At 44.8% G+C, this 72,089-nt stretch overlaps 1 protein-coding gene across 1 annotated transcript; it reads right to left on the reverse strand.

Annotated features, from left to right (window-relative positions):
• Positions 1–3,925: 3,925 nt before the first annotated feature.
• On the reverse strand, positions 3,926–54,851 carry LOC147701177 (lens fiber membrane intrinsic protein-like). The gene is made up of 5 exons (XM_086929932.1): positions 54,381–54,851; positions 46,859–47,058; positions 44,241–44,390; positions 39,801–39,923; positions 3,926–4,318 (listed from the first exon to the last, which is right to left on the reverse strand). The coding sequence occupies exons 2-5, from the start codon at positions 47,016–47,018 to the stop codon at positions 4,278–4,280; spliced, it is 474 nt and encodes a 157-aa protein (XP_086786058.1). The 5' UTR covers positions 47,019–47,058; positions 54,381–54,851; the 3' UTR covers positions 3,926–4,277.
• Between the last annotated feature and the right edge of the window lie 17,238 nt (positions 54,852–72,089).

Below are 72,089 nucleotides of genomic sequence, written 5' to 3' on the forward strand. Positions count from 1 at the left end.
ATTTCCTCAACTATACAGTTATACACACCTTACTTAATCAAACATATACTAGCACATATTTACTCTCTTATACAATCAATGATACAAGTTCACAATGATCCATACAGCCACTCACACATTCACTGGCTCTTATGCACAGTTATTTATATATGTCAACTCTTACATGTACTGTGTTTTACATATGTACTTACTTTGACATGTAGCACTGAGATATCCATTCACTCACCAATACACTCATGCACACAGTCAACCGCCCATACAGCTGTTTCCACATGCACTTTTGAAACCATACATCTAGTGAATCAACTGCTCACACATCTATGCACAGAGTCACACACCTCCCAGCCACCCCCACACACACACTCACTCTCCCATACAAATATTTGGGCAACCAATCAATAACCCATATAGTTACTCATATAGCTACTGATCAACACCTACAGCAGTTTACAGAACTACAGAAATAATGATGCACAAATTAAGACAGTTTAGTCACTAACCCATGCACTCAGTGAGACTCATTTAATCATTCTCTCATACAGTCAGTCATGCACCTGCTAAATCCTTCATCCAAACACTTATACATCCACTCATTCTTCAATATGTAAGACATATTTTAACTTTACAGAAACATACAGTCACTGGATGTTGTCATCAGTGATGTCATCAGTGATGTCATTTGAGATGTCATCAGTGATGTCATTTGAGATGTCATCAGTGATGTCATCAGTGATGTCACTGACCATGTCATGAATGATGTAATATGTGACATCATCAGCAGTGGATTGTGGGTGCGCGATATATAGTTATTGCAACTAACTATATATGCGAATTATTATGGTTTTGTGCGAGTAAATTAAGGTTTTGTAAATGCTAATCCCTAACTATATATGGTCTATAACCAATGGTTTTTTCAGTGAATATATATATATATATTATATATATATATATATATATATATATATATTATCTCGCTCAAGGTTTCACCTCCACTTAGATAGAAACCACGCACTCCGGGGGTAAATCTCCAGATTGATTTTATTAGGTTCGCAACAGACGCGTTTCGGCGCTCCGCCTTCCTCAATGTTACGGTAACATTGAGGAAGGCGGAGCGCCGAAACGCGTCTGTTGCAAACCTAATAAAATCAATCTGGAGATTTACCCCCGGAGTGCTTGGTTTCTATCTAAGTGGAGGTGAAACCTTGAGCGAGATATATACATATATATATATATATCGTACACAAAGGTTGCCCAAAAGAAGGGGTCACACACCATGAGGTACACACACACTCTCCGCAGGCTGCAGCAGTGGTGACAGGCTGCGCGCGTTTCAGGCCATACGCGTTTCGAGCTCCCTCGAGCTCTTGTTCACTGGCAGGAATGAGGCTAGAAGCGGACATTAAAGAACGTAATTTATTTAAGTAAAGAGTCCCGCCCCAGTGGGCGTAACTATTGGCATTGTGGTCCTGGTAGTCGATTTTACTGCCACACAGACTCCATTAGTGTTCTCTCACCCAGTGGCTTGTCGCTTCTACCTCATGGTTGAAAATAATTTCCATTAGGTTGAAAAGCGTTAATGAATAGAGAGAATAAAGTATTTGCCACTACACACCCCTGGCGCACTCCCCTGCTGATGGGGATAGGGTCTGTCAGTTCATCCCTTGGGCCTCATCTGAACCTTGTAAAATGTGAATGCTGGAGTCTAATAACAGTGTTTAAAATGTCGGTGGAACTCCCAGGTCACGGAGGACCTACCAGAGAGTATGCCTGGGAACCAGGTCAAAAACTGTCCTAACCTCAACAAAGGCCAAATAAAGGTGGTCATCAGATAAGATGGTATATTTCCAAATAATAAGAAGAAATCGAAGCACTTGGTCTAGGGTGCTCGGCTTGCGCTGAAATCCAGCTAGGATAGGGGTTGGAATATTTGCCCCCTTCAGCCAATCCTGTAGTTTTACGAGAAGCTGGGGAAAAAAGATTTTAGGGAGATTGCCGAGGTTTATCAGCCTGTCATTGTTTAGGTCACTTCTGTCACCATCTTTAAAGATGGGGATGATGTGTGTCCTGGTCTAGCTTGCAGGAAGGTCAACCCCTTTGAGGATTTCATTTGATAAAGAATGAATGTAGAGAGCCCATTTAGCATCAGGACAGGGGCTTTCCCACGTTGTAGATTGTTGATTGCTGATCTTGTGTCGGACAGAGATAAAGTAACATTTGACATTGCACACAGGAAGGTCAACCTGGATTGTAACATGAGAAGAATAGTCATGGGACGGTCAGCATGAAAAGTTAAAAGGTGCGCAGTGCGCAGAGCAGACTGCTGGTGGGATGGTGGGATGAAATGGTCAGTTTTGGCAATAGCACCAGCGGGACCATGAGCAATAATCCACCTGAATAAGCCCGCTTGCTTCCCCTGAGCAGCATCAAAGAGATCCTTAAAAATTGCCATCTGGGGTGAATGCAAGATGGGTGAATAACTTGGCGCTCACCTATATCTCGTGTTAGTGTATACCACCTGGTATTCTGTTGCGGTGCTCTAATGGAGGAGGGAATCACCCTCTACCCTCCAATAGGATCAAAACAATGAGCCCTACTTAAATTCAACCATGTCCCTGAGCACACTGTAAAGCAAAAACCCAGAGTATTATAGGTTATTCAAACATTGCAATCAATATATGTTGAATCTTTTCTGTCTTCTTTTAGACAGCCAACGCGTGTTTCGTGGTATAAGGATGAACACATGACTTCTTCAGGGCTTTCTAGCTCTTTGTAATTAGTTATGCCAATCCTTGCTACCTGTTTTACTTTCGTCCTGGTGCTGTATTTTGTCAGTTTCAAATAGTAACAGCAGATTGAAAATACGGTTTTTAGCTCTTTTGTTTACTATCCTCCAGGTAGTTAGAACTCCAAATACTTTCTATCATTTTACAGTTCTGTTTGGTTTATTTGATTTTAAAAATGTACCATAGAGATGCGGCATGCCAATAATGGGAGTTAGATGAACTATTCAGTTATCTAGATAGTCCGTAACCCAATAGTTAGACTTTTCTACATCAATACTAATGGGAGAACTAGGTGTGGGGGGTCTGTGTTTATCAAGTCGAAGCACAAAGTCATCAGAGGTAAGTTTTACCCTAGGAAGATCGAGGACATGGTCAGAAGCTTGAGGAATGGATGGGCTACAAATAATGAGATGGCTGGGTGTGGAAAATCAGGCTACTTATGTGACCTGCTGCATGTGTGGGGCTCAAGACTTGCTGGACGAGATTAAAGTCCAGGAGACAGTAGATTAGAGGCTTAACACTGCAGGAAGGAGAAAACAAGAAAACAAGTCTTCTCAACCTATGCTTTCAGGATCTGGAACAACAACCCCTTCAGCATCAGAACCATTGATCCTCCAGCAATTCAGGAAGAAACTAAACCCTCAGCTCTTCAAGGGACAATACTTCAGATAGTCCGAACTCTCTTAAATTTACAAGCTCTACCACATGTCCCTGTACAACACTCAGATGCTAGACAGCTAGGTTTGCACTTTAGAAACACCGAAATATGCTTTCTGGGCTATTTACTGTAGTAAATACTAGAAGGCTGTGATTAAAGATGAAAAGTTATTGTCAGTTGTAAAAGACATTATTGAAAAATAAACCATACTAACACAGTTCTGTTTCACAAAGGGGCCATCATAAGAGAGCCTTTCTAGAAGCAGATACGATAATTTCATCGTGGGTTACTTAAGCATTTATAAGCAGTGACCTCACAGAAACAACCCACGTGCAGCATATAGATGGATCTGGGATTAACCTACCTAGGCCTCAGAAGAATCGAGTGATGTTTGTACTTCACTGGATTGGATATTGTGTTAATGTCAATTGACAATGGTGACACCAAGAATTAAGCTCTGCAAAAAACATGTAGACCTGACAAAGCCAGTACAAAAATATTTATTGGAAACGATGATGAGGTACACTTGAGAAAGCAAGCTCAATGAAGCATAGGTTGATATCGTCAATATTACTGTATGGACCAGATCTCTGTTGATGTGATGTTCAGCACAATGTCGTCTACTCTTCTAGTTATCTTTAGAGAAGTGAAGGTAACCTAACTCGTGGGGTGATTTGCCAATGAATGGAGGTCTTCCGGTTTTCAATACTATGTCTTATAGAATCAAAGTGCCCCACACCTACTCTGGAAGAGACCAGCACTCGTAGGTTTAGTGGCAGTGTTCTTGGTGATCCACCCATCCTCTTTGCTGCTTTGTTTCTTGTTGAGTTCACCTGCTACTGAGCTTCTTGCTTAAAGGAGATATAGGCAACAACAGCTGCTCAATGAAGGAATCAGGGGAGACAAAAAGGTCAGAATTTTAATGGATGAAGGATCACAACCAATGGTGTATGTTTACCATACTCTACATTGTTATCAGCAATATACCACAGAGCTGCAAAAGCCACCTCACTCGTGCCAACAAATTACCCAACAACATAGAACACATCAAGTTCGAAAACAAACAATAACCAACACATAATTCCTGAGTGCTACTCACACTAAACCATGACAGGTGCCTTGATGAGTGCCTGGGGCTCCCTGCATCTATCCAGTAAGCTAATTAGTTGGACCATTTATTCAATGAGCTCCATAATGAAGGATGTCTCAAAGCACTGGGCTGAAAGTGAGGGCCTTATAGGTCTAAAATATATATTTTTTAGTACGTTTGAATTTTAGGACGTTTCAGACACAAAGTACACAATTTATCAGTGAACCTACCCAATGGAAACCATGAATGAGGTAGAAAGATGACCAGGCTCTGGTGAAAAGATATCTAGTGTTATGTTCAGAATGTAACTTGTAACACTCCAATTATATGGATTCTTAGAAAGTTTTCCTTTTAACCATTTGAGACTTTGTACTCTTTTTAAACCATGTGTTTTATGTTACAACATTGTAAAGGTTTTAATTAACTAAATATAATTAAAACAAGCATTTACAATGCAACGGTTTCGCCTTTGGAAAAGTTTGAGCTATTGGCATTGTAAATGACAAAATTTGTATTTATGTATTGGTTTTGAAAACAGATCAATAATAAATGGCATTGTCATTTACATTGCCAATAGCTCTAAGTTTTCCAAAGGCAAAACCGTTGCATTGTAAATGCTTGTTTTTACTTTGAGCCCGTGCTCGGCCATTGCTTGTTTTCTCCACTGGCTTGTGTCCTTTACTGATGGGATGGGGCGAATGGGGCTGATCTGTGCTGCTGTGATGACTAATGAATGTTTTCATTCCACTGCTCTGCCAAGCGCAAGCCTCGCTTTAATGCCCCTCCCCCTCTCCCACCACAGAGAGCGTCTCAAAGCTTGTTTTCTTTTAACTTTGAGCGCGAGGCGCACGCGGCCAATGCTTGTTTATCTGGCATTTCATTCCCTTTCTTTTAATCGGTTAGCTCTTTATATTTCAACTGCATTTTTATTAACACATTTCCTGGCATATGTGTGGAATTTTAACGTTTTTTTACTTTGTTACTTTTGCCGGGGATTTGGTAGCGTCCCTTGATGTGAGTATTGTATTGTTATGAGCTTTACGAAATTTATCAAATAAAAACCTTGGCAAGTACTGCATATTCGGGAACCCATTTTATTTCAAAGGAAGTGTTTTAATTGTTATCAAATCTTGTCGGTTTATCACATACACACCAGATTCAAAGAGAAATGATATGAAAGGAGATTATGTATTAAAAAGACACCAGTCACACAGTTAGCAGCACTTCATAACACTTCATAGCTGTCAAACAAAATAAATATATAATCCCTTTCTCCCCGCCCGACAAGCAGAGAATTGAAGAGAAGATGTAGAAAAAAGATACTCAAATAAAAAAACAAGGAGTTAGCGGCGCATGCACCTGACGCGCCTTTCACCCCCGCTCTTTTGCTTCCGACACTCCTTTCATCCGACACACTCTCCACAGACCCTTCTTTTCACCCGACACACTCTTTTCACAGACCCTTCCTTTCACCCAACACACACACTTTTCACAGACCCCTCCTTTCACCTGACACACTCTTTTTACAGACCCCTCCTTTCACCCGACACACACTCTTTTCACAGACCCCTCCTTTCACCCAACACACACACTTTTCACAGACCCCCTCCTTTCACCTGACACACACTTTTCACAGACTACTCCTTTCACCCGACACACTTTTTTCACAGACGCCTCCTTTCACCCGACACACTCTTTTGACAGACCCCTCCTTTCACCCGACACACACTCTTTTCACTTTCACGTCACTTTTAACTAAAGTGACGCAAAAGTCGCACAAGGGGCTTGTAAATCTGCCCCTGTGTGCGCACCGGGGCTTCCTCCAGTGTCCACAAGAGCGCCTGGTGCAGCGCATGTCGTGCACGTGAAGCATTGAGATAGCGAGGCGCTATAACTCCGCCTCTTCTCAGTGTATATTATTTCCTGGAAGAGACACATGTCCTTTATAAGAATAACACGGGGTCGTGTTCGACGTTGTCTCACGCGGTGGCACCGCCCACCCGTGCCCCCCTGTGGGGGCACAGCCAGGTCCGTGTGCCCGTTTACACCATCCCTCACCCTGGGGCAGGGACCCCTGAGAGGCCGGCTTTGAAGGCACGACCCGAGCCTCGTGTGACCCTCTATACTTACAGGATCCTGGCGCGCGTATTTGAAGCCAAGCTGCCACATCTGAACCCCCCGATGGCGCCTCCTATCGGCCAATCCTTGTGTAAGGACACTGGTGCGCCGGTAAAGCGCTCCGAAACCTTCGGGGCTGTTTCGCGCTATGTAAAACTGCACACAACACACAAATCATTCTTAAGTAATTCCATATTTACCCCAGGCCTTGTCTTTACTATTTCTTGCTAAAAATAAATGTCCGTGGTCGGAAGAGAGGCTGCTCCTCCTCGGAAGAACCCTGTTCTTGTGCACTCAGGTCAATGTCGCAGTCTCATGTAAGTCTAGTGCCTATAAGAAGCTCTGCAGTGCCAGACAGCTCCATGGTGCAGTGAGAGCTCCGTGGAGCCTGTATGAAGCTCCCTCTAGGTAGGTGGGACAACAGATATCATCCAAGAGGCGGTCTGGCCGAGAGCGGGACAGAGGAGGGATGCGGGCAGAGGGAAGGGGGGGCGAGAGCAGGACAGAGGAGGGCTGTGGGCAGAGGGGGCGAGAGCAGGACGGAGGAGGGCTGCGGGCAAAGGGAAGGGGGGGGGGGGCGAGCGGAGCCGAGCAGCTCCAGAAAGAGCTGAAGGCGAGAGACAGACACAGAAGCAACGCCCACGGATCGCATCAAGCCGTCCTTTAGACTAGGGGGCGTGTTTAAAGAATGTAAAAAGAAACGAAAACTAGAAAGGCATGACGAAAAAAGGGGCGGGACTTAAAAAAACACACAGAAACGCCCCCGAATCGCGTCAAGGCGGGTCCTGAACTCAGTGACGCTCCTCTCCTCCAATGGCTGGCCAGCATTTACGAGGCCAGCCAATGGAGAAGAGGGGCGTGTTCAGGCCCCCATACTACAACCAACAAAAGATTTCGGCTCCGCCCACCCACTGCTTACGCAGTGGGACGGTAGCCGAAACCTAAAAAATTTCATGCAGTGAACTTACCCAATGGAAACCATGAATGAGGTAGAAAGATGACCAGGCTCTGGTGAAAAGATATCTAGTGTTATGTTCAGAATGTAACTTGACACTGTCCCCAGGAGACTTGTATGTAGAATTGTAAAAACACTAATAATGAATTCTGGACTCTGCAGAAATCCAGCAAAGCATTTATGAGTACAGGAAGTACCTTTGCATACTCTTACATACCATCATGAATCATGGCCAACTCCCTAATAGTGAAAGTACAAAGGGGGCATAGTGCATTCTATTTGTGCTAATTGTAAATTAATATTCCCTGAATATTCAGATGTTGTTCCCAATTATAGGTGTTTTTGGGCAACTTCACAAAGGCATATAAGGTAAGGCATTACTTTACAAACTCCAAAATGCATTTGTAAATAGGCTCCTATATTTTCTTCTTGTTTGGTCGACATGGTCTCCTAACGCACCAGAAGAGGCTCATTGAAGTATTTTGACCACAAGGGAGTTTAACGGATGCCACGTTCATTGCAGTAGTGCAACTGAGTGTTAACAACAGCCCAAATAAGCATGGGCCTCTGTTTAGGTTGGAATGAGATTTATATGACTCTGACGAGCAAGCTGAATGGAGATACTGACACTCAATTTATTTTATAGGTGATGCCTGCTCTAAGTGAAACGTTCTTGAAATAGCATGATATATTTTTCATACAATTCCTCAAAATGGGGTTTCAACAAATACAAGATGGTTGCAAAACAGGTTACCCGCGTTTATATTAGTATTTTTATCCCTTATGTACATAATGTGTAGATAAAAAATGCTAAGCCAAAAGTTCACTGTTGGAAACTGAGTTACTGGTTGAGGTTGGTGAGACACTACGAAGGCAGCAACCACAATCTCTGTCAGGATGAAACACAAGCAAACCCCCAATTAACTACCTAAGCTTACCTTTCTAATAGATTGGTACAAAATCAGTCAGCCTTAACTTACAGGTAATGTATAATATATGTATGGTGGGACTCCTGAAGCTGGTTTTCTCTGCAGGGGCAAATTCCAGCGCATTCAACACCCTGTGGGAACATCGTCCCAGGGTGTAGCTTCCGTCATCAATGCTGCCTCTCTTACCGGCCATCTCCCGGATCGAGCTGCACTGACCCTGGTGGGACTCCAAGTCCCAGGGTGCCCAGCGCTTCCCGTTACTGGACACAGGTGCGGGGGAGGAGCCACCATGCGCTCTTAAGCGCTGCAACCTTTTCCGCAGCGCGGGACTCCTGAAGCTGCTTTTCTCTGCGGGGGCAGATTCCAGCGCATTTAACACCATGGTGGGAACATCGTCCCAGGGTGTAGCTTCCATCACCAATGCTGCCTCTCCTACCTGCCATCTCCCGAGTCGAGGTGCGCTGACCCTGGTGGGACTCCAAGTTCCAGGGTGCCCAGCGCTTCCCTTTACTGGACACAGGTGCGGGGGAGGTGCCACCACACGCTCTTAAGCGCTGCAACCTTTTCCGTGGCCGGGACATGCGAGAGCCACGCCCAGGCAAAGCCCAGGCCAAGGGCGGGCCCGTCCTTGCCCGTCATCGGCAGGGCAGGGCCAACCCCTTGAACTTACTATTCTTCATCAGTTCTGCTTCATGACCAGCGCCAATGAGGACACCATTGGACCCCAACCCTAGCCCTCTCCAACGGCAAGTAGACTGATCACCTTTGGTGTATTTTGGACTGTAATTACCTGTAAAATGTTGTTCATCAGGCTTGAGTGACACTTTCTTTTCGCCTGGAGTCTAAGGAGATCTATTTCAGGGGTACTCCTGTTTACGAATACAGCAAAGTATCTTGTTCCCTTTATTTGAGCCCTATTACGTAAGCCTTGTGTGCTTGTTACTTGCCACTGGATTTGTAGATTTTTATTGGCGGTTAATATCTAACAGTTGTTTTTTCTTAGTTAGATATGGGTAAGCGCACTTGTATTGATAAAAAAAGCCGGCAGAAGTTAATTCTTCCACCCCGCTCCCTCCCCCCCCCCCGACATCAATTGAAAAGATGCTGCAAAGGACAATAGGTGTTGTTACATCAGAAATCGAAGGCACCGAAAGGTGGTTGTCAATTACCCCTGATCTTTTCCCGCCCATAGTGGATCTGCCCAGTCCCAATATTCCCTCTGTAGCTTTGTCAACAACTGGAGATGTTCTCCCACCCCCTTTAGTCCAAATGAATGATTCAACGGCTACAACAAAACTGGTCGATGAGGGTGCAGGCACCCGTAAGAACGGGAAATGTAAGCAGATAGTTGGGAGGGCAACCATGAGCAAGAAGGCAAGAAGAGGGAGTGACTTAAGGGCAGACGATCTTGCCAATCGGGACCCACCTATAGAACCAGTACCAGCCCCTAGTGTAGATCTTAAGTACCCAGTCTGGGCTCAGTCGCTACTAGCTGACTTATTGTCCCGACTTAGCGATCTGATCAAGCAAGAGATTGCCCCTCTAGTTGATCAATTAAAAACTTTGACATCTATGGTAACCACGAGGCAAATGCAACCCAGTTCCAGTGTAACACTACTTCATACTTGGACATTACAAATGCCAAACTTGTGTGGTCAGTGCCCTCACTATCAACACAAAAGAATTGCAGTCCAGGGCCGCACTGACCAACTTTAACTATTCTACAATTGCTGCACCACCAATGTCATTTATGCCATCCGGTGCCCCTGCAACCTGCTATACATTGGCCAAACCACTCAAATGATTAAACAGCATATCACACATGCCTTCCCTCGATGTGATTTGTTCTAATCATACAGGCTCCTTGCAACCTTCCCAGGTAGGCCTACCCTCTTTCATTGACCTTTTCACTACCCACTGGTACCTCACAATTCCTACCTTTACCTTTTCTCCTTCTTACCCCCTATAAAACACTTACCTTTTCCATGTAACCCAGTCCTGATGATGATGACCTGAAATTTAACAGGTCTAAACACCGTCGACCCTCCAGCGCAATTGTGGGCATTACTGTGGTCTCTTTAAACAGCGGAATCTCTTTTTCAAAAATGATCTGCTGACTGTTTTCGTGACCATCAACTAATTTGTTTTTTGCACCTTTTCTCACTGTTTCGTCACCTTTTCACATGTCACTGCACGTTCACCCTCTTCACGAGCACTGTTGTGCACACCTACTATTGAGTTAATTGAGTTACCTTTACATATAATGTAATGTAGTGCTGGTAAACCTACTTTCATTCTAAAAAGACCATTTTTTTCACCAACCATTGTGGTCTCCCTTTTTACCCTCTATCTTAAATTGATTGGTTTCTCTAATGTGCCTATCTAACTTAATGATTACTAGTTGAGAAATTGTTGCTTAGTTAAACAACCAAATTAAAAGATTTTTAAAATTGATTTATTTATTAAAGTTTTGTATAGCGCTAGCTGGACCGGAGGGTATCAGAGCGCTTCACAACAAGTACAGAGGCATCAGACAGACATTGAGGAAACATGGCAAGGGGCACATGGGCGAGTACAGTTTGTACAATAGCAGCCAGAGCACAAAACAGGGCGGAAAGTCATAAGCAAGTCAACCAGCTCTGGGGTCGCAGAGATAATGGAACTTCCAAGTCCAAGTGGAGTTCTAGTATGCTCCAGACCACTCGAGGAAGAGGACTTTGAGTAAAATCTTGAATTTCGGGAAGGATGCGGTCAGTCTGATGTGTGGGGGGATGGAGTTCCAAATCTTGGGAGCATTACCCGCAAAGGATTTGCTAGATGTTATGTGTTTCTGGGATTTCAGAGGAATGAGTACGAGCGTGTTGGAGCTTCTGAGGTTTCTAGACTGACCGGCCCTTTTGAGCTTGTTGGCCAGGTATTCAGGTTTGCCTGTATGCAGGGCTTTGTGTGTGAGGCAGGCTGTACGGAAGCTGGCTCGTTGGTCAATGGGGAGCCACTTCAGATCCTTAAGAGCTGGGGTGATGTGCTCATATTTCTTTGTTCCCGTGACCATTCTTGCTGCGGCGTTTAGGGTAGAGGTCAGAGGTCCCAGGTGCGATTTGGCTGTTCCAGTCAGAGTAGCAATGCCGTAGTCAATTCTGGAGAGTACCAGAGCCTGCGTGGCCTGTTTCAGGTCTTTCGTGGGGAGGAATGGTTTCAATTTGTAGAGAAGTTTCAGGTTCAGGAAAGCACTTTTGGCAGTTTTTGAGATTCATGTCCAGTTTGGGGTCAAGGGTGATCCCTAGGGATTTTATGGAGTTCGATGGAACAAGAGGAACATTCAGGGCATTTAAGGCTTTGAAAAAACCACCGCAGTGGAGCGCACACCGCTAGCCCTTCCTCCGGATCGCCCCTCGGGACTCTGGTACTTGTAGTTCAGTAGTGGATCACCCAGGTGGGTGCAAGTCGGTACTTGTTGGACTGATGAATCTCTAGACCCGATACATGTCCCGGGTTTTTGGGTATCGCCCGAGACATGGCTCGGGTTTCGGGATAACTTCCCTCATCAGTAGAGAAAATGGTTTAGGGGTGGAGGAGAAGGCCGCCAAACAACAGTCAATGGCCTCGATGCCCGAACCGGCACGCAGGGCAGCATCCAGGAGCCCGTCGGCTCAAAGCTCAAGGGAGCCAAATAGTAAAAACCACCGCAATGGAGCGCACACCGCTAGCCCCTCCTCCGGATCGCCCCTCGGGACTCTGGTACTTGTAGTTCAGTAGTGGATCACCCAGGTGGGTGCAAGTCGGTACTTGTTGGACTGATGAATCTCTAGACCCGATACATGTCCCGGGTTTTTGGGTATCGCCCGAGACATGGCTCGGGTTTCGGGATAACTTCCCTCATCAGTAGAGAAAATGGTTTAGGGGTGGAGGAGAAGGCCGCCAAACAACAGTCAATGGCCTCGATGCCCGAACCGGCACGCAGGGCAGCATCCAGGAGCCCGTCGGCTCAAAGCTCAAGGGAGCCAAATAGTAAAAACCACCGCAATGGAGCGCACACCGCTAGCCCCTCCTCCGGATCGCCCCTCGGGACTCTGGTACTTGTAGTTCAGTAGTGGATCACCCAGGTGGGTGCAAGTCGGTACTTGTTGGACTGATGAATCTCTAGACCCGATACATGTCCCGGGTTTTTGGGTATCGCCCGAGACATGGCTCGGGTTTCGGGATAACTTCCCTCATCAGTAGAGAAAATGGTTTAGGGGTGGAGGAGAAGGCCGCCAAACAACAGTCAATGGCCTCGATGCCCGAACCGGCACGCAGGGCAGCATCCAGGAGCCCGTCGGCTCAAAGCTCAAGGGAGCCAAATAGTAAAAACCACCGCAATGGAGCGCACACCGCTAGCCCCTCCTCCGGATCGCCCCTCGGGACTCTGGTACTTGTAGTTCAGTAGTGGATCACCCAGGTGGGTGCAAGTCGGTACTTGTTGGACTGATGAATCTCTAGACCCGATACATGTCCCGGGTTTTTGGGTATCGCCCGAGACATGGCTCGTGTTTCGGGATAACTTCCCTCATCAGTAGAGAAAATGGTTTAGGGGTGGAGGAGAAGGCCGCCAAACAACAGTCAATGGCCTCGATGCCCGAACCGGCACGCAGGGCAGCATCCAGGAGCCCGTCGGCTCAAAGCTCAAGGGAGCCAAATAGTAAAAACCACCGCAATGGAGCGCACACCGCTAGCCCCTCCTCCGGATCGCCCCTCGGGACTCTGGTACTTGTAGTTCAGTAGTGGATCACCCAGGTGGGTGCAAGTCGGTACTTGTTGGACTGATGAATCTCTAGACCCGATACATGTCCCGGGTTTTTGGGTATCGCCCGAGACATGGCTCGGGTTTCGGGATAACTTCCCTCATCAGTAGAGAAAATGGTTTAGGGGTGGAGGAGAAGGCCGCCAAACAACAGTCAATGGCCTCGATGCCCGAACCGGCACGCAGGGCAGCATCCAGGAGCCCGTCGGCTCAAAGCTCAAGGGAGCCAAATAGTAAAAACCACCGCAATGGAGCGCACACCGCTAGCCCCTCCTCCGGATCGCCCCTCGGGACTCTGGTACTTGTAGTTCAGTAGTGGATCACCCAGGTGGGTGCAAGTCGGTACTTGTTGGACTGATGAATCTCTAGACCCGATACATGTCCGGCCTTCTCCTCCACCCCTAAACCATTTTCTCTACTGATGAGGGAAGTTATCCCGAAACCCGAGCCATGTCTCGGGCGATACCCAAAAACCTGGGACATGTATCGGGTCTAGAGATTTATCAGTCCAACAAGTACCGACTTGCACCCACCTGGGTGATCCACTACTGAACTACAAGTACCAGAATCCCGAGGGGCGATCCGGAGGAGGGGCTAGCGGTGTGCGCTCCATTGCGGTGGTTTTTACTAATTGGCTCCCTTGAGCTTTGAGCCGACGGGCTCCTGGATGCTGCCCTGCGTGCCGGTTCGGGCATCGAGGCCATTGACTGTTGTTTGGCGGCCTTCTCCTCCACCCCTAAACCATTTTCTCTACTGATGAGGGAAGTTATCCCGAAACCCGAGCCATGTCTCGGGCGATACCCAAAAACCCGGGACATGTATCGGGTCTAGAGATTTATCAGTCCAACAAGTACCGACTTGCACCCACCTGGGTGATCCACTACTGAACTACAAGTACCAGAATCCCGAGGGGCGATCCGGAGGAGGGGCTAGCGGTGTGCGCTCCATTGCGGTGGTTTTTACTAATTGGCTCCCTTGAGCTTTGAGCCGACAGGCTCCTGGATGCTGCCCTGCGTGCCGGTTCGGGCATCGAGGCCATTGACTGTTGTTTGGCGGCCTTCTCCTCCACCCCTAAACCATTTTCTCTACTGATGAGGGAAGTTATCTCGAAACCCGAGCCATGTCTCGGGCGATACCCAAAAACCCGGGACATGTATCGGGTCTAGAGATTTATCAGTCCAACAAGTACCGACTTGCACCCACCTGGGTGATCCACTACTGAACTACAAGTACCAGAATCCCGAGGGGCGATCCGGAGGAGGGGCTAGCGGTGTGCGCTCCATTGCGGTGGTTTTTACTAATTGGCTCCCTTGAGCTTTGAGCCGACGGGCTCCTGGATGCTGCCCTGCGTGCCGGTTCGGGCATCGAGGCCATTGACTGTTGTTTGGCGGCCTTCTCCTCCACCCCTAAACCATTTTCTCTACTGATGAGGGAAGTTATCCCGAAACCCGAGCCATGTCTCGGGCGATACCCAAAAACCCGGGACATGTATCGGGTCTAGAGATTCATCAGTCCAACAAGTACCGACTTGCACCCACCTGGGTGATCCACTACTGAACTACAAGTACCAGAATCCCGAGGGGCGATCCGGAGGAGGGGCTAGCGGTGTGCGCTCCATTGCGGTGGTTTTTACTAATTGGCTCCCTTGAGCTTTGAGCCGACGGGCTCCTGGATGCTGCCCTGCGTGCCGGTTCGGGCATCGAGGCCATTGACTGTTGTTTGGCGGCCTTCTCCTCCACCCCTAAACCATTTTCTCTACTGATGAGGGAAGTTATCCCGAAACCCGAGCCATGTCTCGGGCGATACCCAAAAACCCGGGACATGTATCGGGTCTAGAGATTTATCAGTCCAACAAGTACCGACTTGCACCCACCTGGGTGATCCACTACTGAACTACAAGTACCAGAATCCCGAGGGGCGATCCGGAGGAGGGGCTAGCGGTGTGCGCTCCATTGCGGTGGTTTTTACTAATTGGCTCCCTTGAGCTTTGAGCCGACGGGCTCCTGGATGCTGCCCTGCGTGCCGGTTCGGGCATCGAGGCCATTGACTGTTGTTTGGCGGCCTTCTCCTCCACCCCTAAACCATTTTCTCTACTGATGAGGGAAGTTATCCCGAAACCCGAGCCATGTCTCGGGCGATACCCAAAAACCCGGGACATGTATCGGGTCTAGAGATTTATCAGTCCAACAAGTACCGACTTGCACCCACCTGGGTGATCCACTACTGAACTACAAGTACCAGAATCCCGAGGGGCGATCCGGAGGAGGGGCTAGCGGTGTGCGCTCCATTGCGGTGGTTTTTACTAATTGGCTCCCTTGAGCTTTGAGCCGACGGGCTCCTGGATGCTGCCCTGCGTGCCGGTTCGGGCATCGAGGCCATTGACTGTTGTTTGGCGGCCTTCTCCTCCACCCCTAAACCATTTTCTCTACTGATGAGGGAAGTTATCCCGAAACCCGAGCCATGTCTCGGGCGATACCCAAAAAATCGGGACATGTATCGGGTCTAGAGATTCATCAGTCCAACAAGTACCGACTTGCACCCACCTGGGTGATCCACTACTGAACTACAAGTACCAGAATCCCGAGGGGCGATCCGGAGGAGGGGCTAGCGGTGTGCGCTCCATTGCGGTGGTTTTTACTAATTGGCTCCCTTGAGCTTTGAGCCGACGGGCTCCTGGATGCTGCCCTGCGTGCCGGTTCGGGCATCGAGGCCATTGACTGTTGTTTGGCGGCCTTCTCCTCCACCCCTAAACCATTTTCTCTACTGATGAGGGAAGTTATCCCGAAACCCGAGCCATGTCTCGGGCGATACCCAAAAACCCGGGACATGTATCGGGTCTAGAGATTTATCAGTCCAACAAGTACCGACTTGCACCCACCTGGGTGATCCACTACTGAACTACAAGTACCAGAATCCCGAGGGGCGATCCGGAGGAGGGGCTAGCGGTGTGCGCTCCATTGCGGTGGTTTTTACTAATTGGCTCCCTTGAGCTTTGAGCCGACGGGCTCCTGGATGCTGCCCTGCGTGCCGGTTCGGGCATCGAGGCCATTGACTGTTGTTTGGCGGCCTTCTCCTCCACCCCTAAACCATTTTCTCTACTGATGAGGGAAGTTATCCCGAAACCCGAGCCATGTCTCGGGCGATACCCAAAAACCCGGGACATGTATCGGGTCTAGAGATTCATCAGTCCAACAAGTACCGACTTGCACCCACCTGGGTGATCCACTACTGAACTACAAGTACCAGAATCCCGAGGGGCGATCCGGAGGAGGGGCTAGCGGTGTGCGCTCCATTGCGGTGGTTTTTACTAATTGGCTCCCTTGAGCTTTGAGCCGACGGGCTCCTGGATGCTGCCCTGCGTGCCGGTTCGGGCATCGAGGCCATTGACTGTTGTTTGGCGGCCTTCTCCTCCACCCCTAAACCATTTTCTCTACTGATGAGGGAAGTTATCCCGAAACCCGAGCCATGTCTCGGGCGATACCCAAAAACCCGGGACATGTATCGGGTCTAGAGATTCATCAGTCCAACAAGTACCGACTTGCACCCACCTGGGTGATCCACTACTGAACTACAAGTACCAGAATCCCGAGGGGCGATCCGGAGGAGCGGCTAGCGGTGTGCGCTCCATTGCGGTGGTTTTTACTAATTGGCTCCCTTGAGCTTTGAGCCGACGGGCTCCTGGATGCTGCCCTGCGTGCCGGTTCGGGCATCGAGGCCATTGACTGTTGTTTGGCGGCCTTCTCCTCCACCCCTAAACCATTTTCTCTACTGATGAGGGAAGTTATCCCGAAACCCGAGCCATGTCTCGGGCGATACCCAAAAACCCGGGACATGTATCGGGTCTAGAGATTCATCAGTCCAACAAGTACCGACTTGCACCCACCTGGGTGATCCACTACTGAACTACAAGTACCAGAATCCCGAGGGGCGAGCCGGAGGAGGGGCTAGCGGTGTGCGCTCCATTGCGGTGGTTTTTACATTTAAGGCTTTGAGCCATTCTAGAATTTGGGGGTTTTCATCTTTGTTTGAGATGAGGAGCACTTCTTTTTTTTCTTCATTGAGTTTGAGGTGGTTGGATGAGAGCCAGAGTTGAACTTCAGTAAGTGTGCGGTTCAATCTGTGGATGTCTGTGATCGACGTGGTTTCCAGATAGGGTTGTGTGTCGTCCGCATAGAGGTGGAAGGAGATGTTGGCTTTTCTGAGAATTGAGGTGAGGGGCTCCATGTAGATGTTGAAGAGTTGTGGAGAGAGTACTGACCCTTGTGGGACTCCTCTACTGATGGGAGGGATGTCTGATTCGCAGCTTTTCATTTTGATTCTTTGTGTGCGGTTGTTGAGAAAGGAGGAGAACCATTTTAGGACAGTCTTTTCCAGACCCGCTCTCTCTTGGAGGACATTGAGTAGCAGGGCATGATCAACTGCGTCAAACGCAGCCGATAGGTCTAGGAGGATGAGAAGGCTGCATTGATTGGAGTCAAGCGACATGTGTAGATCGTCCAGGACATAAAGGATTGCGGTTTCTGTACTGCAGCCTTTTCTGAACCCTGATTGGTATGGGTCGAGAAGATTCGTGTTCTCTAAGTGCTGGAATAGCTGAGACAGAACACATCTTTCCAGAATTTTAGATAAGAGTGGAAGGTTCGAAACTGGTCTGACGTTGTTCATATCCTGGAAGTCAAGGCCCGTTTTTTTTTAGTAGTGGCGTGACTTGACCTACTTTAAGGCAGTCTGGGATGGAGCCCTCACTCAGAGAGCTGTTGATGATCTTGGCCCAGATAGGGGCTAGAGTGTGCTTCAGGTCTTTGGTCAGTCTCGAGGGAAGCTGATCAAGGGAGTGGGATGAGGGTTTGGCGGTGGCTATGAGATTGCTTATCGGTTCAACCTGGATAGCTTGGAAGAAGGATCAGCGAGTGGTTGTTGTTGCTGGTCTGAAGTGGGAAGTTGCAGAGGGGTGGGAGGAGGGCATAGCGCAGAGTGATCGATCAATTTTGCCAATTTTTTCTTTGAAGAAGCTGACAAAGTCGTCACATTGGGATTTGGACACCACCATGTTGTCTGTCACAGGAATGGAGATTTGGTTCTAAGCATGGGCGAATTTTGTGAATCTGGCGTTCGCGAATTTGCGTATTTGCGAACTCGCAATCCGCGAAATCCGCGAACTTGCGGATTTTTTTTTTTTTCGCAAGGGGTTCTGCCAGTTCGCGAGGGTTTAGTATCAGTTTGCAATTGCGAACTTACTTGTCGGCTCGCAACGGTCGGGACTTTGTTGTTTCTACGTCTGGTTCATCATCACAGGTTCACAGCACCCTCTGTTTCACCACTGCCACCCTCTGATTCACCCATGCTACCCTCTGGTACATCACTGCCACCCTCTGATTCATCACTGTAGATTATGGGGGGGAAAAGCAAGCACACCTGCCCTGCTTCAACTGACATGAATTAATTTGTGGTTAATTAATGTGTCACTGAATTTAAACTTCCTGCTTCCTTATCTGTAATTTGCTTTCTGTTGCAGTGCAATTTTTTTTCCCAGGACCTTTGTGGCCTACTTGTAGCTATTCTATGAGCCTGCTGTGAGGGTCAGAGCAGGGTCATAGAATAGTTGCAAGTCAGCAACTGAACTCTGGAGGGGCCCCTCAGGAAGCACTACAGGGAACGGTTACTAATGATGAGTTTGAACTTTTGCACCTGCTGAGTGCTTTCAGTTTTGCAAAACTCGTTTTTCTGCAGAACAGCAACTGTAATGCCCCAAACAAACGTAGGCAACTGAACTCTGGAGGGGCCCCTCAGGAAGCACTGCAGGGAATGGTTACTAATGATGAGTGAACTTTTGCACCTGCTGAGTGCTTTCAGTTTTGCAAAATTTGTTTTTCTGCAGAACAGCAACTGTAATGCCCCAAACAAACTTACTTGTGAAAGTTGATTTCTAATCCAAAAGTGATCCAAAGAAAGTCAAAAAGGCCTCAAATCCAAAAAAGTGCAGGCAAATGTCAACCTGAGGAGTTATTCTGATAAAAATCATCATTTTCAGAAGGTTTATACTGCTTGCTGGTGGATTTCTTGTGCAGAATTGCAAATTTTGTAATTTCGCAAGTGCGAGATTGTTGCTGCCCGCTGCATCTACATGTTCGCAACTGCGAACTCTCGCGATGCGTCGCCAAACTCCCACGGGATGCCGCAGCAAGATCCAAAATTGCAGCACTCGCAAAATATCGAGAAAAACAACTCGGCAAACGCTGAATGACGGTAAGTGAACGCCACACGCCGCAATATTGTATCACCAAGCAAAAAAATCCGCTGCGTGCGAATTTGCGGATTTTCGGTAAATTCCCGAGAGTTCGCGAATTGCGAATTTACCGAAAATCCGCAAAATCCGCAAACGGAACGGATTTTCCGCCCATGCTTATTTGGTTCCTGATGATGTTAAAGAGTTCTTTAGGGGCGGTTTTTAGCATTGTCTAGGGCCGAACAGAAGAAGGACGATTTTTTGTTCTTGATATGGTTATAGTAGATTTTGTGGGCTGCCTTGAGGTGATCCCGGTTGGGGGAGGAGGGGTTGGACCTCCAGGTTCTTTCCAGGGATCTTAGGTGTCTTCTTTCTTCATTAATGTCAGTGGAGAACCAAGATCTGGAGGGGATGCTTCAATGTTTTTTTAGTTTCCTCTGTGCCTGCTGATCTAGGACGAGCTACAGGTTGGAGTGGTAGAGCGAGGTGAGATCCATGGTTGATTGGAGTTCCGTCGAGTTCGGAAGTAGTGAGCTAAGAACCTTTTCCAGCTTGTCAGGGGGGACTCTCAATAAGTTTCTGATCCACTTGGGGGAGGTTTGAGTGGGAGGGACGGAAAGGCCCGAATGATTGATATGAAAGAGAATGGGTGATGGTCTGACCAGTCCACTGGGATGATGTGGTCAATTGAAATTGTCTTTCTATCCGCGATGATTGCATCCAGGATTGCTCCTCTGTGGTGGGTTTCCTCTGTGCAGTGCTGGGTCATGTTTTAGTCTTGTAGAAGGGTTTTGAGGTATTGGATGAGCAGATTTTTTGTTACATTCCATCTTAGGTTGAGGTCGCCCAGAATTATTCTGAAGTCACTGTTGAGAGTGGTTTGAGTGATCAGATCCGTCAGCTGAACGCCAAATTCGGAGGAGTTGCCCAGAGGATGATAGAGGAGAATGCATTGAAGTAGAGGGTGGTGAGGTGAATTGAGGTTGACCGAAAGGCATTCAAGGGAGTTGCATATGATGGAGGGGGATTCAGTGATGGAGAGGTCACTTTTGTGGATAATAGCTATTCCGCCACCTTTGTGTACGGGCCTGTCTTTGTGTATAATTGAGAAACCGGGCGGCACCAGCGTGTCCATGATGGGGATGGATAGAGTGTTTAGCCATGTTTCAGTGATGAAGGCTACATCCAGGTCATGGGAGAGAATGGTTTCGGCTATTTCTGTTGCATGTTTGACGGCGGATCGGCAATTGATGAGCATACAGTTGATTGGGGGGTCAGCATTCAAGATAGGGTTGGCAGAAGTAGCTCTGGGTAAGGAGGAGAGATAGGATGGTGATCTGGCAGCTTTTCGGAGGGGCGGGTCCCTCCCCACTCCAGTGATGACTTGAATTGAGGAGAAGGATGAGTGGTAAGGGGGAATTGCTTGGGCTGGCTAATTAGGAGGAGTTTCATAGGAGGCGATGAGGGAGCTCATTTCCTGGAGCGAAAGGGAGGGAACAATTCTTCTGGGACTGTCAACTTCTGACTCAGTCCTGGGTTTGGTAAGAAGAGGCCGGGAGCCTGTGGTGGGCATGTACCCAATGTGAGTAAGAGAGTCAGTCCTAGTGGGAGGCGGCTGGAGGTGGGAAGGTGGAACGTCTGGGGAGGGAAGCTGGAGTTTCTCTATGGAGGATAGGGTTTCCTTCAGGCCAAAAATCAGAGTAGCGATCTGGGCTTCTAGAAGGTCCAGGCGTTGCGTCAGTTTAAGTGCTGGGGAGGAGTGGGGCGGGTGGGTGAAGTTGGGCATGGCATGGGAGGGGTAATGGGGCAGGACGTTGGATGGGGGGTAGGGGACGGGAGAAGTTAGAGTTTGATTGTGGGAGGACTAGAGAGGGAGAGGGGGTTTGGGGCGAGTTACTGTTAAGTGGTATGACAGGGGAGGGAGGCACGGAATTGGCTTTAGGGTACCCCTGAGCGAGGGCAAGGTGGGGGGAGGGGCTACGTGGTGAGTTACTACTAGGGGAGATAGTCGGGTGGGAGGATCTGATTCGTGTTTCGAGTTCGGATGGGCGAGGGATAGGGAGGGAAGGGGGTTGTGGTCCCTTTGGAGGAGGGGGTTGTCTTCCCTAAGGGGGACGGTGTGAGCAGGAGGAGTGAGGGTACGTGCAGGGGGCTGTGACTCGTGGACGAAGGGAGGCCTGGGATCTCTATGGGCAGGAGACTGAGAACCTGTGGTGGTGTGGGAGACGTGGGGAGGAGGGAAGGAAGTCGGAAGGGTAGGGGGGGTGGGGGAATTCTGGAAGTTTGGGAGCAGGGGGAGGAGGCCTGGGGATGTAGGAAAGAGGGGGGTGGGGCTGGGTGAGACGGATGACTGGATACGTGATTAAGCGCGAGGGGAAGGGATTGTTGAGGGAGTGGAGCGTGCTCTGCGGGTTAGAAGTTTGGCAAGAGTCATTGGGGGTGGCGGGGTGTGGCTGTTGAGGGCAGTGAGCCGTGGCCGTCTTAAGAGTGTGGAAGAGGGAGTTGAAGAACTCTAGGTCGTCGTCTTTCGCCTGGATTAGAATGGTGCCATTCACGAAGATGGTGATGGAGATGTCTCCGGTCAGGGACTGTTGGTTCAGGGGGGAGATAGTTAGTTTCCGGTTGTGTTCTGAGAAGGTGGTTTTGGAGACAGGGAGGAGTGAATTAAAGGTGGTGACCTAACCGTCTGGTTTGGTGGTGTGGAAAATGAAGTCCATTTTTCTCAGCCCTCTCGTTGAGCAGTGGTAGGTGTCCACGATTAGGGTTTCGGGGTGTTGCCTAATTAAATTCTGTTTGAAGCGTTTTTTGGCTTTGAAGGAGAGGCTGAGTGGGAAGGTAATGGCGTAGGTATTCCGTCCAAGAGGAGATAAGTGGTTAAGTGACGAGCCGGGGTGCATGTCTAAACGCAAGGACGGAGGCATCGAGGTAGAACTATGGGGAGTGGGGCCACTGGGTGACTGAGGAGAGCGGCGTTAACATTGGTGGGAGGATTTTGTTGTAGAATCGGAAGAGAGGGAGTTCAGCCTGGGGCCATCATTACACCTTCCTTGGAGAGACTCGTTGAGATTGGTCAAAGAAGTTTGTTTAAGCAAGATTGTGAGCTGTCCGAGGTGGCGGCCGTGTCAGAGCCCGGCAGCCCTTGGCAGGGGCAGAGAGAACTGGAGCTTACGTGAGTGGCAGAGTCCGGTGCTCCTGTAGATCGGCGTATGGCTCCTCTGGTCGCGGCGTCGGGCTAGCACAGCTGGGACCCAGGTGGGGTAGTTAGGTTGAGAAACTCCTTATTTGCCCAGTACAGGAATATGAGATGTCCGAGGTGGAGGCCATGATGGGGCCAGGCAGCCCTAGGCAGGGGCAGGAGAGCTGGAGCTAGCATGGGGGGCAGGGGATGATCTGCGCTTGTCTCCTCAGGTCGTGGCATCGTGCTAGCGCAACGGGGTCCTAAATGGAGTAGTTGGAGAAAGGAAACTCCTTATTCGCCTTTGCAGCTTTAAGAGTAGTCCGAGGTGGCGGCCATATTAGGGCCAGGCAGCCCTAGGTAGGGGTGAACAGAACTGGAGCTTGCGTGGGGGGGCAGAATAGGGTGTCCCTGTATATCGGCAATGGTCGACAGGCTCGCGCAGCGGGGTCCCAGCTGGAGTTGTTAGGTGGGGAATCTCCTTCGTCTTCTGTAGATTTGTGGGGTGTCCAAGGAGGCGGCCATATTGGGGCCAGGCAGCCCTGGGCAGAGGAGGAAAGATCTTGAGCAGGCGGTGTGGGGGGGGGGGGGGCAGAGTATGGTGCCCTAGAAGATTGGCACCTGTATTGATTGAAGCGCAGCATGGCATGGGCCCAATTGGAGCAGTAGAAGTCGTCAATCACCATTTTTGTCTTTAGTTTTGAAGGTGGGCCGCCATCTTGAAAGCAGGCAGCCCGGGTTGGACAATCACCTTTTTAGTCTTTAGATTTGAAGGCGGGCCGCCATCTTGGAAGCAGGCAGCCCGGGTTGGACGTTGTGTCTCTTAGGACAGGGGCGGGGGCCGCGACCTCGCCGATACGAGCCTTTCTCGCATCTCAGATGCGAGGAGCAGCGTCACTGCTGCAGTTCCTGGCACCTTGCTCCTCTCTACCTGGCCTCGCTGCAACCGGTAAGTGCGGACAGATTACCAGAGGGGGTAGCTGCGGGCGGTTTCCTCGTTCCGTGTTAATCTCGTGGACGCTTTCAGGGGCACAAGGCGGCCTCCGGTTCCGAGGTGGATCGCCGGGAGCGTTGTTGGGCAGTCCTTCCAGTGAGGGGGGATTCGGTGGGGTAGCTCCGGTCGGGATTAGCATCAAAAGCTCATTCCAGTTACTGCCTCCTTGCGGCAATCTTGATGCCAAATCTTGGCTCTACAGTAAGGACTGTCTACGACAACAGGCCTGTTCTTTGCGCTTCATCGATAACTGTCTGTGGCACTTCCCCGCTCCTTGCAGCCCCCTCCACATCGAACAGGACTGTTTGCGCTGGACTGAGAAGGTAACTTTTGAGCAGGACCGACTTGGGTCCAGCATCTAACCCGCTCTACTTCGCAGTCGGCCTGAGCTTATAAGTTTCTCCTGGTCTCACACACCCACAAGTGGCGCTTTGGACTGTTTGGAGCTATTTTCACTTCGTATCTCCGGTTCCTGGATTTTTGTCATTTTTTTGTCCAATTATTTAATTAACTCTATTTTTCTAAACTGGCATTGATTTAGTTTTGAGTGCTACTTTCACTTCCTTACTGTTTTAAGTGTTGCATATGTGCTTTACATATCTAAGTTAACACTGACTGCTATGTGCCAAGCTACCAGAGGGCTGAACACAGGTTAATTTGGGGTTTGCTTGTGCCTCACCTTGACAAGGATTGCGGTTTCTGATTGTGTAGGTTTCCAGCCCTAAATCAGTAAACCAATTTCTTACACTCGTGATCAGCAGTGTGGATTTGGACTTGTGTTTGTCCAGTGCCATAAATTAATTTTGTGTTACACCTATTTAAATTATTGTAAACCATTTCAAGCTTTTTAAATTCTTCTTGATTGCTGTTTTGATTTTTCCTAATGTAATCTCATTATTGCTAACTGACTGTCTGTGACCATACCTGCAGCAACGGAATTCGAGCCGGCTAACTTTTAAATTACATTGTGGTTGAGTTTAAACAGTTCTACAAGGTGAGGGAACTCCCTAATAAGAAGGGTACTGAGAAGTCAGAGCTGCAGAAAGCTCAGAGGGCCTCATGGGAGGATCAACATTCACTAATAGCCACAGAGAAGCAGGATGATGAGGATGAAATGGATGAGCAGGATCAGCCCTGAAACACAGCCTTCAGTGGAGGAGGATAATCCATTTCCTGAGTCGGAACTCCCTGCCAGAGCAGGAAGCAGTGTCTCCTTGCATAGCCGGTCCCCAGATGAGCTGCCTGACAGTAAGGCAGAGAGAGAGGGAGTTCGGGCTACAGATGCCCCACCTCATAATGAAGGAAAGGAAATTGGCTCTGGAGAAGAAAAAATCGCCTCATGAACGGAGCCTCAGAGAGATGGACCTTAAAGAAGTGTCCAGAAGCACTGGTGCAGTATATAATCAGTGTGAGAACGAGACAATAAGATCTGCATCGCTAAATGCCTAGTGCCTAATTATGAGGTGGTAGATTATGTAGATAAGTGGTTTTCTGCTTTTGGGGTGACTCTGAGAGTGCACACGATCCCAGAGGATTACTGGGGGTGGCTTGTGGAAATACATGCTTGCAGTAGGCATACAACTCACACTAGAAGCAGGGTACCAAACCCCGTATGCACAATGAAAGTCATACTTATCACTAAATTTGGACAGACCTCTGAAAAGTACCCCCGAAGGTTCAGGGACAGCTACAAACTTCCAAACCAGTCTTAGGTGGATTTCTTGGCACTGTGTGACTGGGTGAGGGCCAGCAAGGTTAATGACTACAATGGGCTGTACAACTTGATTCTCAAGAAGCACATGCTTAATATTTGTTTTACAGAGCTGCACCAGCACCTAGTGTACAGCAAGATGACTGACCCCTGAGGAGGCGGAGCTCTGGGCCAGCACCAGAGTGTCCACAGGCATTTGGGCGAGGACTCCCTAAATGGTGGTCAAGGGTCCCACCAGAAGAAAGAGAGGAGAGAAAAACTTTTAAAATAGACTCAAAAGGCCCATAATAATTCCCAAGAAAATGTCGGTAACCAGTCCCAATATGAGCCAAAGAAGAAAGGTTTATTTGACAAACAGGCGGGAAGGTTTGTCCCCCTATGTACTGAGTATTACAAGTAAGGGCACATATCCTAAGAGGGCACAGCCACTCACCAGTGGGCAGAATCCTGGGTTGGTTAGTGTAATGTTGGGTCTCAGGCCCACATGGTGAGGAATAAAGGACACAGACACCTGGGGTATACTACAGTAACTGGCCTCCAGCACGTGCACCCGGGCCTTTTTATTGACAGGCCCATGTCACTCGTGGCACCCATGATGGATGGGTGTGGGGGTGCAGTGTGCCCAGCCCTCGAGGGAGATGCTGGCATGACAACTTCCTGCGGTACACTTGAACGTGTCTCGCAGGATACTACATTCCTTCCCAACTTTATTGAGGAACAAACAAAGTGTTAGTCCAACCTGTGAGGATAAACAAACAGTTACTTAAATACCACAGGGTCCATCAGTCTCTTGAGTCAGGTGGCAGGGTGACATCAGACATGGGCTGGAGACTTTGATTGCAGCAGAACTTTCTCGGCGAGCACTCGTAGTTTAACCTGAGGGGCTCAGTACATGACCGCTGGCTCGTAAACGTCCGCTGCATACCGTTAGTTCAGTGATGATGACATGTCTTTTATGGCTTCCACTTCGCTGACGTCGGTGATGGTCTGTGGTGAATTCTAAACAGTTCCTTTTAGTGGGTTGCGTCGTGAACATGGATGGAGTCCCAAGTGAGAATTCACAGTGGTGTTGCTGGGCCGACTGTCTCTGTTGAACTGCTTGGCTGTGACCGGTAACCTGTCGGAGGGGCAATGTCTCTTCTCGCTCTCCCACCTGGGGAGGCCCGCTGTCAGAGTTGCTGCGGGACTGAAGGAGGGCTGAGCTGGGGGCCACTTGTGTAGCATCTGGGGGCAGCTGCAGGACCGCTGAGGAGCCGTTACTTAGTCGCACGCACAACTCTCACGGGTGGATTAGTTTTGGCCAAGACTTGCACTCGCTGCCCCGGTTCCAGTGTGGGCCAGGTTCCCAGGTGGCTTCTGATTTCTTTTGGTCGGCGGGTGTGGCAACAGTGTAGGACTCCAGTCCACTTGTGCTCTGGTAGTGGTGTTGTTTGGCGCATGTGATGATGGCTGGCACGATGGTGGTTGCCAGCCGTGTGGTGACTCGAGATGACAGGTGGTGATGGCTTGCCGGGAGTGTTGGATGTCAGGAGGGACTTGGCAACCATGTGCCTCCGCCTTGCTGAGGAGGAGTGTCTGTGGCGGCTTGACACATAGAGCGATGCGAGGATGGACACTCTGTGCTGATCTTCACCCGTGGCATCTGCAGACAGGAGCAGGAATGCCACTTGACTTCCACTGCCAATGCTCAGGACAGACGGTTGCCTGGGGAAGCGTTAGGATGAGACACGGTTGGCGCTTGCTGCGGCTTACGTTTGGTTCATCCATGAGGCTGTATCCAGGGATGTCGGTACGCCTTGGTGGCTGTCTGGTGTGTCAGGGTGTGCTCTTGGCGGTTGTGAGTCCTCTGTCTTTTTCCTTTGTTGGCTTGTTCATCCCACCTGTGCTCATCCGGTCTTCAGGGTGACAGGGCTGTCACTCTTTCTTTTCTTCGAGGGTGTTGCGCTTGGACCTTGAGGCGGCGCTGTCACGGCGCAGGCTTCTGCCTTCACTCTGGCATGCTTGTCTGAACTGGTCACTTTGTGATGGGCTCCTTGCTTGCTGGGCGACGTGACGTCCAGTCTTGTGTCGCTGTTTGTTGGAGCGCATGGTGCTGTGGGGTGGGGTGTGCGACTCCTCTCTTGCCGATCTTGGGTCGCGGCCGACTCCGTCTTGAGGCAGTGTGAGGGAGGACACCGTGGGTGGTCTTCGGCCTACTGCAGGGTTTTCCTGTTGGGTGGTGGAGATGTGGGTGCTCTCCTACCTGCGTTCAGCAGTGCTTCTTTGTGGAGATGTCTCCTGGGTGCTGTCTGTGCTGTCAGGTTCGCTGGCGCGGTTTTCTGCACATTTCTGACTTAGTGCGCACCGTCTTCTTCTTGGGTGCTCTCTTCTGGCACTTGGTGTGCCTGTGATGTGACTTGTGATTGTGCTTGTTCACCAGTAGGGGCTGGTGAGTGATGCGATCTCATCTCCAGCGCTGGTATTGGGCAGCCGCTTGTGGTGCGTGCTCTGCACCAGTCTCTTCTTTTCCCTTTGGCAGGGATAGCCACTTTGAGACGCTGGTGTCTTGTGAATCTTCTATCCGGGCTGGTGGTAGCGGTTGTTGGAGTTGCTGCTTGTGTTTGGCTTTGTTTGTAGTGGTGGCTGTTCGCCACTCTGGGCGTGTGATGCAGTGTCCTTGCTGGCGGTGGCGTCAGACAGCCACTGGGGGTGTGTAGCATGACACTTGCTGGCCATGGCATTGGTCCACCACTACTAGTTGCACTTTCTGTGCCTACTCCTTTAGGCGCTTCCGGGGGGGGGGGTGGGGCTTGCCTGTATATCATAGAGGTTCTTGCCGCTCCTCACGAGGTTTGTCAGTCTCCTCCTGTGTTTGAGGAGGTGGCAGGCGGTGCTCTTTGCTTCCTTTCCACTTCCTGGGTGCTGTGTGCTCTGGCTGTGCTGCTTTGGGCCTCCCGAAGCTTGTTTCCTTCCCAGGAATTGGCTTGGTAGTTTGGTCTGCCCTGTTCCCATGATGCACTGGGCCAGGGACAGACTAATTTGCATGTAGCCAGGTTCTGAGCTGGGATGGTGCAGTGAGCTAAAAAACGGTGATGGATCAAGCCCTGATCTTTTGGACTGGGTAGGAGTGTTCTGCTTAATTCAGATACTCTGTCCATCACCACCCCCTTTTCTGAATCGCTTTGGGCCTCTTGGCATTCTCAGTTCTGCAGACTGCACTTTCATGGGTGCTGCGTTCTCCCTGTCTTTCTCTGTCCAGATGCTGAGAGTTGGGGCAGGGAGACATTCACGGTGGCGCTGGAGAGCCGTTATCAGAGTCCCCTTAAGGCAGGTGCAGAGCACAGGTCACCCGGCTGAGCAGCAGTGTCACACCTTGCAGGTTGAGGGCAGGTCCCCCTGATGCAGTGGTGCTGGAGATACAGGTGTTGTGTTTCATGCGCCCTTCTGCCTGTACTTCACCTTCTTCGTCTCCCCACTGACATAGAAGCAGAGTTGAGGTGGGGAGTCACTCAGTTAGTGTTTGCGAATGTGGCTTCCCTCTCCTTTCGAATCTGTGCTTGGCATGTATCAGGTCAGGGCCTTCCTGCTTTCAATGTTTGGGTGCAGTTCAGCCGACGGCCACTAGGTGGCAGTGCATCGTTTTGTGTCTCCGACCAACAGTCTTTCCTTGAACTGCAGGTCTCACCCAGGAGTTGCCGGTACTGGGCGTGTGATGCTTTTACTCAGTGTAGGAACTCAGGAGCTAGGTGGCGCTGTGACGACCTGCCTGGTGCCACAGCAGCTTGACTGTCTCTGCTGAACAATTAATTCTGCACTTTCTTGAACGGGCCGATGCCTCCTCTAGTAAAGGTGGGAGGGATTGGGGGTATGAGGTGGGCTGCAATTTGCAGATCTTTTTTTTTGTCTCTGGGTGTCCAAGTGCTGTGTGTGTAGCACGACTGCTGCTTGGCACTTCTGGCGCGCCGCAGTGGCTTTTGGGCAAAGACTGGTTGCTCTTATGGAAATCTTCCGGCCTCAGTACGATGCGGCAGACCAGGGTACAGTGGCGCTGCAGGGCTTCTATCCACATGCCACGGCTGGTGCAGGGAACCATGCTGGGGTGGAGGTGTTGGCCATTGCAGCGCCGGTACAGCCCAGGTCTGCACGCGCTTCTCTTTGCAGTCGTGGCTGCTGTACACCACTCTACCCTGGTAAATGGTGCTTGCTTCTTTCATCAATCAGCCTTTGGCGCTTGGGGCTGATTAGTGGTGGCATCGAGCGCTGGATCCAGGCGCCTACTGGTAATTAGTACAGCCGCGCACCTACCGCTGGACCTGCGAAAGGTAGGGTGGGCACAGTAGGGGCAACAGACATGGGCTGGGCGGCTCCCAGCTTGCTGGCCGTGGCGGAGGCGCTATGAGCATGGACAGTGTGGCCTATATTTCTCCGTGTCCTGGCTCACTCATGCGCAGGCTTCACACCACGGGAAAGCAGTCTTGGTTGCCTCTCTCGCTGGCTGGGTGAGCACCAGGCTGGCGGGTGACGGACTTCTTGCGCTCATTGCATGTGCTGGGCAGCTTTTGGGCGGACACTGGTGCCTCGTAGACAGAGGAGGCACGGGGACACTCACCACCCTCCTTTCGGCGCCGCTCAGACTTCGGTCGTCACACTGGCTGTTGGGGTGGGCGAAGGCACACTTCCCTTGTGGCAGCGACCGCCAGGACTAGGGGTCGCGATGTCGGCAGCATGAAAAGATTTCCTAGAGAGCTCTCCGGGGCTTAGGTTTTCAGTAGTGCCTCACTATGAAAGGATGTGGGCAGTTCTCGCCTCGTGGCGCTGCGGCCACTTCCGAGGCAAACAGCCGCTCACGTTGTCAAAGGCTGTGGGCAGTGGCCGGGGGTGTGTACAGTGGTGTGGCAGCTCTGCGCCCTTTCCTCAATCTCAGGCCACAGAGCGCCAGCCGGCAGTTGCAGGTCACGCTGTGCGTCAGACAGGTGCTGGTGCCTCAGGGTATATCACTCTTCCTACCGTGAGGCAGCTGTCGTGCACGGGAGCTGGTACCACCTCGTCGCCATTGTAATGTTGGACCTCAGGCCCACATGGTGAGGAATAAAGGACACAGACACCTGGGGTATACTACAGTAACGGGCCTCGAGCACGTGCACCCGGGTCCTTTTATTGTCACTCTTGACACCAGTAATGGATGGGTGTGGGGGTGCAGTGTGCCCAGCCCTCGAGGGAGTGGCTGGCATGACAACTTCCTGTGGGACACTGGAACGTGTTTCACAGGATACTACAGTGAGCTTAGTGCTTGAGGAGGGTGTGGTCCCAGTTAGCTTAGGGGAGCAGGTTCCCTAGTGTCTCTGGGGGTAAATCCCTTGAAAATTTGGGATATGATCAAACCTATCCATGACACAGCCAGAATGCCAATGCTTTTGATCTGTACAAACATTGGTGTTACTGTTTCTGCCCAGAAAGCTGGGCCATGTATTAACTCGAGTGGAAGGATACTGTTATGACTTGGAGCTCCTTTCCTTCGCCCTTTAGGTATTTGCTTTTTAATGTTCTCTACACCCTCCTCATATAGTCCTTCTGTTGGAGTTGCAGCTGGAGTTTCCCAGGGATCTATCTGGGATCTATTGTTACATGATTGAACTGGTCTTGTAGATGCTGTGCCCAAGTGGCTTTGGTGATATATGGGTCAATGAATCTGTGGCCTGGTTGAAAGTGTTGATTTACTGAGGTCCAAAATCTGACACTATTGTTATATCTGAGGTCAGTGTGTAACTTTGCCCAAAGTTTGTCTTTCTTTACACTTTTTATTGACCAATTTAGTTTCTTCGTCTGAGCGTTATTGTAGGAGAGTAGGGTCTGCTTTCCTATGGTCACCCCACTTTTTGCTTTTTGCTTCACTGGTTTTCGACTTAATGTGGCTGTGGGCCTGCTAATCAGACCCACAGCCTGCTGTTCTCTCTCTAAATTCACAACCATGTACTTTAGGTACATTACCAATTGGGTATTGGGACACCTTATCAGCCCCAGTACAGTGTACTATAGGTACCCAGGGCATAGGTGTATCCAAGGCCTACCAGGGGCTGCAGCATATCTTTTGCCACCCCTGGCTGGCTATCCAAACTGACACAACTGGCTGATCACTCAGCTGGGGCAAGGTCGTGTAATCACCCCTTGCTTAGATATAGTATACCTATATCTAAACCTATATCTGGACACATATATACCTATTAGTCACTCCTATGGCAGGCCTTAACAATCCTGGAGGCAGAGTGCTTGGTTTTATGTGAGATGGTGCTCTAGCATGAGCTGAGCCTGTCTGCAGCTTTCAGAACCAAGTCCCTTAGCTGTTCTGGGATATTGCCATACCATATACTCTTAAGTGCATTATAATCCTCGCGGTTACTTGCTAACTTTGGTTTGGCTTTATCAAAACATGTTGTGTACGGTGTCATACGCTTTGGAATACTACCCCCTCGCCAGTCCTGGCAACGGGGGTAGCATTCCACCCTTCTAGAGGGAGAAGACATGTTACTTTGCTTAAAAGCGGTTAAATCTAACCAGAGCCCCAGCATCACAAAATGGATGCTGCTGCCACAGACACAAGTCTGACCTCCTGCTGCTGACCGAAACTCCGGCAGGGGAGGCCTGGACAACAGGTTTCCTGTCACAGGGAGGTGTTACACCACCCCAGACAGGAGATAGTGGATTGTGGCAGGGAGGTTGAATGAAACTTGACACTGCCTGGGGCACACAAGGTGTCCCATGCATAGTCCAGTTCAAACCGGTGCTGGGGCACTTGATCCCCAGCTCTGACGCAAAACTGGACAAAGTGAAAGGGGTGTAACCACCCCCTTCCTGGGTCCCACCCATAGGAGGGACCTAGCAGGTGATCCAGCCCCTTGATTTGGAATAAAGGTAGGAGCTGTGCCAATGCACTTCAGATCATCCTGCCTGAAACTTTGAAACAAAACTCTGGACCCTTCGACATCCTACTCAACGTAGAAGACTGAAGAATATCCCTTGTGGTCAAGGAGTGGCCACCCTGTGCAAGCAGGCACCATCAGCGCATCAAGACTTTCTTTGCCGTTGCTCCCACCAGAGCTCGAACAACAGAGACCAACAAGACCTGGATTCCCAGACTTCCAGCAGCTCGGTCCACAGTCCTAGCAAAGCTTAGACCCGTGGAGGCGACGTGAGACGTGGAACCGGCCATCTTGAAAAGTCAACAAATTGCTTCCTGTGCAGCTCCTGAGGCACCCTTGATGCTGTGCTTTGGGGTTTGAGAAGCCCTAGCCCCGAGCAGCCTGTGCTCCAAAGATCACCTCTCCACACTCACCGGGTGCTGCGTGGGGCCCTTTTGCACTTTTCCTGCTTGACGCGTTGTCTGGTCATTTGCCCGTTTGCTAGTGGCCTCTGTGACAACGATCCATCAAAACTACACTTCTGGTCTTGTTTCTCTAGACTGGCCCCAGCTCCCCTGAAAGGGAGCCATCGATCTGACCTTCCCGGTCTGAACAAGAAGACATCTTTGAGTCCTGCATGTGTTGCATTTGCCAAGGCTTGGTGACTCCGATTCGAGAACCGACACTGCCGACAGCGAGAGCCTTTGTAAGACAGCCCGTGACTACCTCCTGGACGTTGTCGATCCTTCCTGGTTTACGTGGCAGCGGAGACAAACACCTCATCATCACCTGATCGCAACCAACATCGCCTGGTTCCTTCCTGGTTCCTCGCTGGTCACTGGCTAGTGACCTGAACTCTGTCCCCTCTGCTTTCAGGTACTCTACATTTTCGATCCACCCTTGGATCCAACCGGACTCTTCTCTCCTGGTCGCCTGCAGCATCTTCATCTCCAGGCTCCATAGAACTTCACGACGAAACCCGACACACTTTGGCACCTATGCACCCGCTTCCTGTGGGTGAGGTAACGAGTTAACTCCGGTGCTCCTATAGTGGATTACACCTCTAATGTTCTAGTTTTAAGTGGCTAAGTTCTAGTCCAGTCGGAAGACTCCTAAACCTATAACTTTCAGATTTTTACGCACCATTGACTTGTATGGTAAACGCGGTTGCCTATAGACTCTGCACCCGCATCCTGCAGACCTCCTATGTCCTAACCTTCGTTAGTCCAGTGTAGGCCCAGCGATTCCAAAGGCCCTAGGCCTGTTCATTGTTCGTGACGTGGTTCCTATACCACTTTCTTAATATATGGTTTGAGTGGCCACCCGGCCTATTCATAATTGTGCAGCTTATTGTATGCTATACTGTGTTCTTTGTTTAACGCTTGTGCTTCTGTGCTCATAAAGAGTATAGGGGATTATTCTTGTAATAAATACATATATTTTATAATATATAACTTGTGTGGTGTCCTTTCATTTGGTATTAAAAGGATTGCATATGGTAAAACAGCTGGCTTCACATGCCCTCTTGAGTTAAGCCTAAGACTGCTTTAAGTCCATGCTACCAGTAGGATAGCTTGTCTATAAGGTTGACTTACAACCAATCACCATAAGGGTCGTTTGGACTGGTACAAGGTGCTCACTAGAATTAGTGATCATCATATACCAGGACAACTTCTCACAGTTATGTTGTCTTAGGGCTATAAGATCAGTCGAATCACCCGATCTTTTCCTCAGAGTTCGAAGAGCTTTATTTATTGCAGTTTTGTTCTGCCAGAATCTTGGACTTGTATTGTGCCAGTGCCCTAATTGAAAACGTTAGTGACAGAATTCGGTTTGTTCACTTTTGCATATTCTTCCTTGAGTATTTCCATAAGGTTTAACACATAGGAACCGCGTCAGCATCTACACCTCTGAAATTCTGGAGTATATCCCGTGTGATTACAGGCAGTCGTGTAAGAATAGATGGAGTAATCCTAATGCGTTAAAAAATTATGGTTTAAGTTTTATCGATTGTCTCCACATTGTGTTTTGGGATGGTTAGCTGGGAAGAAAATAGTACCTCCTGTGGGAACTGGTCGCTGTCGGGTATGTCTTTCATTTGGAATTAATGAACATGTTAAAAGACACTAAGGTGTAGTCCAGACTGGATCTGGTTCTGTTGGAATGATATGTGGTGGCTGGGGAACTATCTCCTGGGAACCTACCATTCAGGACCCTAAGGCCTAGGGGCCTCATTTATAAGGCTGTGCATCACTTTTACGCCGCCGGTGCGTCACTTTTTGTGACGCATCAGTGGCGTAAAAAATGTGCCTTGTTGTGCCATATTTACAAAGTGACGCATCTAGGTAGATGCGTCACTTTGTAAACCCCTGCACCACATTATACCTGCGTCAGGTATAATGTATGCAAGGGGGGCGTATTGACGCAAGAAAGGGTCTTGGAAGTGACGCAGTGAAATCTATGAGATTTCACTGCGCCACTTCTAGGACGCAAATGCGTCAATATCCTACGCCTACCTCATGACAGGCATAAGACTGGCACAGGCCCTTTCACATGGGGCTTGCCCCATGTGAAAGGACACATTGCTGGAGTTGCGTCACTGTTGTGTCACACTCCAGCAATGCGTCACTTTTGCGCTTACAGATACAGCAGAAATACTGACGTATCTGTAACTCCTTGCGACATGATGCGTCATATTATAAATATGACGCATCAATCATGTCGCAAGGAGTGCGCACTGAGAAGTGACGCATCGCTGCTTTCACGCAACCATGCGTCATTTCTCATAAATGAGGCCCTAGATGTTTAAGGTCGTCCAGCAGACGCTTCCGATTTTTGCTTGACATCCAAGTGTGTTTTTACCTTCGTCAGGTATCTACCATAACACGGTCTGGGATTTTGCTACGTAGCTGGTGGATGCGCCTAATAGGCGTACGTTGAAATTCACAGATATCATAAAGTGCGTGGAATCTTCCTCTTCTGCTAGCCTCATTAGTTTTTGCACTATTTTTCTGCAGTCTATGAGCTTACTCTTGGGATGAACATAGATGTTGATAAAGATTATATCAACTGCTCCATTTTTAATTGATAAGGTACATTTTGTTTCATTCATTTCTGAGCATTTCATGTCCAATGTCATAGCAGAGACTATGTTAGCTATCGAAATGTAATTTGCCAAGCCGCAGGAGAGATGTCTGTGTTTTGCCCGTTTCACAGCTGGGGTTGAAAAGTTTGTGTAGCCTTGGACGCCCGACCAGCACCAGGGGCCACTACCCCTAGTCCAACAAATTCATGAAACTACTTCATGCAGCTAAACAACTGACCGAGCTGCGTCAGGTTTTCTCTGCCAATTGCAAAATGTTAAAGTTAGATGAAGCCCTCTTTGACTGCCAGCATTGTATGTTTTCCCTCACTTCTTCCATTCAAAGCAATGAATTAAATGGAAGAGTTTGAAATAACGTAAGTGAAGAAGTAAAAGTTAATTACACAGTGATACCAAATAGGTTACACCTAGATGTACACTCTCATCTCAAAAAGAATTTACATCCTATAACATGAATTGCGGCTCACCCCCTACAGACTAAGCCAACAATTTTGATTGCCTGATAAATAATCAACCAGATGCTGTCTTTTGAACAGAGACCTGGCTGCAGGAAAGCTCGGGCCCTGACGTGGCTGTGGCTCTTCGCCTAACTACTCCATTATAAGGAAAAACAGGAGGATGAAAAAGGGGGAGGGGGGCGCAATACCGATTATTTATGAAACCTCTTTCAAATGTAAAACCGGGGATTTTACAGCCTTTGACTATGAAGCCTTACTATTTAAAATTGTGCTCACGCCAATTTCACGTTTTCTGGAATACCCTATTGGCCTAACTGGGCCATCGGTCCTTTCCTTCCCTAATCAAGCAGTCCCTCATATTTTGAAGGCGGTCAATTTCACGATCTGTACAAAAGATTAGAAGATGGGCAAAGCTCGGTGTCCTGACTCTTAACAAACTTTTAGTTGGCATTAGACCAGCTGTTGAACATTTTTCGACTACAGATCATGGTAGCAGTAGATACATGTCTTCCACTCTCCAACAAGTGGTTCACTCAGAGTCTTAAAAGTGAAAAGTCTAAATGTAAATGTTGTAAATAAAAGTCCTTGAGCCAGGTGTATAATCAGGTTACTTTTATTCAAGTTGAGTTGCAGGTCAAGATATTAAGATGGAAATACAAAACTGCAACAGGAGTGACCTCCCTGTCACTCAGCCTGCCTGGTACCAACTGCCAGTTGACACACAGGCCAAGCCCCCAACATTCCACGATGTCAACAAGCATTCTAGCAGTGACACCATGTGAGCCACAGGGAAATCCCAGCCAGGGAAAAGAGGCATAGATCAAATATAACAGTAAAACAGTAGAAAGATGCTGGAGAAAACACTATGATGAAGACGCCAAAGTGGCATATAAAAATGCCCTAAGTAAATATCATATTCTTTGTAAAGTAGTCCGCGCTGAGTTTATTGCACATAAAATCCGTCTAGCACAAAACTTCTTCAAAACACTTTTGAAAGTGTTAAAAGAACTAGTCGGCTCGGAGACCCAGACTACTCCCCTTGTTGGTACGTGCACACAATGTGAATAACTTCCTCTCTAATTTACTGAAACATTTGAAAAAATACATTCTGCGCTGCTAAGTAGAAACTCTCAACATATTCTATCAGAGACTGAGACTACACTGAACGCTATTCGGGATCCTGTGTTGATAGAGCTCACCAACAACATTGCTTCATCCCGCAAATTGGAATTTTGGACACTGTTGGAACCAAGGTCCTTTAACCATCTTTTGGCAAACATTATATCTGGTTCTCCCCGTGATTTACTCCCCAATCATGTACTTAAACACCTAGATACTTCTATACTTTTGATAATAATGGAACTTTTAAATGCTTCTTTACAGGAGGGTATAGTTCCACCGGAATGGAAACATGCATGCTATGGTGCACCCTCTTCTAAAGAAAGCCAATGCTGACCATTCTATGTCTAATTTTGGTCCTATCTCATTGCATCCTATTTTTTCTAAAATTCTCGAAAAGCATGTTAATGGTCAATTGATCTCTTTTATTGAATCTCAGAACTTTCTCCATACTTGGCAATCAGGGTTCAGAGCTGGTTTCTCCACTGAATCCACCCTCCCATGCGTCAATGAAATGTTAAGGCACCAGTTAGATGAGGGTGAAATGGTGGCACTTATCTTGCTGGATCTCAGCGCTGCTTTTTACACAGTGTCTCATTCTGTCTTGTTTAGAGCCTTGCAATCTTTGGGCCTGGCAGGTACAGCTTAGGAGTGGCTCAGTTCCTTCTTAATGGAATAAGCTTTCCGGGTCATCTCTGCGTCGGCTAGATCCAACTCTTACCAGTCCCCATATGGAGTTCTAAAGGGTTCTGTGTTGAGCCCATTACTAATTAATGTGTATGTTTGTCCTTTAGTGATGTTGTTAAAGAGGCTGGTCTGTCCCTCTTTTCCTATGCGATGATACCCAGATCATCTTTTCCCTCTCCTCTTCTAAGGGGTCAGAATCCTCTATTCTTCAGTTATGTCTGAATAACGTTGCGTCCTGGTTGCAAAACAAGCTGCTCAAATAAACAGGTCACTTAGCTTTGTGTTAAGGCCTTTTATGTTCCAGGAGCACAGGAGAAGTGAACAGATGTTGGCTCTGTCTTCTGACTCCTGTACCGTTCGCAGCCACACTGTTGTTTGAGAGCTACTGGTTGTTCTCACTATATCCCTTACAGCTTCATTTGACAATTTGAAGACCAGTTGCCTTATTACCCAGTGTTTTCTATGTGCTGACGTTTCTCTGACTGAGGAGCCCCACACGCCCTTGAGCACAGACATAGTATCCTTTTGCCATTGGGCTGACTTCGTTTTGCATATTTAAGGGAGGAGAGGTGAAGGATATCCTGGAACTTGGCATGAGATTACCTTTATCTCCCCTCTTTTTAGGGTAGGTCTTTCTGTGAGGACTCTTTTTGCAGTACCAGTTGTGGTCCATGTGGTCTTGGTTGCCTCCCCACCCAAAGCTTCACCAGAGAGTGCAAACTGGATTGCCACAAGGTCCTTTGAGCTTAGAGCATGTAGTCCCAGAATTACTGTTGAAAGCCGAAGGATGTTGCCCCTGTTTAGGACATTGTGGCATCCTCTGGAAGTGTACTCTGGGATAAAGATTAAAGCTGTAGTGTTATCCCGGTGAATATGTTCTGGTTTCTTTTCGTGCAAAGTAGAAGTAATTTCATGTGTGATATCGCCAGTCACATTGTTTCCCGTGTGTTCCTTGGGTGCTTTGTTGTGATGGATAAAGATGCTAGGCATGTGGTCTGGACCTAACATTGTCAAATGGGTTGATGCTATGCCTTTTGGAGATGTACACTTATTCCATATAATGATTTTATTTATGGATCCCATGTTGGGTGAAAGTCCTCTTATGCTAGTTTGATTAATCTGGTTGGAGTCTGTGGAAAGTTCAGTGGTAGTTGGGATAGTGAAGCAAAATCAACTCATTCGCACCAGAGCAACAACAGAGAAACAGATTGTGTGGACATTGCCAAAAAAGAAACATGCGCCATCTTTTTCTTATAAGTCATTTTGTGTTAAAGTTTATTATAGTCAGGGATTAGAGATGAAGGTCAAAGATATACTTTGTATTAAAGTTTATTAGTTAGAGGTTAGCAATAAGAAAAATGGAGATACTTTGTGTTATTAAAGCTTCTCAAAGTTTGATATCAGAATGAGGATCATGGAGAGAATGTTGGGATAATATTGAGCCTGGTGGACAAGGTACTCAATACCAAACGCAACAGACTACCTTGTCAGTTAAAATATACATCTGCCTGCAGCATTTAGAGATGGGTGGTCTGTAAGCTTTCTGTTGATGGGGCTCCTGTTAGGTCTGTCCACTCAAAGTTTCCTCCGATGAACCAGCATGGTAGGGACCATCGTAGAAAGGGCATTAAACCATCTGCCCTATTTTGGGTGGACAATGTGATGTCCTCTTTATTGGTTACCATCACCATGAAAGTGCTGGTGGTGAGGGAAAGAAAAAAATAATGACTACCATATCCTGGGAGAAAATTATTAAAGTGTGAGGGTTGTACGTTTTTGAAAATAAACTTCCACTTCAAGTCTTTGTTTTTGAAAAACAAAAAATGCAAAACGTTTGGTGGACGGATGTCAAAAATGACTGCAGCCATCCAACAAACTTTTTATACCTTGAAGGGTACCACATGATGGTGGTTTGTTTCCATTGTAAGACGTTAGTCTATCAGGGTGCGGAGGTCATATCCTCTGCCAACCTGACGCACCTTACTCACTCTACAAAAATCAAATGTATCCATTTGTGTGTAGGTTTATTAGAGTCAGGGAACAGTACTATAGGTGATTGTAAGTTTAGTAGAGTCAGGGATTAGTGTTTGGAATCATGAGGAGGCTTAATGATGAAGGTTAGCAGGGTTAGGAACTCACCTGCCAATATGCTAAGTGCTGCGGACACCCAACCCAAGTCGAATGACCAAGAAAATCCAACAGGGGATCCTCCTCTCCTTGCTGTTCCAGTGAAGATGGACATAGCTAGGACTGCACTGCAAGCTGGGAAGTAAAAAGAACATGAGATGTAAGGCTTGCCTGGGCAATAAAGCACTGTCTAAGAGCTGTCTCAACCTTCATGCACAGCAGTTAAGATTCATTCTTCATTCCTGGAATCCCAATGAAAATGGAAAAAAGGCTGACATTTCTGCGGTAACTAACATTTGTTTCATGCAATAAAGTCATTATAGACATGGTATTCCTATACTGGAATACATCATATAGCTGTGCATTTGATTAAATGTCATATTTGTTAAAGAGCAGAGAAGTACAATTGGGTACATTTTCTTACTACTAGTGCTAATACTGGCTACTGTCTCTCTCTTGATCTTTCAAGGTCCCCAAACACCTAAGTTTGTCTGGAACCACGCAGCAGTGAACCCGCTACTGAAGAAACCCACAGCCGACCCCCCCCCCCCACTACTATCTAACTACCACTCGATTTCCTTTCTCCCCTTGCAGCCGAGGGAAGAGAGAAAATTATCAACAGACAACTGACCAACCTCCCTAATGAGCTTCAGCTCCTGAACTCCACATAGTCAGATTTCAGAGCCAACAACTGCACCAAAATTGCCATCATCACAGCAACCGATGACGTTAGGATGATCCTCGACTGAGGAGAGACAGCGGCCTTTATCCTGATCAACCTCTCTGCAGCTTTCAACACAATTTCCCACTCTACCCTCATCAGAAGACTTCATGAAGTGGGTATCAAGGGACCTGTCATCAAGTGGATTTATTCCTTCCTTACAGGAAGACCCCAAAGAATCCGCCTGCCACCATACAAGTCGGAAGCCAAGAATCTCATATGCGCAGTCCTCCAATGACCCTCTCTCAGGCCACTTTACCACCACATGACCACAATGGCAGACCTGGTCAGACTACATGGCATCAACATTCTTTCATATGCAGGTGACACTCCACTGATACTCTCCATTTCGGACCCCAGTAACCAATGAGAACTTTACCAGATGCATGTCGGCTCTGACAACCTGGATCAGATCCAACTGTCTAGAGTTCAACTTGGATAAAAGACCAAAGTGGTAATCTGTGGTAAGTAAACATTTGCATGGTCAGCAAACATTGGCTCTACACCACTCATGCCAGGAACCTAGGATTCATTCTTGATAACAAACTCAATATGCAGCCCAGACAAACGTCGTGACCGCTACCTGCTTCCTCATCATGGGGATGCTATGAAAAATCTTCAAATATCAGGAAAACAGTAACATAGGCCATGATCACCAGCAGACTCAAATACAGAAACACACTCCTCATAGGATGCGCCAAGCAACCTCTGACCAGGCTCCAACCCATCCAGAGCCCAGCAGCAAGACTTATCCTCAACCTAGTCAATTTCTCGCCTCACTTGAGGACACTGCACTAGCTCCCTGCAAAAAAAGCACCCTCAATTCAAACCACTCACACACACATACAGAGCATTACACATCGCAGGCCCTGCCTACCTCAACAGCTACACTTCCACCACCCTGCCAGACAACTCCAACCTGCAGGACTTTTACTAGCATAGGTGCCCCACATACACAAGCAGAGAACTGCTGTGCCCGCTTTCTCGCACATCGCTCCCAATGAACGACCTTCCACAGCACATCATAGCCTCCTTTAGAATTCTTGAGTTCTGCAAAAAGCTTAAGACTTGGTTTTTTGAGTAGACTTCTTTTGGGGAAACGGCCTTCCTATCTGCAAACACCTGTATACCCTCTTCGGTGATTAGCGCTCTATACAAATAGGCACATCAAGAGCAAAGCAGCTGTGTCAAGTGAGTAAAGATCCTTTGAATATTTATATTGCTTAGTATATTTAGCATTCTATTATCGCCTTATAAACTTTTATGATAAGACAATTATATCACTGGTCACCTTCAGAAATTATTACTGGTAAATCGTGATATTATCATAACCCCCATCCTCACCAGCAGTGTAAAATACTTCTAGCGTTTGTAAGAGAAGATGGGACACCGGTGGTCTGGTTATTGTATTTGTGTGCTTCAAGCAGGGTGAAAAATCACCCATGCTCCTGGTGGTGGTGGTGGTGCACAATACATTTCTCAGGTCCCTTATTCCATCTTCCTTCACATAGATACAGAGTAGCTGCTTGGAGCAGCTATGGCTTTAGGCAAGCAATGTTGAAACACAAGGGTTCGGGAATACTTATCAGATCCAGTCTTGAATAGGAGCTGGGGCTAGTACCCCAGGGAGCGTGACAAACTGCATGAAACACGGGCATTTCACAGTTTTAACAATTTGCTATTGCTGATTACTATATCCCGATCACTCAACAGTATCCAACAGATTTTTATTTTTCCCCTTCTTTTACTTTTTATCCTGTCTTCTACATTCATGTTGTTTGTACATAAAGATCATACCACCTACCTGAATGCAAATTTGAAAAACATGCATTTAGAATAGAAACTGAGCTATACACGCAAAAAAGATATTTGACAATTTATGAGAATGACTGCCCCAATATATTATAATGCATAAATAATGCCTACATCAAAACTTCCAGCCCAAAGCTGCCTTATGATAAAGACGACTTGAGTTTCAATATGACTTACAGTTTGAATAATTTGTCCAAAAAAAAGACTTCCAAGATCAGGTACAGTATGAGTTGAAAAGTCCATTATGGTTTGGGAAGAGCATCTGTTTTATTCTTGGCCTGATCACTGCACACACAAGCTGAATACAACACTGGTTTCAGACAGTCATCTTATGAAGAGGTCCACATAGCAGTTTTACATTTGGGTTTTGAGAAATCTACGCCATGTGCCTGTTACCATGATTGAATATCCACCATTCCCCCAACTCTCATCCCACTCCAGTTGGTGCAAACCAGCTGTGAGTGTTTGTGTTGCTTGAGTTTGAAGTCAATAGGATAAAAATCAAAAGAATCCTCAAAACCTCAACTGTAAGTGATAAATCTTTACAAAACAACATAGTTTCAACCAAAACCCGCCAAACAATGTTTAGGGCACAAAATACTACAACACTGCATATGGTGTACTTTTTATACTTTGTTTTTTGATTTAGAATTTTTATTTTATTTATTTATTTATTTATTTCAAAAGTTTTATATAGCGCTACTGGACCCAGGAGAATCAGAGCGCTTTACAGACAGATAAACATCATGATGTAAATAAAACCAATTACAAAGTGAGTAATAGCTTGCAATGGGAAAAACTGTCGTTAGTTAGACCACGGAGTTTATGGAAAGAAAGTAATTAGGTATGAGTGAGGGGGAGGGGAAGCGGATTAACGATGGAGAGAAAGGGGTAGAGGGAGAGGGGGAGAAGAGGACGTGAGAGAGAGGGGGTGGGTTGATGTGAATAGAGAAATAGGGAACTGGATCATTATAGAGATGTTATGTACCCCAATATTTGTTGAGAAGAAGTACCTTGAGTCTTTTTTTGAAGAGAGGGAAGGATGGGTTGCAGCGAAGGTCTTTGGGGAAAGAGTTCCAATACAAAAGATATTGTCTTCTGACCCCTACACAACCAATACCTGTGAAATTAAACTTCCTAAGAAACTGCCTTATGTGTAGAGGAATAAAATTGTTCGAAAATAAACTTTTGTTGAAAAAAGCAAGCTATCCTTTCTGCAGTCTATTCATAAAAAATAAACTACAGAATATTTTGATTATCCTTTGTGGGATTTCTACCTTTTTGACTTTAGACCTCCTGTTTGTGCTGACTTTGTTTTTTCCTGGCCTTAGAACTCTGCGCACTTTACCACTGTTAACCAGTGCTAAAGTGTTTGTGCTCTCTGTTCAAAACAAGGCAGCATTGGCTTATACCAAACTGGCATATTTAATTTACTTATTAGTCCTTAGTAAATCAACTACTTACATTTTTTGCTTCCAGGTAGAATTTTTCTGTTTAAGTGCAAATGAGATACATTTGAGGTTCAGGGTGACTTCTGATTTGTTCTCTGCCAAATCCTTAGGTCCGGTGGATTTATTTCAATTGGGAACTGATACATTAGTGATTAAAGAAGCAATCAATCAACCAGTAGATTTGTAGAGCACTTCTTGTCTCCCATGAGGCAAGAGGTGGAAACCTATTTATACTTATCAAGCAGATCAATGACAATCCAAGACTTCTGTTTAGAGCACCTTGGCCAGAGCCAGATCCTGGTGCCACTGTGCCATGCGCAGGCGGGTGACCTATCCAATCAATCTCACTCATTTCAATTGCTCCTCTATATTGTAGGGTGTATAAGGTATTGTTACAATTGATGTAAACTTTGGAGACACAGACGCAATGCTGTAAAGCGAGGTGAGCATATAACTTTCATGATTCACCTGCACTGATGCTCAGTATTGCTGTTAACTTCTGTTTATTCGTCCCATCCAGAACAGTCTTGTGCCAGATTTCGAGGATCTGAAAGGAGGTAGCCACCAGCAACAGCAGGAAGGAGATGATGATGAAGGCGCGGACGGCGTCTAAGGAAGCTGGAAGCAATCAATGAAGAAAGTTAGACACTGTCCCCTAAGTTGATGTATCATTGGATATTCCAGGGAACCTTGAGTGATCTGCAAACATGTCTCAGGATCTTTCCAGAGAAAACCTTGTACATAAGCAAATATACACCCCAGCCTCACTTTCAACAGAAATGGTCACCCCACCTCTCCTACAACACCCATATTATCTCCCTGCACTCACCCTGTACAGTGATCTGCCACTTTGCACAAATACCCTTGCTCTCCAAATACACAGTAGCACACATCCGATTGTCAAAATGAATTTTTCAAGTGCGATCAAGGAAGGTGCCTAAAAAGATGATTTTTTTGCTTTGAGGGGGTTCACCCCTACTAAAGGCGAATCATGCAAATATTTTACTGACTTGAAGGAAAAGATAACAGAGGATCAGAATTAGAATGAAGTGATGATGTAATATCCTCTAATTTGTGGAGGAATTGCTCAATCTTCTATTGGAGGATTAAAAAAACTACCAATGGATCTATCTCCTCCATGCGTTCCCTCTGGACATATTATTCCATACATCTAGTCTGTAGCAGAGTAGAATCCTCTAGTGGGTGGTTTATCACAACAAGTCAAACTTTATTTTGGGCTCAAAATAAAAATTCTTCTCAGGAAATTTGGCTCAGTCACCCCTTTCCTTGCGTGAATTTTAGAAAAGGGTTTGTTGGAGAGTAGGCAGAGGCCCAGGGTACCCATGCCAACTCTCAAACAAGGTACCACTATTATATTTAAGGAAAAGGGGCTTCATTTTTTCAACAACTTTACTTTATTAAAAGGCAATGACAGACATTGTGGTCTACTGACTCTAGCAGGGCACCGTCTCTGTGATGGCCACTGAGTCTCAATTTGCAACGTACATCACTACTATTCATGACCCAGTTTGTACCCAGTTTCCAGACCCTGGAACACCCTTCCTGCACATATCCGAGCAAGTCCCTCCCTGATCACATTCTGCAAACAGCTAAAGACGTGGTTATTTGACCAATAGCCATGTATATCTTCTTTACCCCAGTTGCTGATCCATCCCTTAATTAGCGCCGAGACGCCCACGGGTATTCGCCGCGCTCTACAAATGTCAATAAATAAATAAATAAATAAATAAATACTACAACCTACCACAACAAAAAAAAACCCTAATGCCTTTCACACCAGTACTTCCCATAAAGGAGCACTCTAAATACACATATGTCACACTGAGGGCTTAGTGCTGCTCCGATACCACTCAGATTGCCTTTTTAATAACAGAGGACGGTATCTAGGGACCCTATATGTATTGAGACAATATACAAAAATTATAGAAAGTGGCTCACGTATGCAACACCATGAGCCTGTTGGCTGATACTCACCAACTGACTCGCTATATCATCAGCAGCACTTTCCTAAAGTTTATTATTAGAGGAAGCTATCTCTACATCCTTTTTTGAGGACCTGCAGGAGGGTGAAGTACCCTTGAGACACTGAGTATTACTTAAACACACTGAGCATCAATAGTGACATTCATTGTGCCAGTTCCCCTACTACTATAGGAAAGTACAGATGATGATACAGCGAGCCAGTGAGTGAGTATCAGCCAACAGGGTCATGGTGGTCGCAGTACGGAGCCCTAAGTTCGTCGTATTGTATAGGGCATGTATTTCGAGTGCTCGTCTATGAGAAGTACTGGTGTGAATGGCTTACGGGCTTTTTTGTTATGATTGATTTTTGAGTGGAGGGCGCCCCTGAGTTGTCTTGGCCCTCTTCCGCTCCTGTTTTGAATGGATGTATTTCAACCTACTCCAAATAGGAATTTTACGCATCTACTTCTTTCATTTTTTGTAGTAGTTTTTGTTGTGATGGGTTAGGAGACACAAAATCTTAAACTCTAAATTGTTATCGTGAAAGTCTTCAAACCAATGTCTCTCTCTTCTGTCATTTGTGGGAGGAAATGCAAAAATGACAGACTGGAGGCTTCTAGTAACATCACAAAAGTGATAGCTGTCTCTTATGAGTCTGGCTCGAAGGAATAAACCAATGTGTTTTAACATACGCAGGTCAAGTACATTATCGATTTTCAACAAATTCTTAAATTAAGCATACTTTGAGAAGTACAGATTTGGTTTTCTATCTATTGGTAGCTTATACCTTCGCAGTGGGTGTAAGTTTAGGTCGATATACCTCAATATGCTAGTAGAAGACCAGATAAACCAGTACTAAAATTATCATACCGAGTAGATTATCTGTATTATTGAATGACAGAAACACAAATACAACTTAAAATCTTAGTTCCTTGTGCATGAGAAAATAGTCCCTTAACTATAGAGATTCTGTAAGTACGGGATCCCCAGCCTCTCAGGCGCTCATGCTTTCCTTTACGACTTTTGTGTCCACATAAACATCGCTGATGCAATCCTATATCTTAGAGTCTTTGGAATATTTACAATTTGAATTGCTTTCTTACAGGTAGATTGGATGCTTCCACATCCTAGTGGAATACAGACGCGCCAAAGGCCAAAATTGAAGTCAGGTCCGTCAATCCAGTGAGCGGTTGAGAGTGAGATCAAAAGGAGAAGAACATTGAGGAGCAGAAGGCCCAAGGAAGACATTTTCAGAACCGACATCGCGATTGTAGGAAATTTCAATCGATCCTCTTCGGGTCACCTGCAGAGACATAACCCAGATATTGATCAGAATAATGATCCGTTTAAAAACCATTGAAAAAATCTTCTCACGACTTTCACAAATCCTTTTCAAAAACACTTTTTAAATTGCTAAAAAATTTACTGTTACATTTATTTTTTACAACTACTAATGATTTTAGGAATAAATTGAAGAATGTAATGGATGCCCATTAAGTAAATAACTTGCCACAGTAAAGTTCTACCAGCATTCTGACTCACAAATGTCATACTTATCAGTGGTGCTGGACCTGTTTTCAGAGTGGGGAGCTCCATTCAGCCTTACATCGCCTGCTGAAAATTCCAAGCATCACAAAAAGAACAAGTGTAGCAAATGAGCAACACCCATCAAACAGTCGAGGAGTGAGGGTGTGGCTTACTGCTGGTGGTACTTGTTGGAGCGCACTGTCTCAAATATCTAACATCTAAGCATTATATGGCAGTACAGTATTTTACAGAATGCGCAGTTCCCATTGAAATGGCAACAAAATGTGTACTGAAATGTGATAAAACCAAAGTGCCAAAACAAAAAGCTTTGGGGCATATTTATGACCCACTTGCGCCTCTGTAGCGTTACCTTTTGTGATGTTCTGTCGTGGCAAACCTTGAAATCATATCTATGAGGCCAACAATGGCCACTATTCGTGGCTTTGAATGGCCTAATACATATAGAGTAAGGCAAGGCAGCGCAAATCGCTGCGTTGCCCTACTCTGCACTAGGCAGGCATTACATGGGCATTGCAGTGGGTGTTCCCACACAACACCCATGGATTTTGAAGCTTCCCTAGATTTAAAAGAGCATGTACAACTGGGGAGGCACCAAAACCTTACGCCTGCCAAGGTGAGGCGTATCAAGGAGAGCGAATGTAGCCTTCTGGCTAGAGAGGTCGACCTCAAAGCTGGAGAACTGGGTTTGAGTCTCGGCAACAACGCTCAACATCCTGTGATTCTAGGCAAATCACTTAATCTCCCAATGTCTAACAAAAAAAATGTATGTGTCCTTCTGTAACGAAACTAGTGCTCATGTAAAGCGCTCTGATACCTGATGTCTCGGGTCTAGTTTGCGCTCTATAAAACTAAAGAGAAAAACGCCTCTCAGGAATGTTTATGGGCACTAAGGTGCAAGGATGCCTGCGTTGGCGCTAAGCTTCCAAAACGACACCAGCCCTGGGGGAAAGGACAGAAATAAATTGTATTTGATAAATGCGTTGCATTCCTGCCCTTTCACTTTGACGTATCGCAGCGCAGCAGGATGACTTGCTGCGCTGCCCTATGCCAAAACCAGTGGTGAGTGGCACTGAGAAACAGTGGTGTGTGGGTGGAGCGGGTGGGGGAAATATGCGGGGGATTGCCAAAGGGAATGGGTGTAGAAGGAGTGCGCGGGATGGTAATATTTAAAAATAAAACGTGCTTGGTGCTGCTGGCGTGCTCACACTTCCCTGCCTCCAGTTCCTGGTCCCAGCAGTCCCTGGGCCAGCATCACGGACTCCCCATCTAATACCCATGCTGCTCTCAAGCATGACATTGGCCTGAGCGGGCTGGAATAACGCTCGCTCAGGCACAGGGAGTCTATTGAACAGCCATGTTGAAGAAAAGGCACAAAGTGCGCATGTCAGTTTGACCGGCCTAATGCAGCTAGCCAAACTGACATGCGCAATTAAAAGTGCACCTACCACTCCTCCTCCCCACTCCCATGGCCCTGCCTGCCCCTCCTTGCACACACTGGTTCAGCCAGCAGCAGAAAAATAAAACAATAATAAAATATCTGGGTTTTTTGTCAGCTGCTGGCTCTGAGCCAGTGGGGCGATGCTCCTCTGCCATTGCAGAAGAGCCACCGCTAACAAAAATCCCATAAATTAGGCCCTTTATTTTCATCACACTTCAGAATTACAAAAAATGTGCTTCATTGGTGCTTTCCTAACTGCTATCATATTTTGAGATATTTGCGCAGTTCACTTAAAAGTATTTACTTTTTTTTACTTTTATTAAAAATTAGTCAAAATAATCAGAATGGTGCGATCAATTTTTACGGGCTTCATTTAAAAAAAAACAAAGAAAAGGGAATACCGTTTCTGCTAACATACATCACCATATACCCATAGCACCTCCTAATTGTTATGTTGCTATTACAGTATTACCTGTCAAATAGTCAATGTCTGGCTACAAATAGCATCATCTGTCTGCCACATCTCAACCGCATAAATACATACTTCGGGGCTAGTGTCAGCCTTCTGGTGCCATTCGTGTATTTCGTCTAGCCACCCATCCTCCACTGCCTCCATGGGATGTCGATTCCAATTGATCCCAGTTCTCTGTAGCATTCCCACGTCATCGGTCTGCTGTATTTTGGTGGCATTGAGATGTATCATTTCATGCTGCAGTGGGGCCTGTTTGTGCCTTGTGATGCTCAGCTTGAGCTATGGGTGAGCCACTCGATCACACATTATTGGTGGACTCAGTGCTGCATGTTGAAGAGATTCAAACAACATATACCTAGGCACACCAGGAAGCCTCCCGTGCAGGCAAGGACAGCACTGTGAAAGCTGCATCGACCCTGCTTGTTTACATGGATGGGTCTGCAGCTTATTTTTTTGGTTGAATCTTTTTCCAGTGACGTCATTTTTTGAGTAGCAGCCCCATCCCTCTTATCAGGTAAAAGGCTTGACAACTGAACAGCCCTCAACACCAAAGATGCACAGAAGATGATGAAGCCAATCCACTCCGGGGCCCCCACCGACCCCTGCTGCCACCACATCTTCAACAGACCCACCAACACCATCGCACCCATGCTTTGCCACACCATCAACTGCTCCCTGGCAAACGCTTCCTTCCCCGATGACTGGAAACATGCCGAGATCAACCCCCTCCTGAAGAAGCCCTCAGCGGACCTCAAAAACTACCAACCCATCTCCCTGCTCCTGTTCCCAGCGAAATTCATCGCGAAATTAATCAACAGCCAACCCGCCACATTCATCGAAAAGCACAATATCCCGTCCCAATCCGGCTTCAGAAAAACCCACAGCACAGAAACCGCCCTTCTCGCAGCAACACATGACATCCTCTCTCTACTGTACAAAGGAGAAACAATAGCCCTCATCCTCCACGACCTCTCAGCGGCCTTCGACACGGCATCCCACCGCATCCTAATATACAGACTACACAACACAGGGATCGGGGCAAGGGCCTTGACTGGATCTACTCTTTCCTCTCCGGCAGAACGCAACGAGTGAGATCCCCCCTTTCTCTCAGACCCCACAATAACCACCTGCAGAGCCCCTCAGGGGTCCTCTCTCAGCCCAACGCTCTTCAATGTCTACATGGCTCCACTCGCCCCATCGTCAGAGCCTACGAACTCAACATTGTCTCATATGCTGACGACACACTTCATCCTCTCCCTATCCAACAAATGAACAATGAAGCCAGACGCAACTTCCAAGAAGGCATGAAAGCTGTTGCCAAATGGATGAAAAGCAGCTGCCTACAACTCAAAACAGACAAAACCTACAACTCAACAGCAACAAAACAGAAGTCCTTATCATGGACCCACACCTTGATGCCTGTAACAACACCTCCTGCCCTCGGTAGCCCACCCACCCCATGGACCACGCATGCAACCTTGGATTCATCCTAGACCCCGAGCTCAAAATGGACCGCCAGATCAACGCTGTCACATCCTCCTGCTTCCACATCCTCCGCCTCCTATGCAAGACTCTCAAATGGATCACCTTCGAGCAAGGAAAAAATGTCACCCACGCCCGCGTCACCAGCAGACTCGACTACGGCGATGCACTTTACGCCGAAAAAAACAAAAATCTCACCCGCAAGCTTCATTCATCCAGCATGCCTCCGCAAGACTGGTCCTCAACCTACCACGGCACTGACACATCTCTCAACACCTGCACATACTCCACTGGATCCCCATCAAAACTAGAATCACCGTCAAGTTCCTAACCCACACACACACAAAGCCCTCCACAACACCGGACCAGCATACCTCAACAGCCGTCTAAACTTCCACGCACCCCAAAGAACCCACTGATTATCCCAGCTCTCCTATGCCGTGGTTCCCCGCGTAGAAAGATCAGATCAGGAGGTAGCTCCTTCTCCTTCCTCGCAACCAGGACATGGAACACCCTACAGCTCCACCTCAGACAACCACATTACCCACCTTCACGAGAAACCTCAAAATCTGGCTCTTCGACATGCATCCTCCATGACTGACCGACACCTAAACCTCCCCTCCTTTCCGAGCACCTTCATACCCTTACGGGTGAGTAGTTGCGCTTAACAAACCCCTGTTTGATTGATTGAGTGATAAAAGGCTATTTTGGTGGATGTGCTTGAAAGAGCTATTGCTTTATTTTAAGATCATTGATCTCTTTTCTCCAGGAGGGGGCGGCAAAGGCATAAGCATGAACACATCCATGCTGTATGGGGAGCACTCAAACAGGGGAAAAAAGATTTTGCTAGGAGTGCTTGATAGCATGCCTTCATTTTGTATGGGGGTTTGACCATCTCGCTCCAGAAAGTGGTGGGGGTTACGAAGCCAAAACCAGAGCTTTTTCTAGGGTGGTTGCTGAGAACTCTAGCAGGGAAATGCTATTTAGCTACAAGTGTTGAATATGTGCCTGCTCTTTACCAAGAATGCTTGGCCTCCTTAATGCAGTAAGGAGGTGCACAAATGCTGCAACTTGGATTTTTTCATGCTACCTATCTAGAAACATTTGAGAGATGCCTTGTCTTTGCATAAGATGCTTGGCTTCCTTGCTTGAGAGACATGGACTTTTAAATGTTGTATTGCAAATACTCTAATGGGGAAATGCTATTTTGCTGGGAGTGCTTTTAAGTGTCTGTTGTTCATAAAAGATTCTTGGCATCCTCGCTTTAGGAGGGAGGCTCACAAAGGCCAAGACCAAAAGAATTAATTTTTTTATGTAGCGTGGGGAGCACTCTAACAGTGAAAATGCTTTTTTGCTTTGCTGTTCGTATAAAATGGTGCTGAAGGACCATAAAGTCTGAAGCCTGGACTTTCTAGAGTAAGCAGAGCCGCTGACTGGATCATGGCTGGCATGCCCGTTTATTCACTGGGAATTTCCCTTGTGGGCTGGGGACACTGGAGGTTCGTTTTTAGGCCAGGAGGCCACTGCTGTAACCTCTATTACTTTTATCCAGCTTACTGAGGTAATTACATCAGATACTTTAAGTGTGAGGGGAGCTTCAGGCGGGAGCGAGGAAAGATGGAATTGAAAAGTAGAGAGAAATGTGAGGGGGAGGAAGAAGGTAGGGTAGGGCTGCTTTGAACATTTTTGCCAGGGATGCTTTTGGTTCTGAGCCCAGCCCTGAACAGGATAAATGCTCCTTTAGTAAGAGCACCTGAGAGTGTACCCACTCCACAGGTGTGGTACTTGCTCCCCTCACACCAGAAGGGGGGCTCCTATGCAGTGGTGCTGGAACAGTTACCAGACTGGGGGGTGCTGCCATCAATGTTACATCACTGAAGTAATTGGGATTCTGAAAAATCCAGTTGTCACTCAAAGAACAAGTGTAGCAAAGGAGCCACGCCCATTCAGCAGGAGAGAGGTAAGGGTGAGGCATGTAGAAGGTGTTGCATTTTGGAGAACACTGCTGCACATATATTACTAAAGCATGGTGTGGCAGCGCACTGTCATTTACGGACTGCACCAGTGGTGTCACATTAGCCCCCACAGCCCCGGCGGTGCGAGGGGGCCCGAGCTCTAGGGGGACCCTTAATCAGAGTACACTGATTAGATCTGGGACTAAAGTGGTAGGTGGTGCACCAAAGGCCCGATGTACTTTGCAGGGGGGGCACTCACGTTTCAGTACGATACTGTCAGCACCAGCGAAATGGCCTCTATACATGCAGTTTTACCGATAAAACTTTGTAGCGCATATTATGTGTTCAAACTGGGGGTCTCATTTATGAAAAGTGATGCATTGCTGGGCAAAATCGACGCCATCCGTACAACACAATGGATGCATATTTACACTATAGCGCTCAATGGCACAAGGATTTACAGATACATCAGGAATTCTAAAGTATCTGGTGGTGCAAAAGTGACGCATTGCTGGAGTTTGTCGGAAAACTGACCTCATGTGAAAAGACCTGAGTCAATCCTTACACCTGCTCGAAGCAGGCATAAGGGTTTTGATGCAGTCAAGTCGTAGAAGTGGCATAGTGAAATCTCATGAATTTCACAGCGGCATTTCTAGGAGGCTTTTGTACGGGGACTGCCCACACTGCATACATTATACCTGATGTAGGTATAATGCAGCGCAGGCCTTTACAAAGTGCCACATCTGCCTAGATGTGTAACTTTGTAAATAGGGCGCAGTGTGGCACATTGATTACACCGCTGCAGCATCACAAAAAAGTGATGCAACGGCAGCACAAGCCTTCATAAATAAGGACCTGGGTGTCAGCAAATATTTATCATTTGCACAACAACATGTAATACACCTTGATTTGTTTGGCTCCTATTAAAATCTTTGTTCACATCACACTTCAGAGTTAGAGAAAATTGTGCTTCTACTGAACTTTCTTAACTGCTGATATATTTTGAAACGCCTGCACAGTTCACTTAAAGGCACTTAAATGCTGTTTTGTGCTAGAAAAAGTTTACTTCCTACACAGCCTTTCCTTTGCACTCTCAGTACCTCTGACAAGACAGTCACACACAGCACTTTACACAATCCTCTCGCTCTGCTGTCAGAAAAAGAAAAGCAAAGGTCAATCTCCATGTTGAAAAAAGAAGCAGGAATTTGTCAGAAGACAGCCTGACATTTGACCTCTATCTTTAAATGCACAGTTTATGTGACAAACTAAAACAATGCTTCTTTCAGCCCTATGTTTCGGTGATTATTCATCCTTGACACAGAATGACAAATACTTCACTTCTTTGGGCCACTGTTACCTGGACTCAGTGGTCACGTTCTTATGGTAGTGGCAGCTGCAGCAGGAATGAAGGGAGGTCTCAGAAACATGTGCTTCTAAAGTGCAGAGACTGTACTGTTTGTAACATTGCAGTTACACCTGACTCTAAAATGCTCAACTTTAATTACTTTTTACAGTCTTCATATCTCTCAATTCACTTTAAATCTTTCAATTGTTATAATGTAAGTACACATAAATCCCCCCCACACACACACATTTTCAATCTTCTGCTTAGCTAATGCTTTACTTAAAGTTACCAGTACCACTACGTACAACATTAATTAAGAGCCAGAACTATTGTGTTTGCCAGTGTTTGTTTCAAAATAATTTCATTATCCCAATATTGTACTTACTGTTGCAGGAGTGAGTGTCCTCCTCTGCGGTGTGTGCTTCGATGAGTCACTTAGTTCTGTTGACCTTGTTTACTCTCCAAAGAGGTCTCGAGACACCAGTCCTTGCCAACAGTGCCCTTCGGGGGTGTCACCCCTACTATATATGAGACCGCAAGTGTCACAACACGTGTGAGCGCAATCCTTAGTTTCACTATGATTGCATTAAACTAACGGTCAACAACCGAGGAGGTTCTCCAGGTTTTTTTTTTCGGCACTTCAGTTCTACGAGTTGAACTGTGTTAATTCCATTTTAGCGGATAAACTACTCTCGTGTCAATGTGGAACCATAACTCAGGAAAGGGGTTGCAGTGGGCATCGACAGGCCCTGTCTGCCAGTAGCGGGCACCTGGCGTTTTCCCGGTGGTCTTGAAGGGCGGGGCCGGTTTTGTTACAGGTGGCCGTTTATGCAGCTGTGCTGCTAAAGCGGTAGAGGAAGTAGTGCTTTGGCGTCAAGCTGATTGGCAGGGCTGGTTTCAGTTCCCAGTCCAGCCTTGGGCACAGATGGTGAAAGATAGAACGTCCATTCTCTTTCTCTCTCTATCTCTATATTTATCTATCTATATGTATCGATAGATAGATAGATAGATAGATAGATAGATAGAGAGATAGATAGATAGATAGATAGATAGATAGATAGATAGATAGATAGATAGATAGATAGATAGATAGATAGATAGATAGATAGATAGATAGATAGATAGATAGATAGATAGATAGATAGATAGATAGATAGATAGATAGATAGATAATGTGAAACAAAGGTAGGCCGCAGTCTGATAGTACAAAATAAGGATGTGAAAAAAAGACAGTCATCAGAGTTATGTTTTTCTCTTAAGTTTAAATAAAAAATCCTTTATTTGTGCTCTGATTAAGGCATATATTTGTTTCTGCTGTTCAAAAAGGGTTTGGTCTCCGGAACGCCAGCATAACAGTCAAGTTCACCAGAGTAAAAATTGGGCTAGCGGTGGGAGAAATATATATATATATATATATAGATATATATTTATATATATATCATATATCAGCGTTTTCATAGGAAATGTGCTTTGTGTGTTGCTAATAACTTTGGCACCGTTTGACGAATCACCATGAAATGGTTCTAGGTTAGCCATCAAGCGGGGGTGGAGCAAAAAGGAGGTATAAAAATGTTAAATCCCCATGTGTTTCCCTTTGACTTTTTATTGAAACACCTACCGCAAAAACTGCTGAACAGAATTACACCGATTTGGGCAAAAAGCTAGATCTTGGTCCACAGCTTGAGTTCTTTTGTGATTGGTGTGAATCCCTTACAGTAGTGTTTGTGAAACGAAGGTTTACAAATATTTGTATATCTGGACGGTTGGGTCCGTGAGAGTCTCTTGAGAGTCTTGTGGGACTGCCAGTGCAAAAATAGAGCATTTTGATTGGTCCAGGGAACCTTCTTGCTGCCATGACAGTCAGACTCCAGAGGGAGCGAGCATTCTGATTGACTGCCAGCAACATGAGAAAATGTTGCTGGCAGCCATTGCAGGACTTGAGGACTTAGTCCCCTATCCTGAATTGAAAAAAATATATATGTGGGGGGAGGGGGGTTGTGGGGAAGGGATATCCTGCCCTCCTGGACCACATGGACCAAAATTGAAAACAAAATTGGCAAATTTTTCTCCAATCCCACAAAGCTCCAGCAAGATCATTGGAAAAATGGCAGCTCAGGGTTCCTTTTGTTTAATTAGGAGTGGTTGCACAGCTCCCCATCCCTGAGCCGTATTTGGCCCTGTAGACCCCATTCCTGGGAACACAATTTAGAATTATAGGAAAGGCTCATGATGGTGAGCCATATTTACCCCAGGGGACTCCGTTCTCTGGGGACAAATGCCTTCAATAAGGTGAGATGCAGCGTAGCCCTCCTACCCAAGCCATTTTCAACCCTGTGAACCCCATCCACCTGGCCCAGTTTACTGGCTGTGTCTCAAGGAGCCCATGACTGGACACAGTGGTTTCCTTGCTCATGCCGTTGCGGCCAGGGAGACATGTGTTGGCTCCCGTGTGCAGGAGCATTTTCATATCTCCTGCCAAATGGGTGCAAACACAAAGTTTGCTTCCAGCAGGAAAAAGATTAAAAAATGCTCTTGCTACCTAGGAGCAGACTTGAGATTTGTTTAGAAAAAACAAATGCTCCCGTCTGGACAGAGTGGCATAAATAGTTGCTCCCTCCTGGCTGCAGGGGCCCTGAAACTCTCCCACATCCCCCATCCTGTGCATATTAGGTGCCCTGGGTGGGTACTGGGTCACCTATATCTTATAAAGACAGGCCACGGGGTATGGGGTCCCCAAAGCCATAATACGGCAGGGGAGAGGGCTGGGGACCACCTGGCCCCTCTCCTCTTTCAATATACATATGGCCCTGAGGGATAGGGTTCCCAAGGCTTAATGAGGACCGGGGACATGTGGCCCCCATTCCTTTTAAAAAAAATCAGATGGCCTAGGGGGATTGGGTCCCCCAGGCCAAAATAGGCTCAGGGAGGCTGTCTGCACTGTTCACGTCCCCTTTAACGCACAATCCAGCCCCAGAGGATGGTTTCCTGGGGTCTTAAATGATTTCGGTAGGGGGGCCACGCCCCCTCTCCCCTGAATCATTTGAGCTCCAGGGGATGGGCTCCCCTGGGCCAAAAACAGCTTGGGGGTGGCTGAATGTCCCCTTATAAAATAGATTGGGCCATGGGAGATGGGGTCCCCTGGGCTGAAAACAGCTCAAGAGAGGGACCATGCGCCCCCTCCCCTTCAATAAACCCTGTCTCAGGGAATGGGGCCCCCGGGACATAAATGGGATAGGGAGGAAGGCCATACTGACACCCCTCCCCATATATATTATATAAAATGAAGGCCACCATTTTTTATTTAGTTACACCCCGGGGATGTAGTCCCCGGAGCATATACATGCGCAGAGAGGGGGGCTGTGCCTTAAGGAATTGGGGTCAGAGGCCTAATTAACATCAGGGAGAGGGGCTTTGCACCTTCCTCCCTTTAGTAATTACCCACCCCCGGGGGATGTGGTCCCATGACCTTATGAGTCTCGGAGACGGGAGCTGCATGCCGCTCCTTCTTTTTATTGAATTTGGTCCTAGGGGATGGGGTACTGGGGCCCATGAAGGATCTGGGAGGAAGGGTCACACATACACCTCCACTTTTAACCAAAATAAGGCCCTGTGAGATAGGGTCCCGGGAACTATTGGTTTGTATCCGGGGGATTGGATCCCGGGAGCCTAATAAGGCCTGGAGAGGGGGGCCATTTGGCCCCACCCCTTTTTTATTATATTTGGCCCCAGAGGATGGGGCCCCAGGGCCTAATAACAATTGGGGATGGGGGCTGCACACCCCAATCCCTGCAGACATTGGCTCTGTGGACGAAATCCCCGGAGTCCAAGAAGGTTTCTCTGCCCCCTCCTCTTTTTATTGCATTTGGCCCTGGGAGATGTGATCCTCGAGGCCTATTAAGGCTGGGGGAGGTTGGCTGCACTCGGATGGGGTCCCCAGGGCCAGAAGGCCAACCCCTACGCCGCACATGCCAAAGGCTGTGCACAGTGCGGGATTGGAAGCCTGCTGCAGGTTTAGCCACCGGACCTGGCTGTAGGCCAATCAATCAATCAATCAATCACAAAATTTGTATAGCACGCTACTCACCCGTAAGGGTCTCAAGGCGCTCAGGGTGGGGGGTCGCTACTGCTCGAACAGCCAGGTCTTGAGTTGTTTCCTGAAGGAGAGGTGATCCCGGGTCAGCCGTAGGTGAGTGGGGAGGGAGTTCCATGTCTTGGCTGCCAGGTAGGAGAAGGATCTTCCTCCGATGGTGGATTTCCGAATTCTTGGGACGGAGGCCGGGGCGAGGCTGGCGGATCGGAGCTGGCAGGTGGGTGTGTAGAAGGTGAGGCGGCTGTTGAGGTACTTCGGGCCCATATCGTGGAGAGCCTTGTGTGCGTGGGTGAGGAGTCTGAATGTGATCCTCTTGTTGATGGGGAGCCAGTGCAGGTCTTTCAGGTGGGCAGAGATGTGGCTGTGGCACGGGATTACCAGGATGAGTCGGGCTGAGGCGTTCTGGATGCGCTGGAGTCTTTTCTGGAGTTTGGCTGTGGTTCCAGCATAGAGGGTGTTCCCGTAGTCCAGACGGCTGGTGATGAGGGCCTGGGTGAACGTCTTCCTGGTTTCGGTGGGGATCCATCGGAAGATCTTTCGGAGCATGCGCAGGGTGTTGAAGCATGATGATGAGACGGCGTTGACTTTTCTGGTCATCGAGAGGGAGGAGTCCAGGATGAAGCCCAGGTTACGTGCGTTGTCCGTTGGCTTGGGAGTGGTGCCCAGGGCAGGGGGCCACCAGGAGTCATCCCAGGTGGAGAGCGATGATCCCAGGATGAGGTCTTCCGTCTTATCTGAGTTCAGTTTCAGGCGGCTGTTCTTCATCCAAGCCCTGTGACCAACCCACTGCTGTGCACAGACAAAGGCTGTGAGCAACTAGGGTTTGGCTGCCTGCGGAGAGTTGGAAGCAGGGCCTGGCTGCAAGACAAGCTGTGCGGCTACCCCCATGCCACATACATCAAAGGCTGTGCGCTGGTGGGGTTGACTGCCTTTGGGTCGCTGTCTGCAGAGCGTTGGGCACAGAGCCTGGCTGTAAGCCAAGCCTTGCGGCCAACCCCACACCAGAGGAGGTAAAAAGCCATGGACAGCATTGAGCTGTCTGCCTGCGAGGGGTTGCAATTGTCTTATTCTTGGTTCTCATTCAATAATTGCTCATCTTCCGACTATTCCAGTACCTATCAGCACAGAATAAGATAGATCGGAGGACCAAGAAGATTTAGCAGGTAGCAAAGGATGAAATGAAATAAGAATAAGATCTGCAAATTATAGACACAAAAAGGCTTGGCATGCAAATGCTACAACAGTTTTTCTGGAAGCGTGTCGGAACATTTTAATGTCTGACAAAACTGGAATATAAGGAGGGTGCATACTTGGATCACTATAAAGTTAATCAAGCCCAAATGTTCTGTGACATTTGCCCGAATGCCAGTTCTGAAGAAAAGCAACGAGACAATGTGACAAGTAGAATGAGTATTAATAAGCTTGCTTAATACTGTTACTAAACTGAGTAAATTGCAATAATTAGTCAAGTTGCCTAGTGATGATGATAAAACAATGTTTATTTAGACCCTAGTCTATAAACCATGCATAAAACTTTGGATCCACATAGTGATAACATAATTAGACCACAATTCATTTTAACACAATTTACAAAAATATAAAACCATAAAATCACAATATTGGGATAGCTCTAAAAATTCTCTTGTTGCTTTCAAAAACTTCCCCAGAGCAACTGTAATATCTAAAAATGACATTTCTGTAAGAAGACAAACAGCGTCAGCACGTGAATTCACCTTATATTTTAAAAACATTGGGCATAAAAACGCTTTTCGTACTGCTAAAATTAATGTACAGTCAAGCAATATATGTAAGATACCATTTCTTGCTCCTAAGCCACATTTACAAATACCATCTGGTTGTATCAAGGCTGCTTTTATTTTTCCTTCAGTCTTCCATGGATTTATGCCCACACGAACCTTTAAGATTTCGTGTCTTAACCATTTGTTGGGCAGAAAATCAAAATATGGGAACCGAACCTCCTTTTTCCATTCGCTCCTTACCCAGTTGACCAACTTTTTTTACCCTCAGATAATCATGGTCTTGTGATCTAGAGTATTGGAGCCCTTGGTCCCTAACCATTTTCTTAGTTAAGACTACATCCAGGGGTGGGGGTAAAAGGCTCAATTTTAGGTGCGCAGCTACAGTCTAGAGGGTTTTCCTTATATCCTGTGCCCAGCATAAGCTGCTTGTTTGGATTTCCTCTCTGCACCATATTGAGACCTTCTGTTCGCCACCAAGTTGCCTAGTGTTTAATGTCTGAATAAGTTGTTGTTGAATTGATGTTGTTATCAGGTCCGCAGTGGCCTAAGATCCTGGGCTATGCAACAGAGGGTGGTCTCAGTGTGGCATACGCTGAATAGGTTTGTCTGCTGTTTTGAAGGTGCTGTACATGAGATGTCATCAGCAGTACAACCAGAGATGGGAACTTTGTGAGAGTGTGAAGTTTTAAAATCGTTGGGATCGTTGAAATGTTCTCAAAGTGCACAAGGATTCATTGTAAAGATTTTTTTTTCAGGTTGTGTGAATTAAATTCTTGTTGGATGGAGATCTAAAATGTCATTTAGTGGAGCAGACAAGAGTTTATTTGTGACTATTGTGCCTTTTAATAAGTTGTTCGAGAGCATAGTTTAAATAAATTGGATTGTAAAGGAGGGGTTGGCTACTGCAAGAAGCTGTCTTAAATCATAGAGTGGTGGATAGAGTCAAAGTGTCGCAGAGATTTGTAGTTTGAAAAAAAACAAGGAAGTTTTGTTTGGAAAAACGAGTGAAATAATATGTAAAAGACATTAGAAAGATTTATTCAGAATCAGGAACATTTTAAAGAGTATAAAAACTTTGATACATGGAGCGATCACTGACTTAATATCGACGGCCAAAATATAGACTACCAAAAATATCGTCGAGAAATTATTGACACCCATAATATCGATTCCTAATACCTATTTAACAAATCACCAAAATATTGAGTACAATATGTAGTCACTTATAAATATTGAAGGATAAAATATCGAAAGACAAATTATAGAAAGACATAATATCGTCAATCACAAAAATAAACAGCACTCAACTAAAATATCGACATCAAAAATTTAGTTAATACAAACATCGAAATTTGAAAAATATGGACTATGTAAAAATGTACAAATTTATATATTATTAAGAAATATATATATATTTATAAAATAATACACTCTACGATAAATATCTAAATTATAATACTAATTAAATAACCCACAAACAAACAAAACTAAACTGTAACACCAAAAACGCACAAAAACAAATACATTAAATGATTAATAAATAACATAATTCCAAAAAACAATTTAAAAAATAATGTAACATATATTTTAACAATAAAAATACTCTAAGTATGTTTTCACTATATTTAGTAACTTACTAGCACTTACTCTTCACAAAATAACCCAATTAACGAAAAGAAATTCAAACCTGCCAATGAAAAGCTCCCATTCTTCATTAAACCAATCAAACACAACAACTAATGAAGAACACAGTATGAAAGGAAAGACTTTCGAGCGTTACTTCCTACTTCTAACTCTAAAGAAGAAGGTGACACGCTGCCCAACTTTCTCAAAAAATAACTACTATTCCTGAGAAGAATATTACAGACATACACAAAGTAAGTTAACCTATTTTTAATTTTTAACAAACTAAAATGTTAAAAACGATTTTATTTTATCAAACACTGTATCTTACATTTGTTTCACACCATTTATATCTCCTGTACAGACACCTCCAAAATACAGCACTAAAACTTTCAAATATTTTTAGAATAAATAAGTTTTTTCCTGAATTTTTAAAGAAACAAAAGACAATTATTCATAAACAAAATTGTAATGCAAATGTTATTTGTGTTCTACCTCCTTGACAGAACATTTATACACACCCAAGAACGATATTTTCCAAATAAAAAAGAACACAAATTAACAATGTAAGTATATATTTTACTTATTACTAAAACATACCAACTACGTTTTTTAATTGCTAAATTGTAATGCATATTTTATTTGTTTACAATCTCCTTAACAGAAACTTTAAAAAAATCCAAAACATAATACTTCCAATGACAGAACTCTACAAATTGCCAAAGTAAGTATAGATGTTAAATATAAGTAAAGAGACCAAATGCATTTTTAAAACTAAATTATAATGCACAATTTATTCTTGTTCTATCTCCTAAAGAAAAAATCTATACACACCCAAAACATACTCATTCAAAGTAAAGAACTCTACAAATTACCAACGTAAGTATATATTTTAAATAATACTAAACAACACAAACTCCTTTCTTTAATGCTAAATAGTCATGTATATTTAATTTCTATACTTTCTCCTTAACAGAAAATTTATAAATACCCTAAACCTACTGCCTTCAAATAATTTACTCTACAAATTTCCTAAGTAAGTATAGAATTTGAATAATTGAAAACAAACCTACTACAGTTTTTGAACAATAATTCTAATTCACATTTTATTTTATTCTATCTCCTTAACAGAAATTGTATACACCCCCCAAAACATACTACTTCGAATTAAAGAACTCACCAAAATATCAAAGTAAGTATATATTTTAAATAATACCAAGACACACCTAATGTATTTTTCCAAATAACATTTTAATGCATTTTTTTTTACTATCTCCTTAACATACATACTCATAACCAACTCCTTAAAAATCTAGAAAATCACAAATTGCCAAAGTAAGGGGTCCATTATGGTGGCGGTGGTGATCCGCACGACATAAATGCCCGCCCGCCACCCATTTCCCCCCTGCAGGGGGGACCGCGGCGGACGGAAAGCCGGTCCACCGCTTTTCCACTCCGGTCGCCTTGCGGCCGGGGCGGAAAATGTTTAATATGGTGGCGGTGTCTATGAGACACCGCCAGCCATATTATGATGCCCTTCCTGACATGCTTTTCCGTGGTGGCAATGCTGCCACGGAAAGGCATGGGAGTCCGGGGGGAGGGGGGGTGCACATGGGGGGTACCCCCCCGCATTTCAAAGTGAAACGTGGCAGGCACCGCGCGGTGCCTGTCATGTTGTGTTTTGAAATGCACAACGTGCATTTTTACCATTACGGCGTGCGGCGCTTTCTGCACCTCCCGCCGCAATGGTAAAAATACAGGATGCGCCCGCCTGTGTGGCGGGCGCATCCTAATGCTCAAGGCGTGACCGCCGCTCCTATTGGCGGGCGGTCTCGTTTTGCGCGAGGATGGCGGGCGGGCAAAGTCCACCTACCATCCTAATGGGGGCCTAAGTATCTATTTGCAAAAATGTAACAAATTAAAATGGTAACTGCACAAAATTGTGCCTTCTAAAACCATCTCAAAATTCCATAACAGAATACAAGAACTAAATTATATTTTTCTCCACCAACAGAAAAAACATCATCAAATACAAGGAAAAGCTGTAGAAAATATACTGAACATTTCACATTGCACCAAAATATAAATAGTAAGTATAATAATTGAAAAAAGAATACTTTTACAAAATTGTTAACATCATTTATACTTAAAATCTGTTTCTTTCTACTCTTTCATAGCACAACCAATACAATATGACTGATGGTGCAGAGTTTGTCATGTCTAAAAAAAAAAACTTTTACTATGTTATATGGGATATGTCTATAATCAAGAAAGACAGACAGGATTCAACGTATTTCGGAAATGCACTAAATACTATTCCAATAAATGCTATGGCAGGGCTATAACTGAAGAAGCCAGAGTACTAAGTACAAGAGAACTTAATCACCCCCCCCCCCAATATCACAGAAATAGAAATAAGAGATGCCCTTGAAAGCATAAAAGAGGCAAGTACAAGCACTGACAAACCTACAACCCAAATATTAAAAGAGGAACTCTTAAAAGTTCCTCAGCACGCCTCAGAACAATTACCCTCTATTGACTCTCTTAAAAAAATTATTCAAAGACAAAAAAGAGTAACTAGTACAAGTCTACCAAATCCGAAAACACTGCAAGAAGTTGTCATACCCCCTGAATTGAGTATAACTCACAATAAAGACCAATTCTTTCTTTATGACAACAAAGACCCTACAAACAGAATTATAATATTTGCTACTGGCAACAATATTAGAAAATTACAAGACTGTCACCACTGGATGATGGATGGGACTTTTAAAACATGCCCCAAACCATTTTACCAACTATACACCATACATTGATGATACCATCATTCCAATTTACCTTTCATATATTGCCTTTTACCAAACAAACAACAGAATGCCTACATAGTGGTACTAAACACAATTAAACAGGAAACAAATATTTATTTTCCCCAGAAAATAATTATTGATTTCGAATTAGCCATGATTAATTCCATTCTAAAAACTTATCCACACACAGCAATACAAGGTTGTTATTATCATTTCAACCAAAGCATTTGGAGACACCTCCAAAAATCTACATTAAGCATCCAATATGCTACAGATAGCACATTTGCTTACCAAGTGAAAAAATTAATTGCTCTAGCGTATGTTCCTGTCACCGATGTAGCGGAACATTATAATACATTAATAGATAGCCCATACTACAAAAAGAATGAGGAAAAACTATAACCTCTCCTCGACTACTTTGAGGATACATGGGTGGGAAGGTTACACCGCTCAGGGCATAGACGCCAACCATAATTTCACATTGCTTGGTGGAATGTATATTTAAGCACACTTAACCAAGAAGCAAGAACTAACAACAGCGTAGAAGGATGGCACAATGCCTTCCAGGCAACCAGTAGCAGAGGAAAACCTACTGTCCAAAAACTACTAGAAGCTTTACAAAAAGAACAGACCTACCAAGAGCTAAGCATACAGCAATCAATAACTCAATTAGGACCTAAACTAACTAAACAAAGTAAACAAATGTTTAGACTACTTCAAAGTCAGGACACCTTATATCCTTCTACAAAAGGTCTAGACTATCTGTCTATCATAGCTTAGCTAAAATCCTCCTGTAAATTTCATATACTCACATAAAAATACTCAATATTATACAATGAAATCATTTAACCAACATAAATATATGTTTAAAAATATTATATAATTGTCATACATATTTATTGCCATGCAGTAAAAATATAGACAATTGAATAATATTTCTAAACATAGACAAAAATAGAACACAATTACAGTAACATTGCTCACCCAAATAAGTGTAAAAAAACGAACTTACAATTCATGTAGCAGTCCAAGATGTAATCCATCAACTGGTAATCCACGAACTCCAGTGGATCCAATATAAATCCAAAGTATAGAAACCCTCAAAATCTTGAAAAATTGTCAAAATTTACAAAAACGCTCCAGGAATCCCGAAAAAAAAGTGTGGTAACTTTATTAAGTAAAGAATAAAACACACACTTTTAATTGAAAAAAAACGCTCTTCTTTTCCAACATCAAATCGAAACCCTTAAAAACCCGAAAATAAATTAAAAAAAGTAAAAATCGCTCCAGGAAAACCCAAGAAAACAAAGTGTGTACACCTAAAAAAATAAATAACATATACACACTTTTAGTATGAATAAAAAAATGCTTGTTCATGTGCAATATCAATCGGAAACGCTTAAAACCTGAATATACATTTTACAAATTTAGAACAGATCCAGGAAACTCCGAAAAAAGGGAAAAGAGTGTAAAAAGATTAGTTTAATAAACTACTACACTCTTCTCTCGAAAAAAAAAACGCACCCTTCCCAGATACGGAACAGCGAAAACCAGGAACCTGTACACAAATTACAGAAACAAACCCACCCACACAAAACACCCAAAACATTTCAAAATACATATTAACATTAATATGTCATCTACAAAGAAACATAACTTTCATTAAACAAACGAAGGCCTAAAACACTCCGTCACGACACTTCCGTTAAAAACAACGAACACCTAAAACATACCGAAACCACAACTAAATAATGAAAATAATCTTCAACACATCCCAACTACAGTCAAACATTAGTAATCTCTAACAAATAGTACTTAAAAATAGTCTTGCCTTTCCCAACGTGACGCAGCATCCAACCGCGAGCTTCTCCACTCCTGAATAAAGCACAATAACATTACGCGGTTAGAAAGTAGTCCCTGCAAAACCAAAACATTAACTTAAACATATTAAATACAATGTTATACAAAATATAAAACATAATGCTAGAGTCTAAAAATCTGAAATATTTTTGTGTGCCTTTATAAATTACTATATGTTTAATTATCCTTTATAAATTCATAATAATTAATAATAATGTATTTAAAATTATTATTAATACTTGGTTCAATCTGTAAAAATAGCACCCCTAAAAAATTATGACAAATTATATGTCAATGTATATATAATTTAGATTTTTATTTAACATTAAAAAAAGACTATATAATAATTGAACATAGGTAAATTAATAATACTTGTTAATAAAAACATTAATAATTATTATTAATAATATATTTGATATGTATAACTTAGAAAACAATACATTTAAAAATTAGACTTCAATATGTATATTTTTAGAAAGTTTTTGTTACTTTAAAAATTACTATACAACTAATGTCCCTTTGTATATTAATAATATTAATTAATACCAAATATTAATTTTCTTTATTAATTGTTTTTATAATGTATATAAATATTGGAAAAATAGATAAAGCATTATACATGACTGTATGCATAAATTTTTTTTCAATGACTGTAAAAAATTCTTTACAATTAACTAACATTTGTAAATTAATTAAACATTAATTAATTATTACTATTAATGCGTTCTATATATGTTAATGTTTATAATATATATGAAAAAAATATTATAAATATACTTACTTGTTTTTATTTATTTTTTATAATAATAAAAATATATAATTAATAAAATTAATATATATAATATGTTAATATTATTAAATAAATATTTTAAGAAAAACATCAGGAAATATATGTAACACTGTTAATGATTGTTTTGCAAAATTATAAATGTTAAGAAATTGTAAAATGCAAACTAAACTGTATGTATATTTCAAAAATGCAATGCAATAAAAAGATATTGTATTTGAAATAACAAACATTTATGAATAAAAATAAATGTAATGTAAAAACTTTGTTTTAACAAAATCATAACCATAAACAAAACATTATTTTATGATCCTATGTACCTTCACGAATATAAATAAATCATGTAAATACAAAAATTCAAACTAATTTTTTTATCAAACAATAAAAAATCTTTTAAAAAACTTGTGATGTCTCTTTTCATACTTATATATTTAAATGTTATATTGTATTTTTAAAAAAAATTAAAGAATTTTTGATTTATCAACACAAATGTTTTATAAATATTTTGCTCATTTAAACATAAAAAACATATAACTTACAATTCCCACTCAAAATAACTGAAAATATGCTGGACAGTGACACAATATAATTTACTATTCCAACTCCAGTCAGGTGAAAGTCTGGGAAGGTGCTGGACACTGACCCAACATAATTTACTATTCCAACTCCAGTCAAGTGAAAGTCAGGGAAGGTGCTGGACAGTGACCCAACACAATTTACTATTCCAACTCCAGTCAGGTGCAAGTCAGGGAAGGTGCTGGACACTGACCCAACATAATTTACTATTCCAACTCCAGTCAAGTGAAAGTCAGGGAAGGTGCTGGACAGTGACCCAATATAATGTACTATTCCAACTGAAGTTAGGTGAAATTCAGGTAAGGTGCTGGACAGTGACCCAATATAATTTACTATTCCAACTCCAGTCAGGTGAAAGTCAGGGAAGGTGCTGAACAGTGACCCAATATAATTTACTATTCCAACTCCAGTCAAATAAAAGTCAGGGAAGGTGCTGGACAGTGACCCAACACAATTTACTATTCCAACTCCAGTCAGGTGAAAGTCAGGGAAGGTGCTGGACACTGACCCAACATAATTTACTATTCCAACTCCAGTCAAGTGAAAGTCAGGGAAGGTGCTGGACAGTGAACTAATATAATTTACTATTCCAACTCCAGTCATGTAAAAATCAGGGAAGGTGCTGGACACTGACCAAATACAATTTACTATTCCAACTCCAGTCAGGTGAAAGTCAGGGAAGGTGCTGGACACTGACCCAACATAATTTACTATTCCAACTCCAGTCAAGTGAAAGTCAGGGAAGGTGCTGGACAGTGACCCAATATAATTTACTATTCCTACTCCAGTCAGGTGAAAGTCAGGGAAGGTGCTGGACAGTGAACCAATATAATTTACTATTCCAACTCCAGTCATGTAAAAATCAGGGAAGGTGCTGGACACTGACCAAATACAATTTACTATTCCAACTCCAGTCAGGTGAAAGTCAGGGAAGGTGCTGGACACTGACCCAATATAATTTACTTATTCCAACTCCAGTCATGTAAAAATCAGGGAAGGTGCTGGACAGTGACCCAACACAATTTACTATTCCAACTCCAGTCAGGTGCAAATCAGGGAAGGTGCTGGACACTGACCCAACATAATTTACTATTCCAACTCCAGTCAAGTGAAAGTCAGGGAAGGTGCTGGACAGTGACCCCACATAATTTACTATTCCAACTCCAGTCAACTGAAAGTCAGAGAAGGTGCTGGACAGTGACCCAATATAATTTACTATTCCAACTCCAGTCAGGTGAAAGTCAGGGAAGGTGCTGGACAGTGACCCAATATAATTTACTTATTCCAACTCCAGTCATGTAAAATTCAGGGAATGTGCTGGACACTGACCAAATACAATTTACTATTCCAACTCCAGTCAGGTGAAAGTCAGGGAAGGTGGTGGACAGTAACCCAACATAATTTACTATTCCAACTCCACTCAACTGAAACTCAGAGAAGGTGCTGGACAGTGACCCAATATAATTTACTATTCCAACTCCAGTCAGGTGAAAGTCAGGAAAGGTGCTGGACAGTGACCTAATATAATTTACTATTCCAACTCCAGTCATGTAAAAATCAGGGAAGGTGCTGGACACTGACCAAATACAATTTACTATTCCAACTCCAGTCTGGTGAAAGTCAGGGAAGGTGCTGGACAGTGACCCAACATAATTTACTATTCCAACTCCAGTCAAGTGAAAGTCAAAGAAGGTGCTGGACAGTGACCCAATATAATTTAATATCCCAACTCCAGTCAGGTGAAAGTCAGGGAAGGTGCTGGACAGTGACCCAATATAATTTACTATTCGAACTCCAATCAAATGAAAGTCAGGAATGGTGCAGGACTGTAAGGGAATATAATTTACTAATCCATTTTCAACACATACACCAAAAAACATCAAACTTAGAATTTTAAAATCAAATTATAGAATTTTAAATTATTAAAACAAAATTAACATTTTCTATTTTATTACTCATTATTGTAAAACACTCCCCACCCGTATCCCCTATTAACACAACATCCCACTCCTAAATACAATTTTATACAATTTCAAATTTTTAAATACATTTCTAATTTTGAGTAAATTTCGAATTACAAAATATAATTTCTAATTTTGAAAAATATGACCTATTATTTTAAAATACTCCCCACCCTTATCCTCTATTAACCCAGCATCCCACTCATAAATCACATTTTTGGAAATTTAAAAATGTTTTTCTATTTAAAAAATAAATTGTATTTCTATTTTTTTTTAAAAGTTACATATTGTACTAATTATTACTAATTAATGTAATACACATCACCCCCTTATCCCCTATTAACCCAACATACCACGCCTAACTTTTATTAAAATTAAATTTAGAATTAAATTTTAAATTTCAATTTTATTTCGAATTTTAAATACAATTTTCAAACTTTAACATTTATTTTTAAATATTTTAATACACTAGCCACCCTTATCCCCTATTAACCCAAAATCCCACTCCTAAATCAAAATTATTGAAATTCAAAATTTTTATTTCAATTTCCAAAATCTAATTAATTTCGATTTCAAAATTTTTGTAACATATTTTACACATTATTACTAATTATTTTAAAACACTCCCCACCCTTATCCCCTATTAACCCAAAATCCCACTCATAAATAAACTTTTAATAAATTCGAAATTTTAATTTCAATTTCTAAATTTAGAAATTTTTCCAATTTTTAAATACAAATTTCATATTTAAAACATTTTTTAACATTATTTTAATACACTTCCCACCCTTATCCCCTATTAACCCAACATACCGTTCCTAAATAAACATTATTGAAATTCGAAAATTTTAATTACATTTCAAAAATAAAATAAATTTAGAATTTTTTTTTCTTTAACAGATTTTAAGAATTATTACTAATTATTTTAAAACACTTCCCACCCTTATCCCCTATTAACCCAACATCCGGCTCCTAAATAAACATTATTGAATTTCGAAATTTTAAATTAAATTTCAAAAATAAAATAAATTTTATTTTTTTAATTTTTTTACATATTTTAAAAATTATTACTAATTATTTTAAAACACTCCCCACCCTTATCCCCTATTAACCCAACATCCCGCTCCTAAAACACAATATTAATTACTAAAAATATTATCATACAACATATTTATTTAATTTGTAATAATTATACAAATATTATTACTAATTTTAAAATAAATATTATAAAAATTCTATATATTTTTGATATTTTTTACTTTCGATATTGTCTCTTTCGATATTTTTAACAGTCTATATATTACAATTCGATATTTCAAACAACACTGAAAAACCAATATTTTGGTAAAAGGATATTCTAAACTCGATATTATGACCAACGATATTTATCACTTGAGATTAAAAACGATATTTCTATTGTCGATATACTCACAGTCTATATTGCGGGAGTCTCGATATTCTGACTTCAATATTACGTCCAGTCGATATTCTAGATTCAATATTTTGTCCATTTACCCCTACGAGAGGCGGGGTACTAATACAACTTGAAGGCATGCCTGCTTTGCATATGACTTTAGGGAAAGGTTATCATACATGCACATGATAAGAGAATTAGATGAAGTATACTGAGAAAGATGGACCTTTAGCTCTTCAATGTATGAATCCTTGAAAATTTGAGGACACAGATGATTGATATTAAATTACCATCAAGACTTATGGAATTCAAAGCCCTTGGAGAATGGGAACATGTTGCCGATCAGAAGGAGAAACAGATATATCAGTGAAGATATAAGAACACTTTAAATCGGTATATAGGGGCTAAATTGGATGCTCAACAGAAAATGTGGAGAAAGGAGATTACAGTGAACGTATCCTGAATTAGTTGCAGAAAAAAATGCGGGAGAAAATGTAAAGAAAAGAAAAAACATCATATAAAATGTCAAACATTAACAGATGAGTGAATTATTTATGAATTGACCTCCACCATTTAATGAGGAGCAAACACTAACAGGATCAAATCCTTTTGTAAAAACTCAAGCGAATGCACCTTCATTGCCAAATAGTTTGAATAATAGTAATCTTTTCTTGAGTGAAGAACAAACCCCTAGAGGGGTAAGATTTAATAACACATATTGCTGAATGATCCTGATGCCCTTTCCGTTCCAGTAACCATAGGACCTGTGGTTCTTTTGTATCAAATAATGAGATAGTGAGAACATATGTTGAATCCACTACCTTAATAGCTGCGAGAAATCCAGCCTTGGATTTAGATAAAACTACTGCCCCGTTGCCCAATTTAACTGTGGCTAATCCATCTATGCAGCCAATGGATGGAGATAGACGTAATTTTATACTTACTGAAAATGTAGTCATTAGCAGGCAAGGGGGAGAGCCTTTAGAGAGGGAGAGGGGGGGCTTTAGGAAAAATGAAAACACCTAATGGGAGAGCGAAAAGTGTAGTAAAGGCGAGCAGTGATAGAGCTAAAACCAGGAACGCTGTACCACACATTGATTTACCCCCAGAATCATTCCCATACACTGTTGTTATGACACAGGTTCCTGAGTTGTATGAGGGCAAATCGGAAAACTATTCTGAATTGAAGAACAAAGTAACCTTTTGTTTGAATAAG

This window comes from Lissotriton vulgaris, chromosome 7, assembly GCF_964263255.1.
Source record: "Lissotriton vulgaris chromosome 7, aLisVul1.2, whole genome shotgun sequence".
Lineage (NCBI taxonomy): Eukaryota > Metazoa > Chordata > Amphibia > Caudata > Salamandridae > Lissotriton > Lissotriton vulgaris.

Bases quoted from the DNA above. Each gene is read 5' to 3' on its own strand.
- LOC147701177 (XM_086929932.1), bottom strand. From the start codon at position 47,018: ATGTCGGTTCTGAAAATGTCTTCCTTGGGCCTTCTGCTCCTCAATGTT. The intron at 44,391-46,858 runs GTAAGAAAGCAA...GATTGCTTCCAG, and splicing joins TGGAAGCATCCAATCTACCT to CTTCCTTAGACGCCGTCCGC. The intron at 4,319-39,800 runs GTGAGTTCCTAA...TTCATTGAGCAG, and splicing joins AGCACTTAGCATATTGGCAG to CTGTTGTTGCCTATATCTCC.